Here is a 72089-nt window from a genome sequence, read left to right as displayed (position 1 = left end):
CAGATGATATAAATTTACAACATTTCAAAAAGATGAAAATCAGCAGTTTTCAAAGTGCAAATTCAGATACTCGTCCCTAAAATTTCGAAAAGATGTGCTAATTACCAACCCTGCTCCCAGAAAATAATAACATATAAATAAAAATGTGCAGATGCTGCAGTGCCTAACTCCACATTCTCACCTTTCTTCCTAGAACTCTCTGTTGATGAATCGCCTGCCTGGAAGAGTATCTTTTACCAGGAAGAATACAATCATTGAATGATTCACCTAAAGGAACTTTTGAAGGTACTAAACAGCCTATTTCCTGACCAAATGCAGGGCAGTCCAACCAACCTGCTAACACAAGGCAACCAGAATAAAAAAAAAGAAAACATTGAACAACAATATAAAAGGGAAATAATGGTGGTATGGTAATAATTGTCAAATTGCCAACCCGGTTTTCGATTAGGAAGAGACCACTTCTAGCACCTGATTATCTAAGACAATATTGCTTTCTTCGATAATACAATGACGCACCCAGACTAACAACTAATTAACCAACCACAACAATCAATACTAAAATTCACACATTCCTCCCCACCCACCCCACCCCTTCCTCTCCCAAGTTTCATATGAGGCTACTGGCATTATAAGATCTAGGAGAACATTGTCAAATTCAACTTTGATAAACAAAATCTATAAGATGTCTCCACATAGAAAAAGAAAATGAACGTGAGTTAGAAATTCCTTAAAGCACTCTAGTATGGATATCATCAAAAAACAAGCCAATCCTTGCCAGCACAATTGGCCTAAACTTACCTGGAGGGAGTTTATTATGAGGTCTCTGTTTTTTCATTTGATACCCATCATCATGAGGTGGTGGCTGAGATAGGTATGATAGCTGCTCATTGGGATGCTGTCTTTTTCGCCGCTGAATCCTCTCTTCACGTTCCTAATTCAAAATCATGCCTCATAAATCACCATTAGCATGTTGAATGGTGACATCTCAACTAAAAAACATGGGCTGCAAATATCATGGTGTCGCTTATTTTTATCTCCCTTCTTTTCATGGAGATGTAATAGCAGATGATGAGCATAATCACATTTTACCAATAATCCATTACTAAAGCATCACATTTTTCAAAACATAATTGAAAATCATCTTAAAATTCCCGGCTGAGAGTACCAATTTCGACAGGCGAGTACTGCAAACATAGACAGAAAATAAATGAAGCAGGGAAGGAGTGGCTAACGGAGCCTACCGGTCATCAGCCAAGTGAAGTAACAATTCGCAAGCCTGGAATGGTGGGTTCACAGAACATTAATCATCGGCTTCCAAGAAACAGAGATGTGAATTCATAACCTTAATCATCATTGCCCCAAGCCACAATAGCAGATCATAAGTTGTAATGCATCATTCACCAATTGAACTACCTCCTAGAAGTTTTCTACTACCTACCATTCTACCTTCTAAAGCATGGATTTATTCATCAGTTAACATTCCTATGCAAAGATACAATCATTAGCTCTAAAGAAGCACCAATCTGAAATATCGTGTGGAAAGGATTAAATGGTGTGTCTTCAGTAAATCTTGAAAAGGAACATATTTAAGACAGAGAGTGAAGTACCCGGCGCGAAATCTCAACAGCAGACTCCCCATGTTCTGAATGTTCGTTGTATTCTATCTGTTCTTCTGGTGCATGATCTTCTTCGAAATTTGGTTGATAGAACACTTCATCCTCTTCTGGTTCTGGGATGGCATTCAAATCCATGCCATTCAAATCCATGCTGCCCATGCCATTCAAATCCATGCTGCCAATCATTCAATTAACACCAAGAATCATTTGCTTGCATGCTATAGAACAATTTTATTCATTTTACTTTCAACGACACCAATATGAACCTTATCACAATAGTCAAACATAAATGAAAGTAAGGTGTGTCAAATATGAGATTCTCAGTGAAATATAGTCAATTGAGAGAGAGAACAAAATAGGATAGGAAAGAGTATACGAAATGTTATGCAATCTAATTTTCAAAGTTCGTAAAATACTATCATAAAATCTCACTCCAATATATTGATAGGATCCTGCACGGATGGCTGATTTCTACAGAAGAATAGAACACAGGGAAGCAAAGACCAACACAAGATGATTTAATTGAAGATTTTATATTACAGTAATTGTAGGAAACTGTAAATACGCAGAAACACGGTATCTACTTCTATGTGAATAGTATTCAGCAACAATGAAATAAAACAAGGGTATTTGGACATTCGAGAGGTCCAATTCTCTCCACTAGTTCCTGCTCAATCTTTTTGCCTCCTTTCCCCCTATTTCCCTCTCTCTCTATATAGCCATAGGTCATGTGATGCTCAACAAATCTGCCAATTGTTTCTGTTAAGTGCATGTGTTTGCTGTGGGTGAATTATCCAATTTGATTTCCTTCCTTGCCCCTGCTATTTTCCCCTGCCTTCATGAGTCGGTGGTCTATCATTACTCGTTGCCCCAAAATCCACCTTGTCCTCAAGGTGGAGGCAATCAATTCGTCACACAGCCACGATATTTCTTTTACAAATACTCTCATCATGGTCACCACGTAGAAGTGGAAAGAATTGCTCAATTGCACAAGTATCACAAGAATAGTATTCAAGGCAACTCCATAGCCTGTTGCCCCTACCCACAATTTGTCCAATTTTTTATTTTGACTCATCGAAATAAGTGTATAGCCAAAGAAGTTGACAGGCCTATTAACTCCAAGAAGTATATTGTCCATGAAAACCCCATATCCAGTTGCACCCTTTCGCGCATTTCCCAAAAATTGAAACCGCCAAAGTGAAATAAAAGGATGGATAGTACAACCAATCAGCTTCGCAACCCCTTCTTGTGCTGCTATTGAATTAATTAAAAATCCTAACATATCACCAACCTCCACATAATTGTTGGTATTAAAAATTCCTTCACTTTTATAGCCACCTACCGATCCAAATTCATTATCATTGATTTCTCAAACTGTTCCTCCTGTCTCATTGTTTGACAGAACAATCTCATGGCCCATCTGATTAAGTTCATTCCAACCCACTTTGTTAGGTACCAAATACCACATGAACAACGGAGAATAACCCGAAAAATTACCTGAAAATTGCACCTCTTCCTCATCTACAGGCACAAAAACAGTTAACTTCAAATTCTTGCCTAATATCGAGAAAGAAATTTGATGAAGGCTAATTATGCCCATCTCCACTAAATCACTCAACAAACCCCTAGTCGACATTTCCACTTCGTAACTCCTAATCTGACCTGTGAGTACCATGTACTGCAATTTGGTTTCTATCAACACCTCGGAAAACCGAGTCGACTCCTCATCAGCGCCGGATGGTCTGATTTCGGCCAAATTAAGGCCTGGTTGAAGCTGTATCGTGAGATTACGGAAAGGCATTTAGCGTACTGGGTATTAGTAGGTTGGGTATCAATTAACCTGCCTCTGCTTTTCACTGGGCTGGATTCTTTCCATTGGTAATGGACCATTTGTCTTGTTTCTTCAATTTTTGAATTTGTTTCATCAACATGTTGGCCCATATCCATAAAACAGCCCAAACCTTAGGCTGTAGTCTTCTATCATCAGCCCATGACATGGGTTTCAACCCATTAACCATCCGGTTTCTCTGAAATTCCTCTGGCGACGTCTGTAAGGAGGCGACCGATTTTTCGAACAGCATCGAGTGACTCCTGTAATTGCGGCCAGATTCAAATTCCTCAAATATAGGCTGAATTTCAGATTTGATGGGGGCACCAGGCAAGGTCGTTATCTCCCTTTTTTTTCTTCCTTTTCGATTCTTGTTCTCCCCAATTCGGAAACTTCATTTCGCTCTTCTCCAGCAATAGAATTTTTTCCTCCACCGGTGAAGGCGATGGGGACACAAGCACTTTACCAGGCTGTTCTTCACGCGCTGTCTCCCGGTTCAACTCATTCACCTGCTTCCACTCTGAAAATTCACCAACGGAGATCTGCTTCATGGGAAATCGAACCATCATCCTCGCCTTCAATTCTACCCAGGTCTCTATTGGACAGCTATCGTCTATCTCTTGGGACCATGCCCAAGCCTCTCCATAAAAGCAAGCAACTGCGGCTTCTACCTTTTTCCTCTCCGGTAATCCGTGATTCTTGTCTATGCATCGCTCTACCTCAATCAACCACGAATCTAAATTGTCCACATAGAATAACGATGTGTTGAGTCGGCCGCAAGAATCCAACCCTGAATCATCATTTCGATCTCCTTCCTGTCGCATCATCAAGCGATCAAAATCAACTCATTAACGAGCTCCAATTTTCCTCCCATTCCTTGCTGATGTTTGTTTCCATTTTCCACAGAATCGGTGCACTGATACCAATTGATAGGATCCTACACTGGTGGCTGATTTCTACAGAAGAATAGTACACAGGGAAGCAAAGACCAACACAAGATGATTTAATTGAAGATTTTATATTACCGTAATTGTAGGAAACTGTAAATACGCAGAAACACGGCATCTACTTCTATGTGAATAGTATTCAGCAACAATGAAATAAAACAAGGGTATTTGGACATTCGAGAGGTCCAATTCTCTCCACTAGTTCCTGCTCAATCATTTTGCCCCCTTTCCCCCTATTTTCCTCTCTCTCTATATAGCCATAGGTCATGTGATGCTCAACAAATCTGCCAACTGTTTCTGTTAAGCACATGTGCTTACTGTGGGTGAATTATCCAATTTGATTTCCTTCCTTGCCTCTGCTATTTTCCCCTGCCTTCATGAGTCGACGGTCTATCATATATCTTGTAAGGAGCATACATAACAAATATAATAGAAACTGAAGTTCTAACATTGGGCATGCATATGAAAATATTGTCATAGCGAATCAAAAATAGATGGGTTAAAGAAGACTGAAGCAGAATAAAAATAAAAAATAGAACTGAATTCATACAAAAATATATACTCCATTTTATTCAGATACCAAAATTAACTCGTAGTCTCATCCAGCTGAACATCACATGATATTTCCTTCTTTCCAACTCCTCTCCTAGCACGCACACCCCCCAAAGGTAGGGGAGGGCTAAGTTTTAGTCTAGCAGGAAAAAAGTTTCGTTTACCTCTTTGGTTGTGTTTTAACAGACAGTAAAGAACTATGTTACCTAAGTCAATATAAAGAAATTAAACGGAACTGCAATACATTAAATTTGCAATATTGTCTCTAATCAAAAGATTCTAAAGGGCATTTTTAACATTGAAAATCCAAGTAATACAAGCAAACATAATATTGTCAAAAACTGGTGAAAGCAAATTAACAACATTAAAGTGACATTCAAATCTTAAACTTGAGATAAACAAAAATTGAAAATGGCAGCATTCATCTAGAAGGAGAAGGGGGTGCCAAACCTAACTACATAGCATTGTACATTAAAGAAACATCATGTAATATTCCTACTCCCACTCCAGAACCTTGCCGATTGAATCCTTGCTGATTCATATGGGATACCATGTTTACAATGCTAGTGTAAGCTAATTGAAATTGGTCTTCAATTGGGATACTAGAACAAAAGATCTAGAAACCTGTCCTCTTGTCATTGAAGCAAATATAGTAGTTCAAAGTTGAATCTTGTAACTTAGCTAAAGGTTGTAGGGTCATAAATATGCAGGAAACTAGCCTTTGTAATCATACAGATGTCATCCGAATTCAAAAGGAATATGCGGCTATGCAAAAAGAGAATTATGAAAAAAGTCAACTAATTGCAAAACATGAACTAATGAAGTAAACTTTTAAATTCCTCGAAACAACAAAAGCAGTACATACCACGTCTCTTTTTCCAACTGACATCACTAGAACCTTTTAGAATACAATAAGAATTGAAGATAACAGGTTGTTCAAACTGCAGATGTCAATCAATACAGGAAGGATGCAGGACCCAATCAAATATTTATGATTACTTTAGCCCAAATTTTTATATTTCTTTTTCCTTTTCCAGCGTTAATTCATAAAACAAAAACCTAGATATCCATATATTCATTTTAGTCAACAATTTCCTCTATTCCCAGCAGGAATCCCCCATATCTAACTCTGCATTGTTCATCTCCATTTCAGCGCTAAAATGCTGATAGTGTCCCACGATAAATCTTTTTAGTTTCAGTGGATAACAAAATCGAGGATCAAAAATCATTCATTTACTGCAAATAAGTCCAGAAGGTCCCTTTTGCCTAAATTTCATCTTTTTTCTTGTATACAGGCATGTGTAGTAGAAAAAACTTGTTCCAGCAATTATGGGGGACATGATCGACAAATTAAAACAAGGAAAGAAGTTCAAACCTCAAGAACAAAAAAGGTTGAAACTTGAGATAATCCGCGAATAATTCTTGCAGAAGACCTTCAAACCACCACGATAAAACCCACGTCAAAAACAAAAATCAAATAAAAGCCCTCTCCATTACAGTATGGACGACAGAAACCCTAAAATTGAGTCCAAATGATATAATCCATGATCGAAACTTCGACTCTGCAAAACCCTAGAGGAAGAAATAGGCTCTGCTGTTGTTTACTTTTATTAATCCATTAAGAAGAGAAATTTTTACATCAAAGAAAATGAATTTAATTATAAAATACGTACAGACACAAAAATATTATTGTGTAATTTAGTGCTTGTTTGGTAGAAAATTTGATAATTGATTTTTTTATCGTTGGAGATAAAATGGATTTTATTTATGAGAGAAAAAATAAAAAAATAACGATTGAAATAATGAAATAACGATCAAAAAAATTAATTTTAATTGGATTAATAGTTATATCAAAGATTCCACCGTTCCAAAACCTATTTGTACGATTAGGGCATTACGGGAGCGGCGTGGAAGGACGGAGGAGAGAGGGGCAGTTTGGTAACTTACCTACCTTTCAAAAAACTAAGGGTGCGCTTGTGGGCCCTTTTTAGTTAAAAAACGAATTATGTAATAATGATTTTTTTGAAAATGTATAATTAAAAAGTAAAAGAAATTTAATTTACATGATAAAATATTTTATTATGAAAATATGTGATTAAAAATTAGTTAAAAAAAATGAGTTTTTAGATAATGAAAATTAAACACATCTTAAGTCTTTGTTTAATCCCTATTATTTTCAAAATACGTTTTTTTTTTCCAACCACACATTACTTAATAAAATAATATTACACACAAATTTATTTTTTCTTTTAATTACACATTCTCCATCGATCTATTCTTTTGAAAATGTATTTTTACATTAAAATGGGGCTCAAACATGCTTTAATTATATTCATGTTGCATTTTATTTGTCATCCAGACTCGAAACTTTATTACTTTATAATAAACTTTGTTATTCTTCAACTTAGAGCTTGTTTGTCTTCCATTTCTTGAGAAAATATAGAGTTTTGAATAATAGTTCTTTGAGAATGTGTGGTTAAAATTTAAAAAAACTTTATTGATTTATATGTAAAATATTTTATTGTGTGAATGTATGGTGAAAAATGTTACTATACCAAACAATTTATTTTGTTAAAGGATGACAAACAAGACCTTAATATCATAAATTTGGTGAGTCGCCATAGGTGGCTGAAAGATGGCAAACTAACTCATCTCACCGGGACCTGCCCTATGAAGAAGTAAAAAATAAAAAAATATTAATTGGAGCATTATTTTCTTTGAATTTTATAATTTTGAATTTGTATTTTATTCTTAAACAGGCAAGCCTAAATGAAAAATGGAAAATTATTGGTTTCTTCGAATATAAGCCGCCATCTCCAAACGACCACCACCTCCACCTCATTCTTGCAGTCACTCATAATTGGATACTCCAAGTCCACAATTTTTTCAAATACTTTTCATAGTTGAAAAGATAAGTACCAGAAGAATAAGGAAAATGGAATCTGAATTAGGGCAGCCCTCGAGCAAAAGCCAACAACGTAATAGAAAAGGGCCTCCAAAGTTGATGGACCTAAAAAAAATTCATAGTATTATTTGCTAATTGTAATTATTTTTATATTTAAATCATTCCATTTACCAAAACACGTTTGGCTTTCTTTTGTGTTTTAGGTTTAAGTTTTGAGTTGATTTTCAGTTTTCTGTTTTGAGTGCCATTTTTTAGATTGATAAAATTGTGTTTTAGTTTGTCATTCAAAAAATTATTTCTCAAAATGAAAAATTAAAAAATATATTTATAATTATGAAATGTTATTTTATGGCATTTTATTTCATTAAATTTAATTATTCAGTAACAAAGAAAAATTTTATGTTAAAATATTATCAAGTAATATATATATTTTAAAGTTAATGAATCTTGCAATAATTTTTCTTATTACAGATGTAAAATAAAAATAAATAATAAATTGATTTTAAAATTTGAAAAATAAAAATAAAAATTGATGATGCGTGGATTGAGAATATTTTTATTTGAGTTCATCTAAATAATTTTTTTATAGTTTTTGTATAAATAAGAGTTTGAACTATTTTTATTTCCATAATTTTTGTTTTTCTAAAAAATTTTAGAATTTTAATTTTTTCAGAAATTTTATTTCCTACATATATAAAAGAGCAAAACTTTGCCTGGACACATGTCGCAATTACTCATCATCTTCCTTTTTTTCCTTTCATTCTTTTATTACTTCACGTAACCATTAGCTCAAACATTTCAACATCCTACTCCACAATCCCGTACCTCTAAAATACGATCAAATCCTGACCCAAAAGCTCATTTGTATGCATGGCCATACCTCCATCCAATTCTGTCCAAAATTACAACACTCACGACCAAACTTCATCACATATTGTTTATAAAACCGAAGACGAGCAGTTTCATGGTCACTTATAATTATTAGCAAACATTTTAAATCAGAATCTCTGTAATTTTTATGTAAGTATATGTTTAGTATACTTTCAAGTAACCATTTGTTTTCTATTTTTATGAATTATGATTTTCATTTTTTTGTTCTCTTGAATTAATCATCATTTTTCCTAAATTCTATATATATAGTAGCTTGAACTCAATGAGACAAATAAAATTTTGAAACAATAGGTTTGTATTATTGTATACTTATGGAGAAAATTAACTTATAAGTTGATTATAAGAAGTTGTATTCAATTATAAGCATTGGAGGATGATTTTTGTAGTCAAGTATAGTAGAATCACAAGTCTCCGGCTGCTCTGTGCAGCACCATGCTGCAAGGAGACTAACTCTGCATGTTGCGTGGAGAGTTTCTGTTACAATTCAATTTTTATAGTCAAAAATTCAAATGTTGACTAGTCAACGTCGAAGTCAATTAAGGACTAAAATAAAATTAAATATTTTATTTGGGTTTATTTTGCAATTGGCAAAATATGAAGGTTAAATTGGATGCATTTCAAAGTTTGGAATTTATTTATATACTTTTAGAAGTTATAGGATTAAATGTCACTCAAAAAAGGAGTAGAAGGACTTATTTTGCAAATTTTGGTATGTGGACCATTAAATTCAACCTTTGACCCATTTTATCTCAAATTCACACACTCACAAACACAAAATAACAGGCAGAAGCTGGAGACCGAAAAAATTAGGGAAAGGGGGAAGAAAAAAAGGAAAGAATGAAGGGAAGAAGAAGAAAAGAGGTAAGGCTAATCTCTTCAGGTTTGGATTAAATTTTTCCATTTGTTTTAAGTGATAAAGTATGAATTATGTTAAAATTCTAGGGTTTTATTTTGGATCGAAATTTTCAGATTTTTTTGAGATGAATACTACTTGGAACTCAAGTTGTTGATTCTTGAATTTCTATCTACATTAAGGAAAGGAGATGTCAATTTTTTATTTTTATTTTTTGGGAAACCCTAGAATTCGATTTTTGAATTTTTGATTAATTAATTGTGGAAATGATTATATAAATGGAATATTTCACTTGGGAGTTGATTTTATGTAACAAATGTATATTAAATGGGTGGAATTGTGGTTACTAGTTTCACTACATTGGAGAGTAAAATTAGTTTTAAACTTGGAAAAAAGGTTTTGTTGATGAATTAGTTAATAGAAAAGGGATTAGAAAGTGGGATTAGCTCCAATTGATCAAAAGAAATTTTGAGAATTTACTCAAGTGTCAAGAGAATTTAAATTAAGTTCTATCATTAGATATTAAAGTTTCTTGATTAGATAGAGGATAAATTAGTTATTAATATCGTATTTCAGGTGGTGACAAAGAAACGTTTATCAGGCAATTTAGCTTGTAGCTCCTACCTCGTGAGTGGATAACACTTATTTTTCAAAAATAAGTCTTCTTTAAATTTTAAAGTTATTTATTTTATAAAGTTGACTTCATAGCATGATTTTCAGAATAAAATGGATTTTATTATCAATTTCTTTTAAAGTTAAATTCAGTTCAGTTAAGTTATTTTAGTAGCATGTTATATTCTTATTTCATGTTTCAGTATAGTTAAAGTTATTTCTAAAAATCACCAGAAAGTACCCAGGTGATTTTACCCCAATTTGCACTGATGTGAATGTGTTTTCACAGTATATGACTAGTTATAGTGATTTTACCCGCTCTGCACTATCGTGAATGTGTTTCCATAATGTATGACCAAATTATCAGAGGTCTTTGGGACCCACTCTCGTACACACATAGGCTTTGGGCCGTGTATTAGGGTGATTAGCCTTTGGGGCAGCTCTGCGTACGTATGACCAGATTCTCAGATTATCAGATTTTAATGACTTTGCCTTGTACATCGAGATTACTCTGTACATGAGTAAGGCTATTCATTGGATACTCTTTGTGGTGTGATTTTTCAGTATTTATTCAGTTCTCAGATTTCAAATTATGAAATTCAGTTAATTCAATTTTCAAAATAAAGCTTTCAACTTATAGTATTGAGCAGCAGCAATATTTCATAGATTTTAATGAATATCAAATTCCTTATATTTGTTATACCTTACAGATACTTATCTAGAATTTAGAACAAATAGTTTTATAATGTAATCATGTTATAGTTTTTAAAAGTATTACTAGATTCAGAAATTTTCAAGGATTTAATAAAGTTAACATTTTTAGAAAATATGCATAAATGGAAAAAGTTTACTTAATTGCAAATCATCCACTCAATGAGTTACGAACTCATATTTTTGTTATATTTTTCCTATCAGGAGACCGTTAATTTTGAGATACTTGGAAAAGTCTGCTGAAACAAAAGAGACCGTTTCATAGTATGTAATGAATTGTTGGGGGACTCGTGTTTATTAAGTACTTTGTCTAATATTTGGGATGTCATGCACTTTGTAGAAGGATTTGTAATTAATGTAATGCTTGCATGTAGACATGATGTTGTTGTAGAAGCACTCAGTCGAATTTTGTTATATTTTGTTTTAGTTGCGGTGGTATTAGTGGAAGTGGTGGCTTCCAAAACTTTTGGTTTGAATGTCTATTTGAGGTTTTGATCATGTTTCAGGTTGGTTTTGTCCATTTTTAAGGGGAAACTCTGTTAAAATTTTCATAAAATTATAGTACAGTCAAATAGGTCGAGTTTGCCTTGGTCGTGAGTCCGACATTTAACTGGCATCTACCATCGGCGCACGACACATGTCGAGTTAATTAGGTTGAGTCGGGACAGGTCGTGTCAGTTGCTCCATGCAGCATGGAGTTAATGCTACATGGGGACATTCTCCATGCAGCACAGGTCTCTCATTCTCACATTGAGCTCTAGTCCTTCTCTCAGGTCACACACCATACATATGTATTCTCCATGCAGCCTACTATGGTCATTCAGATTGCCTACAGCAGATTCTTTCTGCTACTCATTCTACTCCAATTGCGCAATCGTGGTGACTATTTCTTCCATGTGTTGTCTTATCTAAATTTATGACCCCAATGCTTGTCTATTAAAAATGAAGTGCTAATTCTTGTGCTCAAACGGGAGGTCAAGTGACTTTCGAGATTTGTTAACATAAGGGATGGAAGAGGTGCAACCGCACTGCATTTGGTAGGTCGTCAAAGGCGACATGATTGTGTTCGCGTTCTATTGAGCAGTGGGGCTTCTGCGTCTACCTTTACTGGTGGATATAGGTGTAAATTTAATATAGTTCTTTTAGCATTTTGTCGCATTCATTAGTTATAATGACAGATAATCTTTGCAACTACTCGTGGAGTACACCTCTTCGTTTGGCTGCACGGGGTGGTTCTTTGGACTGTGTATGGGATTACTTAGGATGCTAATCATCTTCAAAGAGATTTCTCTGGGTGAGCTATGGAACTGTCTCCAAAACACATGCATCTCCATCGAAGTTACTTAAATTATTGCATATATTGTTTTACTGGTTTTAAGTCTTGCAGTAAAAATCAAATGTTGATAATTCTCGCCTCTTGTCTAGCTAATTAGTTTGGACTAATGGATAGCTTCACTAGGTGATTTCATGTCTCTATAGAATTCTTTTGTGATTAATAAACCAATCCATTTTATAGTTGAGATGTTTTAGGTGAAAACGCTTACAGAATATGACACCCAACTTGGAGATGTCTACTTTAGTGTTGGTTTCTCTGTCATATGGAATTATGGAAACGATGTTCACACGCAATACCACCAATTTTACCAAACATCATTTTTTGTTTGCTCTTAGTTCCAAGGAGCATACTTACTATGTTTAGAGGCTATACTCATTTGCGCAAGTAAATCTATTGAAGTCTAAAAGAAATGTGCTCTGAATGAAACCTCCATGATACAAAAGCAATTTCAATCTAATTCAGTGTGGCCCTCATGTTTGGCAATTTCAATTTTATAGTTTACAACCCAAATATAAATAAATGAGGGTTTTTACCACCTAGGTTGCTTAAATAAATTTATAGGAGTGTACTTAATTAAGATTTTATTGGATTTTTAAAAATTATACATTTTTAATGAATTTCATGAATTTAAATAGATTTTTACAAAATCCTTAAAAATCTCATTAAAAATGATAAAATTTTGAAAGAGTTATGTTCATTTTTATGCTTGAAACCATCCAAATCTATTGAAATCCTTATAAATCTACAAGTTATTTGAGATACCTAGAGTTTAATGGATTTTAATAGAATCCATTAAAATCTCTAATGGGGTCACCTGAATTTACAATGACTTAAAAAAATCCACTAAATTCTGTGTTGAGGCATGTCTATTCCAATTTAATAAAGTTCAAGTTTCGGAATTTATATAAATATACATAAAAATTGATTTTAATTTCAAATTAAATTCAAGTATAACCCTGAATAAGCAGGAAGATGGATACCGCCACCTCTACTGAGTAGTTATTGTGGATGGTATATATATCTTCTCTATTAATTTCTTTGATAGTTCTTGTTGCAGGTAAAGATGGATACCGCCACCTCTACTAACATTAAAAGGACCAGAAGATGAAAAGGAGTCTAAGAACACTTGTGCTGCTGGGAAGAGCAAGGTATTTTTCCAGTTTTTATCACAATTATGTTAAAGTAGCATATATCTTAATTGCTGTATCAATTCAATTTTATCACAGAACCAACACATCTCCAGTTGTGCGGCTCTTTCACCATCTTAACATGGTTATATTCATTCATACTCACAATCTGTTAGAAGTGAATCAAAGGAAATTGGAGGTTGAAACTAGGCTTCTGAAGAGTTATCTAGATAATTATTCTGCAAGTTAAGAGGAGGTTTTAGTACAACTTCCAGCCAAATCCATCATTTTACTCTCTCTCCATGGAGAATTCATATTTGAGAGCCCTTTTTATATAATCCTAAGGTTAAATCTCTGCTTATTTAATTGTATTCCTAATGTTTCTACTGCAAGTTTAGAAGAAATTGACTGCTGCTAGATTGGCTGCTTTTTTAAAAATTGTCTTGTATGTCCGTTCAACACCCACCGTACACTTATATTTAATATTCATCAATTAACATGCAACGCACGTTTTCCCCACTAGTTATGTTTAAAAAAATGAGTTCTAGATTTTATTTTTTCAAAATTTTAATTTTTTATAACTTACCAATTTTATTTTTTGAAATTTAATCTTTTTTGAATTTTATTTTTAAGTTTTAAAACTTTTAATTTTTAGATTTTATTTAAATGCTTGTTTTCCATAATTTGAGTGTTTTCAGAAATTTCATTAAAAACACTAAAAATGTCAAAAATACGTTTTAAGTTTTATGTTATGAGTTTAATCTTTTTTTGAAAAACTCATTTTCTGAAATAATAAATCAAATACATTTTCAGTTACAAAATTGAAAAGTAAAAACAATTTGAAAACAACAAACTAAAGTCACCCTAAGCTTCTAGAATTTCTCAATCACTCTTCAAATATCAAAAGGGCAGCAAATTCGCAAAGCATAAATTTTTTTATAAAACTGTTTGAATTCCAATCCATTTCCATTTTTTCTGTTTTTTATGTGATTACCATCTGCAAAATTGAGGTTAATGGTTTAAAAAATAGTCGTATATTTCCTCTCCTCGGAAAAATCTCTTTTTATAGGTAACAATTTTCGAAGTTAACGTTGAAATGCTTAAATATTGTTTTGTTTTCACCATAATTTGGGTAGGAATTGGTTTTATAATTGTATCATCTTTTAATAATGTTGAGATTCTTAAATATTTTTTTATCGAAGTTCTGAAATTTCGTAATTTAACTTCAGTTTCCCAAGTTTGTTCAACAATTAAACAGGTGGGTTTTGTGAACTTTTCAATTGATTGTGGAGTTAAAGAGTTTCTTATTAATTTGCTGAGAGTCTTTCCTTTATATTATGGAAAGGGAAAAGAAACATGAGAAGAATTATGAAACTATGAGATTATCATTAGAATCTTTAATTTATTATGAAAAACCAATATGACAATATTATCTTTTTAGTTCCATGTTAAATTACTATTTTCTCGTTAGTTTGTGTTTCGCTTTTCTTTTGAATATGAGGTCATTTTAATTTATTTATTTTTATTTTGAGGGTCTATTTTAAAATTGAAAAAAAAAAATTCGTATAGTCTGTCATTTTGAAAAATTGTTTCCCAAGATATAAAATTAGAAAATACGATTAATTTGAAAATTAGAAATTACTATATGGCATTTCATTCCATTAAATTTTATTATTTAATAAATTATGTCAATATATTATTTTTTGTATTGAATTTTATTTTATAAATTTAACCTTGATTTCAAAAATATACTATTTTCGAAAAATATCAAACAAAACAATTTTTAGTATTTTATAAAATTGAAAATGCCATATATATATATATATATATGTAGAGAGAGAGAGAGAGAGAGAGAGAGAGAGAGAGAGAGAGAGAGAAGAATTATTGAATTTCTTCACTTGGTGAAATTTGGTATTTTTTTAATTCGAACTCTTCAATCAAGTTTAATGCTCTTGCTTATAATTTTATCTACTGTAAAAATTGAACCTAAATATGCCAAATAAAAATAAATAAATAAAGTTCATAAAGAAAATATTTAACCTTTGTTTGTCATCTTTTAACAAATTAAATTATTTGCTACAGGACATTCCCTACCACACATTAACACAATAAAATATTATGCACACAAACTAATAAAGTTTCTTCAAATTTCAAACACACATTATCCAAAAAATATTATTCCAAACTCTATAATTTCTTTATTAATGGGAGACAAACATGCTCTTAATATTAGAAAGAAGCATTGGATAAGTTTTTTTTTTTTTTTCTTTTTGTAATAGTAGAGAAAGACATAATGAAGATGTAATTATAGAATGCGAGTCTAATGAGAATGATATTGGAGATAGTATAATTAAATAACAACCCTATTTGGTGAATAAAGAGATATGTACTAAAGATGATATTGTGAATGATGAAACATGAACGAAAGGGATAATGAATCATTTCCCTTTCATATAAATGAACAATAGATTGAGAAATTATGAATCAAACATTAAAGGATTTAATTTGTAATCAAAGGTTAAATGTTGTAATTTTTCAAAAAGATAAAGCAAATTTCACGTTATGTCGATGATTACCCAATAAAGATAAGAATGACAGAAAGTGATTGAAATATTCAAAAAGTTTGGAAAAACACATTCAGCTTTTGGCGTAAGTTATTCAAAGATGATGGAATTAGAACAAAAATAGCATACGATAGCATGAATGGTTGAAAAATATGAATGAAAAACTTAAAATTTATGAAGTGAGTTGTAATTACAACACTAACATGAGTAGACTTATCGAAATAAAAATAATAATTGAAAAGATTAGAACAATCAATAGAAGCTGCACGAACAAATCGTTGGAAATAATGAACTTTTGAGACAAGTATTTTTGAAAATAATATATGTGGTGATAATTATTGCTAAAAAATAATTTAGCACCGCGTGAAGACAATAAAAAAATGTATCTAAAAATTAATGGTATCTTCTTAAACCTAGTTCAAATTCAAATAATTATTGAGTTTGATCCCATAATGCAAAAGCAATGATTATATTGACAATGGTGAAATGACGGCAGGAATAACACGAAGATGACATCAATGGGTGATGGTGTAACATAGTATGTTATAATTTGTGGTGGCAGCAACAATGGCAAATTTGTTGTGATGGTCCAACTATAGCGGTGTAACAATGAATTTAGAAGTGGTGGTGGTTGTGACGACATAACAAGAAATGCCACAATTGATTTGTGCTGATGAATGGTGTTTGATGATGAATGTTACGAGTGGTGAAGTTGTTAATGAACGTGGTGTAATACTAAATGCCACAAGCGATAGTGATGCCAATGATAAAATGTGTGAAATGTGTGTGATCTATTGTATTACAAGTACAAGCACACCGTCAATTATAGAAACAAGACTATTAAGCGTGCATAATGTTCCTACTATATAAAAAGGGGAATGTGAGGGTACTATAGAAAGCAACAGTGTATTGATCCATCTTTACTGTAGCATTTTTGTTTTTTTTTCTTTTTTTCAATTGGGGGCCAAAAATGACGCCGTTTGCTTTATATATATTTTATTTTATTATACACTATCTCCAAATTTACTGCAACACACAATTTCCATTCCTCCCCCACTCCGATATAGATATATATAGTAGGGATATAAGAAAAAATCACTTTTATATATATAAAAAAAAAGATAGAGATAATATGGGACAGAAATTTTTTTACAACATATTACTTGTAAGTAAAAAATTTGAAGAGAAAAGAATTAAAGAGAATTTTAAATTGAAAAAAAAATTATAACGTAAAATTACACAGCAAAAAAAAAGTAATCTCTCCGTGCAGGGAGACTAAAGAAACAAAAAAAAAAATTAGGAAGGACTTCGTCCACGAAGAGAGAAATAATATATATTTTTTATATTTATATTTTTGTGTTCATTTTCAGGCTCATTATGAGATATCAAACGAAATCGAAATATTACATTCTTAATATTATTTTGAAGTACTCGCGGCATAGTATTGCACATTGTTAACGGTGCGTGAAACGATCAATCGTAGCAAATGTTATGGGACGTCAAAGTAGGCATTTTCAAACTATATTTCGAAATTTTCGATAACAAGCTAATTTTAAAAATTTATCGACAATTGTATGATAGTCAAATCGATAAATATTTTACATTCTCTAGAAATTCATTTTGAGAACTATATCGTAGAGACATCGAATGATCTAAATAGATATCAAAAATAGTTAAACGAATATTAAACGTATGTGTTAAAAAATACGCATAAATCGTTTTTTCTTTAAAAAATCAATTATTTTATTACTATTTCAAAATTTTCGATATCAAGCTAACTTTAAAAATTCGTCAACGATTGTACGATAGTCGAATCGATAAATGTTTTACATTCTTTTGAAACTCATTTTGAGAACTATGAGTCCGTTTGTTCCACATTTTTCCAACAAAAATGTATTTTAAACATCACATCATGAGTCCTACCTTAGAGTGTTAAAGTCAAATATTGTAGACTGATTTGATGGAAAAAATGTATTATTTTCCGAAATAATGTGCACCAAACAGGGGCTATATCATAGAGATATCAGATGATCTAAATAAATATCGAAAATAGTTAAACGGAGATTAAACTATGTGTTAAAAATGCGTATACGTCGTTTTTCTTAAAAAAAATCAATTATTTTATTACTATTTATTCTTTTTTCCCAACAATTTTCTCAATGCATCATTTTGTTCAAAAAAATTATGTGGTATGACGAAATTTTTTTTTCCATGCACGGAGTGAGTGTGTTTTTTTTCATCATTTTATATATTGAATTATTACTAGAAAATTAAATTTTATCTCAAACTATTAAAAAATACTGATTAATAATAAAAAGTTTGAAGAAAAAAATTAAAAAGAATTCTAAATTGAAAAAACTATTATTTATAATGTAAAACTACACAAAAAAAAATTTCAAATCTAAGTTTCTGTTTGGAATTATTAAGAGAAAAGAATTATAAATTGAAAAAAAAATTATAATGTGAACAACAAAAATTAAAATTCTTTTTAATTCTTTTTTCTTCAAATTTTTTACTTAAAAGTAACTTTCTGTAAAAGATATTTTTATTTTTTTTATATAAAAGTAATTTTTTTCTTATATCCCTACTATATATATTTATATAAGAGTGTTTGAGCATGGAGTGATGGGAGGTATGAAAATTACGTGTTGTAGCAGTTTCTTACAGTATAATAAAATATTTTAAAGTAAAATTTTTTTTTTTATATATTTCGACTTCGTTTGATTATGTTTTATTACAGCATAATAAAATATTTTATAGTTAATATAAGTTTTATTATAAAAAGAAAAGAATTAAAAATTTTTAAAGTAAAAAAAAAATTATTTAAGAATGCAATTCCTAAATAAAAAAAATTAAAAATTAAAAGCATATCTCCATACACAAAGGCTTTTTGTCTCCGTGCACGGAGACATTGTCTTCATGCACGGAGACTTTTTGTTTCCATGCACGGAGTAAATTTTTTTTTTTTTTAATATTTGTGTTGTTTACATTATAAATTTTTTTCCAATTTAAAATTCTTTTTCTCTTAATAATTCCAAATAGAGACTTAGATTCGAGATTTTTTTTTTTGTAGTTTTACGTTATAAATAATCGTTTTTTCAATTTAAAATTCTTTTTTCTTCAAATTTTTTAATTAAAATAACTTTTTCTAAAATATTTTATGTCTTATACTATCTTTATTTTTTAATTTTTTTTATATAAAAATGATTTTTCTTTTCTTATATCCCTACTATATATATCTATATAAGAGTGGCTGAGCACGGAGTGGTGGGTGGTATGGAAATTGTGTGTTACAGTAGTTTCTTACATTATAATAAAATATATAGCAAGCAAGACAAACGACGTCGTTTTTGTGGGGGGCAAAAACGACGCCGTTTCCTTTGCATGCTATATATTTTGTTATTATATTTAAGAAAGGATAATTTACTGCAATACGCAGCTTTTCATATCTACCACCAAATATTTAAAGCAGTATTATTACTATAAAATTAAATATTATATGAAATTATTAAAAAATAAAAATACTAATAATATAAGATAAAAAATATTTTTAAGAGGTAAAAAGTTACTGTGAGTAAAAAAAATTAAAGAGAAAGAAATTAAAAAAGAATTTTAATTTGAAAAGAAAAATTATTTATAATGCAAATCAAAACTAAGTTTCTGTTTGGAATTATTAAGAGAAAAGAATTTTAAATTGAAAAAAAATTTATAATGTAAACAAAACAAATATTTAAAAAAAATAAAAAATAGTTAAACGGACATTAAATGTATGTGTTAAAAAATACGCATAAGTCGTTTTTTCTTAAAAAAATCAATTATTTTATTACTATTTCGAAATTTTCGATAACAAGCTAACTTTAAAAATTCGTCGACAATTATACGATAGTCGAATCATAAATGTTTTACATTCTTTCGAAACTCATTTTTAAAACTATATCGTAGAGACATCGAATGATCCAAATAAATATCGAAAATAGTTAAACGGATATTAAATGTATGTGTTAAAAAATGCGTATAAGTCGTTTTTCTTAGAAAAATCAATTTTTTTTATTATTATTTATTATTTTTTCGCAACATTTTTCTCAATACATCATTTTGCTCAAAAAAATTATGCGGTATGATGTAAATTTTTTTCAATTATTTAAAATTTCATTTTTTTTCCAAGTAGGGAGCAAAAACGACACGTTCCTCTGTGCATAGAGTGCATGAATTTTTTTTTTCACATTATTATAGATAAAAAAAATTATATTATCGTAGTTGGATATATCTATTAATTTCAGACAATATTTAATTCTATAGTAATATTTTTAGTAATATTGAATTTTTTAAATTAAATTTATCTAAATATTACTTTAGATTAAATATTAACTCAAAGTTTTATATATATTTCTTTATATAGTAAAAAGTTTGCTTCAAGTTGTCAAAAAATAAAAAAATAATATATATATATCATTGTAGTTAGTTCATATAGTATAAACAGGTATTAGCTTTTATTTTAAAAAAGAAGAAAAGAATAAGAGGACTCCGTGCATGGAGACTTAAAGTCTCCGTGTACAAAGGAGAAAAATGAATTTTTTTTTTACTTATATTTTTGCGTTTATTTTCAGGCTCATTATGAGATATAAAACGAAGTCGAAATATTACATTCTTAATATCGTTTTGAAGTACTTACGACATAGTATTGCACGTCGTTAACGGTGCGTGAAACGATCAATCGTAGCAAATGTTATGGGACGTCAAAGTCGGCATTTTCAAACTATATTTTGAAATTTTCGATAACAAGCTAACTTTAAAAATTCATCGACAATTGTACGATAGTTGAATTGATAAATGTTTTACACTATCTCGAAACTCATTTTGAGAACTATATCGTAAAGATATCGAATGACCAAAATAAATATCGAAAATAGTTAAACGGAGATTAAACGTATGTGTTAACAAATATGTATAAGTCATTTTTTCTTTAAAAAAATCAATTATTTTTTTCTTTTTAATTCTTTTCTCTTCCAAATAAAACTTAATTTTTCCAGTTTTAACGAAAAAGTTATATGTAGGTTAAAAAAATTGAAGAGAAAAGAATTAAAAAAAATTATATATAGTGTGGTCTCTGTGCGCGGAGAATTATTCAAAATTTATTTTTTTTAACTTTTTCGTTCTCCATTTTCATACGCTATGGCCACGCCTTTTCAAATCAACTCATTTACTTATATTATTATATTATATATATAGTGTAAGAGAGGCAATGTGAATCTATGTAACACTCAACTTTACATACCTCCCGCCTTATTCCGTACTAACCACTTTTATAAGTAAAAAAAAAAAAAACACTTTTAGTACAAAAAAAAAATTAAAAATAAACATATAAACAAAAAATATTTCTAATATATGTAAAATTACTTATATAAGTAAAAAAAAATCGTTTAAAATTATTTAGAAGTAAAAAATAAAATAAAGTTATGCAAATTAAATGAAGAATATATAAATATTATTTAATTAAAATTGAAAATTTTACTTTATAAATAATTATTTTTTTATCAATTTATTTAAGTTTCTTTTTAATTTTTTTCTCTTTCAAATAAAATTTATTTATATATTTTTAAATTCTTTTGCCCTACCAATCTTGGAGTGACTATTGTATCGTCTGAAAAATAGGTCTGCTGTTAGGGTTCTAATTCTTACACCAACAATGGAGTTGGTCATCCAGTAAGTGTCACTTCAAGTTATTTTACGTGCGAACCTGAGTTTGTTATTTAAATGTTTGTGTATGTGGATATTCTCTTCCAATTTACAACTGCATGGGTTATTTTTGAACTACAACTATATCCTCTCAAATTGAAGTTGTTGAAGAAAAGCATTTTGCAAAATTCAATTTACAACTTATTTGCAATATCAGATAAAAAAAATATCTTCATCTACATTAAACAAAAAAATACAATAAATAATTAAAAATAAATTATCGTTGACATATATACAATCACAACATTCATTATACTTATTTATAAGAATAAAAATAAATTATCGTAACATAAAATATACAATTGACCAAAAGATGAGAATCAAACAAACATTTCTCATTTTCAAATACTTTTTGTACAATCTATAAATTTTACGCTAATAAATACAAAATTCGTGCAACGCCTCGAGATGCAGACTAGTAATTATATAAAATGTAAAAAAATTATTTTAAAATTAAAATAAGCAAACAATAAAAACAATATTTTTAGAATAAAATGGTTTAAAATTAAATATGAAATTAACAAACTTTTTTAGCTCCTGCTTGTTTTCCATTATTTTCTCATTAAAATGAAAAAATATGACATTATTTATCACATCAAGCCACTAAATTTGAATTTATATCTCTTGTGTGGAGCCCATAACGACTATATTTTTCATTTTGATTTTTACAAAAATGAGAAACAAACGCCCCCTTAATGTACTTGTGCATGTTACCAAAAAAAAAATGAAAAATTGCAATCGCAGTTTCAAACCTGTGCGTTCTTTGCATACTTTACTTTAACCTTTAGTTTGTGCCTACACAGGTCCCAAACCTTTGAATAACTAGCATCTAGAGTCCAAAATGACGAAAAAACGTTAGTTCCACCGTCAATTGACCTCAAAAATGGAAAAAAGACAAAATTTGACCAATATAAACGGAGTATTTTCGTCAATTACATATTAATAATTAAAATAAATTAATTAAGACCCAAAAGAAAAAAATGAAACCTGCCCTCAGCCATTCATCTTCTTCATTCCCGACCTCACTCACCCAAGCACCTTCCCCTCCCTCAAAATCAAATCAATAAGAAACCCACTAGACCAAGCCACCATCACCACATTTTTCCCTATTTTTTCTTTTTTCCACCATCTCCCCACCAGCCATCAAATTTGGTTCTGATTAGTAGATTGTATAGTTTTTTGGGAGCCATTTTGCAATGCGATTTTGGCTCCTTCTTTCAAACGGGCTTGTCGACATAGTGGTTTAAAGGAAAGAGCTAAAGTTCAAGAAGATTTGTTACATTAAAACAAATTGTTAATTGCAGATGTATTGAGAAATTTTTTGATTGAGATTTTGATTTTGATTTTTGATTGGGATTTTTGGTGAGGAGTTTGGATTTGGGATTTTGATTATGGATCTGCGTAGAATTGAATTGTATCGTCGTTGATAGAGGAGTTTTCGCTAGAGGGGTTCTATGTCTTCTTGAAGTTCTGCAACTGAGGTAGAGATTTTATCATTTTTTGCATAAATAACATATATGAAATTAGGATCCAAAACTGATGCATTCTAAAGGCAAGGGCAGGCATGGTGCATTTCTTAATTCTATAACTTCAATTTTCTACTTGGATCTAAACGTTGTTCTCGAATTTTTTAGATTGAACTTTTGATTATACAAAATATGCTCGAAATATTTAACCTATTATTTTACTTATTTATCAACTCGATGGTTGGTCGGAAAAAAAGCAAGAATTGGGGAAGAAGGTGGTGATAATAGCTGGTGATGCAACCAAAAATTGCACCTGGTAGATCTCGAACTTGCTGCTTGAATACTGAGTTAGGGGACTGTTAAAGAACACGAACAGGGCCTTTCAGGACCTGAAACAAAGGCAACAAGGTGTGTCCTCGTTGCTTCCCGATGCTTAAGTTAGACAAGGAATTTGTATGAGAATATATGTCGAAATTGTATGTAAAACATATCTGAATAATAAACCTGGATCTTCTATTTATAGATATTGGTGGTAGAGTTGTAAAAAAATTCAACCACCAACATCCTTATCCTTATTATATAGAGTGATTGAGCTATACTGAGCTATACTACAACTACAACTTGAAGTTTAACTTGGACTGCAATAGGTTAGATATTTTGATAAGGATGAATGTAGAGCATTTGAGTTAAAGAAGGACTAAAATATGTAAAAGGTAAGAGATAAAGGCATGAAATGAAACATTTTGATTATGTGGGCTTGACCATATTTTATGGGGGTTTGGGGGAAGATGTATACTCAAGGTAAACACCTTGGGATGTGCATGAAGGCTCAAGATCAGGCTACAACTTTTTGTGCACTTCATTTGCCCCCAGTGCATCCATGTCAGTAGGTCATGTTCAATGTGGGAGTTTCTAGCATGAGATGTATAAATATATTGGGTTCAAGAATGCGAATGCTAATGTTGAGTTGATAGGCCCCCGAGCACATAAATCTAGGATAGCAAGTTTTGACTATTTTAAAAATTTGAAAGGAATGAGCTCGATCTAGAGATTTGTTAAAAATTTTGAAAGGAAGGACTAGATCCCTACCTTGTGTAAAATTTGAAAAGAATGAGCTCAACCTTGAGCTTTGTTAAAAAAAAATTAAAGTGAGGGCTGAACCCCTACTTTGTTTTAAATGTGAAAAGGAGCTCGAGCTCGAGCTTTTTTAGAAATTTTGAAATGAAAGAGCTTGACGAATATGTAAAGATTTATATAAAAGACTAAGCTCGATCCTATTCTGAATATAATTATCCCCAACTTTTTGGCTAGAAATTTGACAATGTATTGAGCTCGAGGATGGGGCCCTAGCTTATTTGAAAATATTTGTCTCGAGCTCCATGTTTGGAATTTAAGAAAGACTTATGCCCAATAAACTCGAGATGTAAAATGTGGTCAGGTTTTTTACTTTTTTAGATGTATGCATAGGGTGACATTTAGGTGCTTGCATAGTGCAAGACTTACGTTCTTGCTTGAGGTAAGGCTTAGAGTGCTAATTTGATGGACTAGCTACATGGGCGGGGCATGGCCTTACGCTTGGTTGGTGTACTAGCTACATGCCCGAAGTGCGTCCTTACGCTAAAGTATTAGCTGCATGCGTGGGGCACGACCTTACGCTAATGTTAAAGTATTGGCTGCATGCGCAGAGCACGACCTTATGCTGAAGTATTAGTTGCATGCACGAGGCACAACCTTACATAATGTTAAAGTATTGGCTACATGCACGGAGCACGACCTTTCGTCAAATTATTAGTTGCATGCGCAGGGCATGGCCTTATGCTAATGTTAAAGTATTGGCTACATGCGTAAAACATGACCTTATGCCAAAGTATTAGCTACATGCGCAAGGCAAAACCTTACGCTAATGTATGAGCTGCATGCGTAGAGCACGACTTTACGCTAATGTTAAAGTATTGGCTGCATGCGCAGAGCACCACCTTACATCGAAGTATTAGCTGCATACACGAGGCACGACTTTATGCTAATGTTAAAGTATTGGCTATCTGCGCAGAGCACGACCTTATGCTGAAGTATAAGTTGTATACGAGGGGTACGATCTTACGCTAAAGTTAAAGTATTGGCCGCATGCGCGGAGCACGACTTTATGCCGAAGAATTAGCTGCAAGTATTAGCTACATGCACGACGCACGACCTTACACCAATGTATTAGCTACATGCGTGAGCCTGACCTTATGCTAATAGTAATAACAAAAATTTCTCAAGCTAGGGCTCGATTTCAATCATAAGACAGCCACGAGCTAGGCTTGCCTTCAATAATAAGAAAATCATGAGCTAAGGCTCGCCTTCGATGACAAGAAAGGCTCGCTTTTGATAACAAGAAAACCACGAGCTAAGGCTCGCCTTCGATAACAAGAAAACCACGAGCTAAGGCTCACCTTTAAAGACAAGAAAACCACGAGCTAAGGCTCGCCTTCAATAATAAGAAAATCAGGAGCTAAGGCTCGCATTCAATAATAAGAAAATCACGAGCTAAGGCTCACCTTTGATGATGATAAAATCATGAGCGAGCCCTAAGATATGAAGACTTATGAGTCCACTCGGCCTTTTGATTTTACTAATATTGGTTGCACAATCGATCAACTACTTCGTGTGTAAAAATAAGCATTATTGTAATTCGTAACCAAATAATCATACCATAAGCACGAGCATTGATGACACAAGAATATGTGCTTTTTAAATATTAAAACATGAATTAATTAATGTATGTTTGTTTGGTGTCTTTAAGATGAAGGCATGCATTACCTCCAAATTACTATGATTGGAAATTTTCAAATAAGTCTTCAATATCAATAAAATGTCAAATTTCTATGCCATGACACTTATTTATGATGAAATAGTACATGGAGTACTTTAGAAAAATACCAGCTATGGGATAATGGATTTTGAGTAGGGACATGCACGATGCAACAAACAGAAACGGGATGCCAAACAAATCTCCTAAATATCCAATAGGATTGGTAACAAGCCAGTACTCCCGATGAGCCCAAATAACTTAAATAATTAAAAGAAACATGGGGTCAAGAAAAAATAAGCTTCTCAGCCCAGTTCAATTGAAATTTGACAACATAATGTCTATGTATCGAAGTATATTTGTGTAAGATCATTTATGCTACCACTTTTGTAAGTTATTTTATCTTTTCTTCTATTTTACAGTTCAGCATCCAACATACAGAAGAAAAACTCATGCAATATGAGTCAAAGTAATTGCTACAAAGGACAGACCTAGCATAGTTCAACAGGGGCAAGACACAATTACATAAAAAATAATTTCAAATTAGGCAAAAAGATAATGTTCAAAGCGTAATAATTTTTTTATTTTATTTTACAATCATTCCTTACGGTAAGGCAGTAAATTTGAGTGAGTTGGACGGTTGTAATGAAATTTTACGTAAGTGGTAGAGGTGGAATTGTATAGGTTGGAAGTATATGTGTAAGTACGTATTGCATGCAGAGGTTTGCAAAGGTGGGACATTTAGCTAAAGTGGGAAAGGAACCTGCCAAAAGCTGGGCAAATGACAGGGAAAAGTATGGCAGTTTGACTAAGTGCAAAACAATTCAAAACAGAGAGATAAACAAGGTAAGAATAATTACCTAAAAAAAGTAAAGAACTCTACGAAGGATAAAGGAATATTCAAGGGAGCTCAAGCTGGCCATTCATGAAGCTGTAAATTTCTCTTCTTAAACTAGGATTTGAGATAATTAACCCAGTGGAGCCTGCAACTTTTCCCAATTCGGAGGCCAAAAAATGTTGATATTATCCAATTGTTGCCGACGAGGGCTCTTAAGAGCTACCTCTATTTCTTTCACATTTTTACGTTTTTGCAGAACTTGTTGTCAAGTCCTTTAGTTGTTCACTAAATGCACCTTTTTTTTTTTATTCTTCACAAGGCAAAGATGGACCATGGCTGTCTGTATTAGTGTTGTCGGAGGTTTGCGAAATCGATAGTTTCACTTTGCAAAAGGTTACCTTGGACTCTTACCTTAGCTATCTCAATGGTGGTTACTAGTTAGATTTTGGCCTAAAAACTTCATCAAACAGATGGTGAGCCCAATTTCAACCTCCCTTACCCTTTTCAATTTGATTCAGCTCATCTTTAATTGGAGGAAAATACCCGAAATGAAGTTTCACGACCAAAATAGAATTCATTCTTTGTTATTGTATCAAAATTTGAAACAGTTCACTTGTTAAGATCGAAGCAGATCACACCAGAACCCTTTCAATGGATTATCACAGATTGCCAGAATTCTACTTATGGTAGCCTAGTTTTATGCAGCTTTTCATAGAGCTTGGGTGTATCCTGTGGATACCTAGGGTATCAGGGACACTGAAAGGTGTATATGCCGCATTGATATAGGATATTCTAAAAGCTACGGCTTGGGTCGGACTTTGCTTCCCATTTATGCAATCCATTCGACACCCCCAATCTCTGACCAGCTCTAGATCTTGAAAACTCATCTCTAATTTAATAATTTCTCAAACACAAAATCCCAAACTATTCTTGCTATAATGAAAGCAAAATTTTGGACTTTTTTTCAATTTGGGAGAACAAAACAAACTTTAATAAAAGAAGGGTTTGAGAAATTCTGGAAGGGAAATTGGGATTCTTGTTGTAGTTAAGAAGCATATGATTGTTGTTGGTGGGGAGGGAAACTTAACGGAAATTAAGAAAAAAATTGAGGCGTGAAAGTAACACGGGAATTGAAACGAAATTGAGGGCGACGAGAATTTTGTGTTTGTTTTTCTTTTCAAGTGTCACTTCTCTGAATTTTGAGATTATCTTCAAAGCTTTTGACAATCTTCTTCCTTTCTCTCAGGAATATTTTGGTAGGCTTTTCTCATGTGTTTCCCTTGTGGGTAACTGTAATCGATTCCCATAGATGGAACCAATGATGCTATAAAAAATTGTACTTGATGGATCTCGAACTTGCTACTTAAATATTGAGCTAGGGGACTGAGAAAGAACACGAATAGAGCATTTCAAAACCTAAAACAAAGACAACGAGGTGTGTTCTCGACGCTCCCAATGCTTAAGTCAGACAGGGAATTTGTATAAGAATATATGTTGAAATTGTATGTAAAACGTATCTGAATAATGAACTTGGGTCCTGTATTTATAGATGTTGGTGGTAAAGTGTAAAATAATTCAACCACCAACATCCTTATTCGTATTATATAAAGTGATTGAATTATACTATAATTACCTCTTAAAGTTTAACTTGGACTGCAATAGGTTAGATATTTTCATAAGGATGAATGTAGAGTATTTCAGTTAAAGAAGGACTTAAATATGTAAAAGGTTCGAGATAAATGCGTGAAGGGCAATATTTTGATTGTGGACCCGACTTTAGGGAACAAGCTCGACCATATTTTATGGGAGTTTTGGGGAAGATGTATGCTCGAGGTAAATACCTTAACTTGTGCATGAAGGCTCGAGACCGGGCTACAACTTTTTGTGCACATTAGCTAAGTTTTCCGGTTGATTTGATTTTGGGGAGCGGGTGGGTGCTTGGATAGGGTCGGCGAAAGAAGATGAAGGTATGGAGGGTAGGTTTCCTTTTTTTTTTTTGAGGTTTTAATTAATTTATTTTTAATTATTAATATGTGATTGACAAAAATGCCCCTATTTGAATTGGTCAAAATTTGTCTTTTTTTTTTGGGCCCATTTTTGAGGTCAAATGACGGCAAAACTAATGTTTTCCGTCATTTTGGACTCCAACTGCTAATTGTTCGAACGTTTGAGACATGTGATGGCACAAATTGAAGGTTGAGATAAAATCTGCAAAAAAAGGCAAAGGTTAGGGACACGATTGCAATTTTTCCAATTCTAACCCGACTCATCACTATAGTAGGCAGGGATGTTAATGGGCTAAGCAGCCCAAATTAAGCTTTTGGGTGATTCTAGCATGAGTAAACTATCTCGAAGGATATGTAGCTCACCTCACGCCACTTTTGTGTTTTTAAATTCAATTCAATTTTTTTGGAGGTTCGCATAGAAGACGAGAATTTGTAAATGATTAACTTGAAAATTTTAATTTTATCAGCTTGTTTAACAAAATAAATTTAAAGATGTAAAAACTCTCATTCAGTTTTGCAAACCAAAAAAATTGTTTTAGCCCCTATTTATGTATAGATTAAAATAAAATTTTAATTTAGTGCGAAGTCAACAATTAAATTTTAAGCATCCGTTTGGCCCTCATTATTTGGGTTTATAATGGGGGAATAATGTTTTTTTGAAAAATTGATGGTTGTAAAAGAATGAAAAGTTTTCGATTTGTGTGTAATATTATTTTATTGAAAATTTTGTGGTTGAAAATAGGAGAGAGAGAAATTTAAATTAAATTGAAGAGTTTTAAGGGGGCCAAACAATGGCTAGTACTCAAGTCAAATCATCTATGAATAGAGAACACACTATGACCCTTCTTAGACCAAAGAATGTTAAATTTGAAGAAGTATGGGAAAAATTTGTCGATGATATGCTTTTCGTTGACTTTCGTATAAGTATATTTGCATATGAAGCTTCAACTTTTATAATTATTGTTGTTTTATAGCTTTTTGGTTTTCTTAATAGGAAAAAGTTCTAAGTTTAGCAACATGAGAACATCTTAGAAGTTTGACCACACTATGGGTTGAAAGGGTTATCCACACATTGCTCATGAAATGATAAAATTACAAACATATCTAATCTTATTATTTGAATTTTCCCATTCTAGTATATGTAATTACTATATTTTTATTGCAGAGAAAAAGAATCCAAATATAAAATGAGGGGGAATAGTGCTATTTTGAAAAATGGATGGTTTAAAAGAATGATTTTTTTTTATTTGTATGTAATATTATTTCACTGAAATTTGTGTGCTGAAAATAGGAGAGAGAAAAATTCAAATTAAATTGAAAAGTTTTAAAGGGGACTTAATTAGATATTTCATGTAATCTCCAACTTACAATCATACATTTCATCAACTTTATTAAAATTTATTAAACCCTTGTTTGAGTCCCATCATTTGTCACAAAATGTATTTTTAAATAATGTATTGATGTAAAATGTGTGGTTAAAAATAAGAATTTTTTTTTGAATTTGAGTGTAATATTATTTTATTTAAGAATGTGTGGTTGAAATGATTGTTTAAAAATGCATTTTTTTTTATTTTTTTTTGTTTTTACAAAGAATTGAGCTCAAACAAGGGCTAAAAGTGGAAATTACACCAAGTCCATGTTTGGCCCCCATTTTTTGGAAATGAGAATGTGTCAAATGGTGTTTTTTTTTAAAAATGAATGGTTTAAAATGAAGTAATAATTTTTGATTTACGTGTAATATTATTTTATAAAAAATTGTGTGGTTAAAAATGAAAGTGGGAAAAATAAAATATAATAGAATGTAATTTAATGGAGGCAAACGAGGCTTGGGCTCGCCAAGTTGGCCAATCCGACCCATTTCCGAACATCGCAAAATTGGGTCAACGCCGCCTGTTACTACTTCAACCTCTTGCCTCTTGATTGGGTAGCGTTTAAGCTCACTGGATTAGAGCTCTCACAGGTCGGCGACCAATTCTCATACGAGCTCCGGCGGATAAACAATTTGATGGCGTACAATCCCTCAAACGGTGAACTCTGACATCTTGCAAATCAAATTCTTGTGCGTCGTTCTGGTCTCATAATTAATTACACTTATAAATGGAAACAGAAACGATTCTCGAGCAACTGAAGCATGGATTCGCCGACTTCCAAATAGCATCTTCTCCGGTTCTTTCAGTTTCTAGTCACTGCTCTCAGAATGCACCTCCCGCCGCGTTTCTCACTAGCATCACCCATAAATTCTTTGCCAGAATTGGACCTTCACTGTAACTGCTTTTTCATATTATATTTTGTTTAGTTTTTGGTTGTTTACATATCTCTATAACTTGTTCTTTTAGTTGGATTCCTAAATGGGTGTAAATTTATGATTCAAACGTCTATTTTGCTCAAAGAGGTCAAGGTTCGCCGGCGATGAAGAAATTGGAGCGTTATTCAGTTCAGAAAATTACTGGCGATGGACGCTGCCTGTTTCGTGCTCTGGTAAGTCATATCTGTCTCTTTTAAGACTTTTATTCCGAGCTGAAACATCAATTTGTATAATTTATTGGGGTTGCGCAATTCAAACGTAAAGAAGTATTCGTGCTGCATTATTATTCGGAAATCATACTGGTCAAGTTTTGATTGCTATCACAGCGAGTGATTTCTGAATTCATGTTGTAGTCCTTTGAGCATGGAACTAGCAAGGAATGATTTTGAGCCCCAACGACAAAGGAACGTGCTGGGCATTTTCGGGGAGTAGCCCACTTCCCATTACTCAATAGGGCAATTCGTTAACTGCCCTTGCTGAAAATGCAACCCTTTTAATCCATGCATTTTTATATCATCCACATTTTAATAAGCATTGAACAAAATTATATTTTTTGTTCTGAAGATTTAAAAATCCATTATGATGCATCAGGTTAAAGGAATGGCTCAAAACAAAGGTGTAATGCTCAATCCACGAGAAGAGAGAGAGAATGCAGGTTCGACTAGTGTGATCCCAAGTGTTTTTGCCTCTAAATCTTTTCCCGCTTTTCACCTCAGTGCCAAACTATGTTTAACAACGGCTAAGCTGGCAACTTGTATCCCCTCCAAATGTATGCAGAGGCATAATGTTTTTGTTCTGCATTTTTTCTTGAGAAACACTTTTGTATCCTCCTTATTTGTTGCACTGATAGTTGAGATAGATCTGAAGAAATATATTCCTTCTAGATGTTCACCCCATATGTGTGATGATTTTTATTAATGAATACAATTCGCAATTTATGTTTGATTTTGTATTTCTTTCAGTTATCTATGCTCTTTGGAAAATATCTATGATTTCAGTTGAACTTACTATAAATTTATGACACAGATGAATTACGGATGGCTGTGAAAGAGGTTATTTGTGATAATGATAAAGAGCGTCTTAAGTATGAAGAGGCATTGATTGCTATAACTGTCGAGGAATCTTTGAAACGGTGTGGCCTTGAATTCGACAATGCTTATGAAGTATCTTTTTTGGTTTCAGCTGTTCAAGTATTATAATGGTTGAAGTCCACTCATTTTTTGAAGTGTCTCTGTAGTTACTGCCAACGTATTGGACGGCCTGATTTCTGGGGTGGAGAGTCGGAGCTACTGGTTAGTATAAATTGTAATGCTTTCGTTGGGATGCGTACAAAATGTAACAGACCTTTTGATCTTTTACCTTCTTTCTGTTGAAGATATATAAAGATTATTCTTTGTGATATTTCCCGGATAGGGTGGGATTATTTTCCTTAATAATGATTGTGTGATTAAGACACAAATTTTCCTTTTTAGAGCTAGATGTAACCTACAATGTCTTTACTTTGTAATAGTTGGACAAGACATTATATACAATTTATAATTTTCTACACTTGCTTCACCTTCTAGTGGCTTGGGGACGCTACTTGTTTATTCATTTCTTGTTGTTAAGAGAATGGAAGTCCCAGCAATAATGAAGAGCAACAGATTTTGAGGGAAAGCTGATGATGGCAAGGCTTTTGTGGTACAGGAGATAAAAGTATAATATGAGAAAAAGCAACTTCAAAGGAGAAAGAAGAATACATTTTATTAGCAAGCACAAGTGCAACTCAAGGTCCAAGCGCGTTAACATTTCTGCTGCTCTGTTTATGCTTCTTCAACAAATTGGCTTTACAAAGGTTCAATGTCCCGACTGCTATTTTCTGAATCAGATTCTTTCAGCTGATGTTCAAAGCATTTGACTTGCCAAATTGTCAAGAACCACAAAATCGTAGTTTTTATTGAAATTTAGCCTTGAGTACATGACTGCATAACTTGCTTCAGAACTAGGACAGAAGGATGGCCAGGCTTTATATGCCATGTTTGACTTGGGGTAACAGGAAACAGAGACGTTCCACTGCAAGAACTAGGACTAACAGAAAAAAATATTATGACTCTGCAATGTACTAAAATTTTTGAAAGGCTGTGGGGCTTTTCGAGAAGAGGGTTACTCCAGTTGATAACGTCCTTGCCTAAACCTCCCAGCAGCAACATCATTCCTATAGCATTTCCTTCACAAAACAAGAACTAGAGTGAACTTCAGCATACACTATTGTCTGAAGTAAGTTGTCAGATTGTGAGCGAATTCTTAGAGATTTCAGGTACATGAGGTACATTTTTATATAGCAAAGATTTGTATTTCAAAGAGGGAATTATTGATTTGCCAATGTGAGAGATAACTAGCTTGTCACCATTGCCAACTTCTAATTTTTTCATTACCATGGTCTTCTGTGACTTGGGTTGAGATTAGTAACATCATTTCTTACGTGGTTACTAGCTCCACTTTTGGTAAACCAAGCTGGATCGCTTAACGTGTCTGGAGTGCCCATGAGAACAGTGGTTAGGAGATTGATTCAAAGCTGTAGTTGCTGGACTGGAAATTTCCACCTCTGTTGTTATCGGTGTTAATCCCAGTATATGTATCATTATCTGTTGCGGCAAATATTTGCCGCGTGTCCAAACTTGCCACAAACTTGCCAAGTTGGTTTGTAACCGTAAGTGTAATTTCCATGGTTCCTTGAGTTTCCACATTTGATGTTGTTGCTCCTCATCTACCAGTGTTTCGTTTGTAGTATCTTTTCTGCTGCTAAGAGCAATTCTTGTTTCCATATTATCTGCCTGACCAGTTAGCTAGATTTGCCGTAGGTTGGGTGAGGTTAATACTTCCCAAGCTGTTTCTCGCAGCATTCAACTGCTCCATTCTGTTTTCAAATGTCATGTATGAGGATTGAAGCTCACTTTTGAGCGATTGAATCCCTTCCTGAGATTTGAAACACTGTGGGTGTACTCTTTGTTGAGTCCAGCCAGACTTGACTTATCAAATCTAAATGATTAACTGGCTTTCCAGCTAGAGCCAAGTTGTCTGCAATGCTTTTGAGCTTATTGAGTATTCATCTATTTTCATAATGCACTTTCTAGTCTTTTGCGACTCTCCTGTGAGAAAAACCACTCTAGATCTATTTTGAATCGCTTCTCTATTTACAGAATTCCACAGTTGGAGGTTGAGCACCCCACAAAAGTAGATGCAACTTTAGTTGTGATTGCACTGAACAATCACGCGAGAAGAAGCTGAGCCATTGATACCAGTGATTTCTGGATTAATTACAGTATTTACCTCTAGTCCTTCAGTGGTTATTTGGACTGAAATGTACTGTTGTGTACGTGGCTTTGTTGCCAATATATTCCTCTGATTATTGGCAGGATCGGGTTTTGCCACAGCATAAAATTGTCTGACTTAGGCTTGACTGCTGGAGACTTGTCAAGGTTCCACTGAATGGTGAAATTGGAGCTCCTCCTTTGTCAGCAGCGTCACAGTTGGAAGAGGGCATTCAGATCCAACTTCTGGGCTGGAAATTTGTGGTTCTCGGATTGTAGGGTTGTTGTTGGCCATTGAATCACTCTGATGCTCATTTAAATTTCTTAACACTCGAAATAGTTTCTACCTCATCTCAAACTTCGGTGAGGGAGATGCATATTACAAGATGGCACATGTTAATTGTAGTGGAATCATTCTGAGAATTAGGGACTTGAAATAATCCGATTCAAAAAATATCAGACTGACCCTGACTTTTGTAATGACAATTTGTTGAAGAAGCGTAAACAGGAAATGTTAATATGCCTTGACCTTAGGTTGCACTTGTACTTTAACTAATAAAAATGTTTATTTTCCCTTTGAAGCTGCCCTTCCCCATATTACACTTTTAACTCCTGTAGCATAAAATCCTTGCCATCATCAGCTTCCCCTCAACATCTGTTGATCTTCATTATTACTGGTACTTTCATTCTCTTAAATCGTTGATATCCTCTTTCCCTCGTATATCTAGTTGCTGGCCTCTCTTCATTATTTTTAAACTCTCATGAGGTGGAAATGAAAAGATTTAAGTTTCCACCATTTTGTTCCGTTGAAAGGGCGTCAAACGTAGCCTCATTATATTTGTTATATTTTGTGGATTAACTATGTAATAACAATGTTCATTGTCACTTGTTTTAACTCCAATTGCTGATTGATGAATAACATCTTCAATATTAGGTGCTATCGAAGTTGTGCTGCCAGCCAATAATTGTGTACATACCCCAACATGAGGTATTTTTCCTGCATAGACTATGCTCTTAGATTTATCGCTGGGAGTCAGTATACTGGTTAAGTTGCTATTGCTTGATAATATGCTCTGTCCACCACTGCGTTCCAAATTAAGAGGCTTCTTATATTTCTGATGTAGTAGGTAATATCAAGTAGTCTCTTAGAGTATAAACTTCATTTATGCATAACAAAGACTGAAGAGCAGATACGAGAGTTTCTACACGTCACTCACATTCAGTGAAACTCTTCGTGTTCGTAGAATATGTTAAAACCAAAAATGTGTGGAGACCTAAGTGATAAAAAGTGACTACTGGACTCTTTTTCTGTGTATTAGTTGAGTATAATACGGCCAGTGTTTCTCAAATATCTGCTCCTCTGAAATTGCAGCATGGCGGATGGGGATCCGGTTTTATTCCCATTGCTGAATATGGAGCCGAGTTTCGTAAAGGCACCAAGAATGTAAAGCAGCGGAACGTTGTGAGACTACTGTACAGCGGTACGAACCATTATGATCTGCTTGTCTGACTAAATGTTGTTAATTAGTTTAACTTCTCTCATTGTATTGAGCTTTTGATGTGTGTTCAAAAAGGAATTTAAAGCCAATATAGCGCAATTAGCTATGGACCATATGCGATGATCTTTTTCATCTCATATTTGTTGAACAATTTGTTATATTAGATGTAGTAATGCTATTCGTCACCAGTACTGTTAAGAATTCGTCTGTAGCATTGGGTCCACATAAACTTGTAATTAGCTCCATATCATTATTTTTAATGTTTGACTGATCCAAAGTGGGCTACTTATATGACGGGAGAGACGTCTACTGGGTATTCGTTGATCATTTCGTTTAAATTCTTTATTTCATACCAGAGTATGTGGGTAACATGAAACTTTGTAATATCACAAAGGAATATGTGTTTTGGGCAGGGTTGGGTTAGGTTGGCAATGAAGAAGAAAAACATTTTTTGAATTTTATTTACTTAATTTGATTTTAGTTATTATGGTTTTATTTATTTGATTAAACTAAATGATGACGGTCAAGTGGATGGACAAATTTGCCCTCTAAGGCACACGTCAGAGAAAATAAATGGACACTAACAGTGTGACTATTTCCACAATAAAAGATTCATATAGGGACCTAAATGCCAAGATTCATACGATAAGCCTGAAATTACAACATCGCCATAGGATGGGAGCCAATTAGTCAATATGCGTTGATGTGACTATAAAAACTAATCAATTTTGGTTTCTGGACCAATTCGGTTCTTTTTAAATATTAAAAAAAAATAAAAAATTGTAAACAAAATTATTATTTATAGTCGAATTTATTTGTGTAATTTTTGTATGGATTGGCACAACGGCTAATTTATTTGATAGATTTTGAAAAATAAAATTTAAATCGAAAATTGTTCTAATTTATGTAGGTTTTAGCGATTAGTTAAATTTTTTAATTAGAATCAGTCCCTATTTGACAATTATTATCAATTTTTTTTTTCCAACATATTCATTTTTAATCATACAATCACATAATTGGGGAATGCATTTATTTGTCATTTGTGGGACCATTGGTTTTGTAAAAGGAAAGTAAATGGGGAGTGGTATAATTTTCACAGCCTCTATGCAGCACCCAAGCACCTCTCCAAGTTTTACCTTTCAGCCTACCTCGACTCTTTAAAAGACTCTGGCTGGAGCATTTTCCCGGTGAAGGGAATTTTCCCAAAGGAGTGCCCCGTCACATCCTCCGAAGCCTCCAATGGTTATGGGCAGCGATTGTCACCTGCAGACGCTGAGAGGATTACCAAGTCTTGCAACTTGGCTCCAAGGGCACATCCAGAGGTGAAGGTCAATCTCAGCATCATTCTGATCCCTATCTTCAGTATAGACAACCAAAAATATTGTCAGACGATGAAGACGAGGATTTGAAAGCTGCAAGCTTGATCGACTCATCTCGAGAAATCAAAACAGAGGCAGGTGTAGTAGAAAAAGAAAACAAAGATAGCAACGAAGAAAAGGCATGATGGTTGTGCACATAGGCATCATATTTTTGTGGCCAGTGCCGGCCATGACTATAGGAGGGGTAGGCGATCGCTTAAGCCCCTTTTCGGTGAGAGCCCCAAAAAAATTATTATTTTTTATTTTACATGTATTTTTACGAATATATAAGGTCTCATATTTGAAATTGGTCTAAAGCCCCCAAAATCTCACGATGGGCCCTGTTGTGTGCTTCCAGTCTCCGGTCTTTATATTGTTATAAACAAGTATCATGATATGTTTTATACGTTATCACTTGCAACTTTCTTAGAGCCTGTTTGAGCTCAATTTTTGGTCAAAAATGTATTATGAAATAGTATTTTGATGAAAAATGAGGAAAAATTTTGAGTTTGTGTGTAATTGTTGGAATATGACGTATGTCTGTGCTTGGCCAATTGACAAATTTCACAATCAAAGGAATTAGAATTTTTATTGATGAATAGATCAGGAAACAAAAGCTCCAGATAATAAAAATTAGGGTGGCCTAACCTACGATGCCACATTATTACATCTTTATTAGAAGCAAAAGGAAAAATACTTGTAGAAGAAGAAACACTCTCAGCTATTGTAGCTTGTTTTTCGACATTTTCACCATTCTCAAAGTAGTAGAGGCCGCCATCCTCCTTAGCAGTGCCTACCATCTTCTCAAACATGGAATGATTACGATTCGGCATCATGCTTTAATACCGAATATTTCAACAGCAATATTATTTTATTGAAGAAAATGTGATTAAAAATAAAAAAAAAAAATGTTTTGAAAATAATGAAAACCAAACGACGGTTTATTATCAACCTAGCTAGAAAATTGAATTCATGCTTTTAGGCTGGAACTTGAGACCCACAAATTAAACTTGTCAACATACATCCGCTTAACTGTATATAGCCCAGACGAACAGAGAAATAATAATTACTTCCCTGTAAAGCTCGGAAAATAATATTTTTCCAACACCAGATCATCCTTTGCCGTAATTGAAGTAAATGTAATAAATCAATTGTCGGTTCTATTTGTAATTGAATTCTTGAAAATGGGCTCATCAGATCGGTTGTTTAATAGGCAGAGAACTATTCATCAGATCCTTGGAGGAGGCCTTGGTAAGTCTGCACTTCTCTGATGCTTTTCACAAACACTTTCTGATAATTTATTTTGAATATTTGCAATTTAAAGTTCTGATTATTGTCTTCGATTGATTGGCAAAAGTTTATTGATGTCATAAGTTCACATTATGGGATTTAATATCTATGAATTTGAATATGTGCGTGTTGTGTTGAAGCAGTTGCAGATGTGATGCTATGGAGGCAAAAGAATTTAACAGTGGGAATATTAGTGGTAACTTTGGCTGCTTGGGTGGTTTTTGAGAGATCTGGTTATACTTTATTATCATTGACCTCGAGTGTTTCCTTACTCCTGTTTACCATTCTTTTTCTCTGGGCAAAATCGGCTGCTATTTTAAACAGGTGATGGCACTTTTTCAACAAATCTTCTAATCAATTCTGTTTTTTATGGATTTAGAATGTGTTGCCTACTTAGAAACTAGAATGGATGGGTGTATACTTGATTCAGTGTCACCCCTGATGGCAATCTAAACGAACTACGCAATACTCTCTTTGAAACAAGAAAATGGCTACCTTGGAACTGATGTTTATCATTTGATCTAACTCTTAAAGATTGGATTGGCTTCGTCTTCCCCGTCCTGGGGCAAATGCATGAATTACATTGCAATGTGAACATCAAATTCACGTTCAAACAGATAATTTTGTTGTTTATTGAAAACTATAAAAGGATAATAGGTCATGACATTTTTTGTAGTTTGGATTAGATAAGACCAAACAAGATATGATAACTGACAAATTTTGTCAGATGCATCTCTTTGTTGATACTATCTACGCCTGTTTAGTCCGACTTTCCGAAGAGGCCAGCATGTTTTCTGAGGGGGACAATATTGGACGGTTTTAAAGAAGAAAAGAAATAACAGTTCATTGTACCGTCTGGTACGTTCTAACGTGGGTGTACCAAAAATGCTGTTATTTCATCTTAGGCGAAATAATTTAATTTTTTTGAAACATTAATTCAAATGCATGCTCAGGTTACAACCACAATCAACTCTGGAGCCTGATATTGTGCGTTAATCCTGTTTCAACTATTCGTTTCATCTAAAAAGTAAAAACCAACTATGACATTAAACTAAATCCATAACATTTCTATTTGAATGAAACGGACTATGAAGACAAAGTATCAGCACTTAAAATTGTTGTTCTATTTGTTTAGTAATCCTTGAAATGATCTGAAACAGACCTGCTCCACCTCTACCACATTTGTATCTTTCGGAAGAAATAGTGAAAGAAGCAGCTACTTTCATCGGCAATCATATAAATGTTCTGCTCCATGTGTCTGAAGATATCGCGCTTGGTAGGGACTCAAGAATGTTCATTAAAGTAGCTCTTTGTCTATTGCTGATCTCTGTCATTGGGAGCGTCACTGATTTCCTTACATTGATCTACACTGGTAAGTTCCATTTTCTTGTAATTCCCACTTACGATTATGAAGGTGTCCCCTTCTGATCAGCCTCACCCAACTCACGTTTCCTCATCTTGCTTATCTCTGTCATTGGCAGGCCTTGTTATTGTTCTTTCAGTTCCAGTACTTTATGAAAGATACGAAGACCATATTGATAGATATGCTCTAAAAGGGTACAGGAACTTGCAGCTGTTATACGTGAGATTTGATGCACAATGTATCAGCAAGGTTAAAAAATGGATTTTGGAGAAGAAGAAATTAAGTTGATAATTTGTTTGCTTCAATTTACCCTTTCATTTTGTTTTGTTTGCTCGTACTTTTTTATTGGATCTCCCTTGAATTTCTTGTTTTTAGTAGGCACTGCACGGTGCTAGAGGTAGGTGAGAAAGAAGTTTGTATTTCAAGAAGTTCAGTCTTCCTGTATATCCAGGTTTTATTCAAAAGAGGAAAAGTATACGAGAAGATCATGAACAAGTAACGACTTTAGATGATTGGGAAAATATGTCGTTTGCCTTAAAGCTGAGTCGAGATTTTCGATAATGCTAACTAGGGATAGGTATTACACCATTTTCCAATTGCAAATTCAACAAAATAATCCACCAGCCATGACAAATTTTTTATATATCGATATTAGGAAATCAAATCCTTTTCTAAAACACAATTCATTTAGCATCTACAAACAACATCAAGAAAAACATGCAACATGTGATAATGGTCGAACACAACATAATTTTTTTTTTTTTTTTTTTTTTTAAACAAAACCCGCTAATGAGCCACGACAATATCAGCATGCTGCTAGGGGAAGAACAAAGTAGATTCACTAATCCTGGCCACTTCCGAAGCTATCACGTTTCTCATGCTGCCACCCAAAGCCCGGTGAACCATCATGGCTAGCCTCACCATAGTACGATCTGCCTCGTTGAAGCTGTGATAAGTGGGTTGGAGGCATAGGTGGCGGCGGCGGCGGTGGCGGTGGCGGTGGCGGAAGGGACATGGGTTGTGGGGCTATCATTACCTTGCCTTCCCTCGGGTCCACAAAATTTCCACCCTGCCCATGTTCCATCCCTTTACTGGCTGAAGGAGGGAGGTTTGAAGGTGAAACCCCCATACTCCGACCATATTCACCTTGACCTACCAGAGGAGGTTCAAAAGGCCCAGCAGGACCCAAATTCCAGGGCCGAGGATAATTTTCTGCGAAATTCATTGCTCCAGCAGGACCCTGCGGGAAACCTATCAATGGACCCTGTTCAGACCCAACCTCTGGTGTTGAATCTGGCCTAGGCATATCGTAGGGACCTCCATAGAATTGTTGCGTTCCAGTAGGTGCATAAGGAGCATAACCAAATTGAGGGGGAGCTGGAACAGGATTGATTGGCACTGCAAAATCAGAAGGTTGATGGCGGCTTCAAAGGAAAAGGATATTCAAATATAATTCCTTATTCTTTTTGGAAAAAACTGACCTGGGTTTGGCTGCAGTCCACCCAATGAGTCAAAAGCTTGCTGAGGAAACTGGTTCAGCGGGACAGGCCTCTCAAACATTTGGGCTTGGTTATTCTCAGGTTGTAGTTCTGATGGATGATTTAGGATCTGTCCAGGAAAAGGTGGCACTGGCATGACAGGCCTTGGAGATGGTTGGTCATGGACCTGGAAACTCGAACTAGAGGGAAAACCTGGCCTTAATGGTGCTTGAACTGTGGAATCTGAAGCTGAAGATTTTCGGACACTGGTAGCCTCGGACTCATTTCCTTCTATTTCCCTTATTGAATGAAGGTTAGCATGATTCTCATTAATATGCGACTTAAATTCAGTCTTATTTAGGAAGGTCTTGAGACAGTGAGGGGCAGCACAAACAAAAATTCCTTCCATCATTTTGATTGTCTGAATCTTTTGAATGCGTTCATCACAGCTGCATACCCAGAAGAAAATGGCAAGAAAGGTTCATTAACTTCATCATTCACCTCATTTTATTTTTTTCAATCCACAACAAACAACTAAAAACAAAAATATGGATATGAAACGATCAATTTCAAGAGATCCACATATACAAAATTGCCCCTATTTCAGTTTTTTCCCCCCTCTCCTTTTGTTGATTGTTAAATTAACAGAACCTCTGAAGAACCTCAGAAGGTGACCAGCAATAATGACAGGTCATTTCTTTTTTCAATAAATGCATACATATATTAATATAGCATTCAGGACAATACTCGTAGAATTTAGGTTAAGAGACAAAATCTTGCTCCCCACTAAATATTCCGGGGTTTGCTGTTTTCACTGTAACCTAATGTTCCATTAGACATTTCTTCCACCAATGATTAGGAGGCATGGGGTTAAGCTCCAGTTAGCAAATCAAATTTCAAATAAAGAATGCCATGAACTACAAGGTGGAAAAAGAAAAGTGGGATATGCCTTACAGGTAGCAGATAGAATCACTCCTAGCACAGTCCAAACAGAAAGCATGTTCACAAGGGCTCTGCAATAACATAAGCTTGTCAACACAAATCAAAAGGAACTTGAAGAAAAGGAAGTGTAAATACACATTAAAACATAAAACATATTGATGTCCTTGGATAGCTTCAACTAGCAAAAAAAAAAAAAAAAAAAAAAAAAAAAAATTCCAATACTGGAATCCCAAGAGGGAATGATTCATACTGGACAAAGAAAAATTTTCCCCAAAAATGTCTGGAAACAAATCCGAGGAACCTTCAGCAGTTACACATGCAAATGTGTAGGTGTTAGAAAGTGATCGAAGAGATGTGAAACAGAAAGAAGTATACAAATCTCCCACTTCTTTCTTCATTCAATTCATAAATCAGTTGTGTGCATGCACGCATAAATGTGAGTTCCCCCATGTATATAGGTGCAGTGCATCTGCTGGCAGCGGTGGAAACAGAAATTCAACCATCTTCTTTAAGAACAAACTTTTTATATTAACAACCTCTTCTGTCAGTTGAACTTATTAAATGGACTACGATACAGAGGAAAAACAATGTGCACAGGAAAGTCATACATACCAGACGCCCATAAATAGCAATAGGAAAGTCGCAACGGACACAAAAATGAACCCTGTCACCAAGCTGACGACGGGATCTGCGACCAACATTCTTGAGAAGAGCAGTCTCACTAGCTGAACCAAGGCTCTTAGCTACAGGAAGATCAGCTAGGACAAGGTGATCGGGACATGCAAAAAAAAAAAAATTTATGGTTTTTGAAAAAAAAAAAAAAAAAAAAAAAAAAAAAAAAAAAAAAAAAAAAAAAATTCCAATACTGGAATCCCAAGAGGGAATGATTCATACTGGACAAAGAAAAATTTTCCCCAAAAATGTCTGGAAACAAATCCGAGGAACCTTCAGCAGTTACACATGCAAATGTGTAGGTGTTAGAAAGTGATCGAAGAGATGTGAAACAGAAAGAAGTATACAAATCTCCCACTTCTTTCTTCATTCAATTCATAAATCAGTTGTGTGCATGCACGCATAAATGTGAGTTCCCCCATGTATATAGGTGCAGTGCATCTGCTGGCAGCGGTGGAAACAGAAATTCAACCATCTTCTTTAAGAACAAACTTTTTATATTAACAACCTCTTCTGTCAGTTGAACTTATTAAATGGACTACGATACAGAGGAAAAACAATGTGCACAGGAAAGTCATACATACCAGACGCCCATAAATAGCAATAGGAAAGTCGCAACGGACACAAAAATGAACCCTGTCACCAAGCTGACGACGGGATCTGCGACCAACATTCTTGAGAAGAGCAGTCTCACTAGCTGAACCAAGGCTCTTAGCTACAGGAAGATCAGCTAGGACAAGGTGATCGGGACATGCAACAGTCACAGTTTCTTCAGGCAAGGACTTTGTACCTGCAACACCTTCACTAGCTGGTTTGCTGAGCCGAATTTGCATTTTTTCCAGAAAGGTTTTCTATAGTTTGCTCCCTCGCCCTTCAATAATCAAGCTTCAAGTCTTAACTTCAAATAGCCAATGTTAAGGATTTCCTCTTTCTGCATAATGAGGAAGTATGAATATTTTTGAGTTTTAGATGTACAAAACATGACCTTAAATAAAGAGAAATGATATGCTCTGCCGTTTTTACCAACCATTTATATGGTAAGAACATCCCTCGTTATAGTAAGCATTGACTGCGTCAAATTCAGAACGTGCATTTATATAGTCAATTCTAACTATAAAAAGAGCAATAAAAAACAAGTTAAGATTCAACCAGCAACATATAGGCATCATAAAGCTATTTTTACAAGACAATTGAAGTTCAGTGTCAACTAACAACTGACACATTGCATAATCACATTAAACTCCGTACTTTTTTGTTCAGAAAGTACTCGAGATACGACAACATTGAAAACTGGAAACGCTAACTCGAAATATTAGACAAATGGTACGCAATCCGGTAAATGAATAAATAAAAGTAAAGGACAGCCCGTAAATGTGAACCTAGAAAAAATTAGTATCCAAAATTACATAACAAAGGTCCTCAACAAGTTCTCATTACATTCACTTGACAACAGAAAAACCATTTTGGTATTAGACAGGCAGCATACTCACCAAGCCCTCCAAACCAAGGAAAACATCAACAGAAAAAACTGCAAATTCATTTATTCTAAAGCAAATTGCACAACCCTATTAAAATGAGGAAAATGAACACCTCTACCAATTGTCTTCACACTGTAAAGAAATATGCTGGCAAACTATGTGTCTATTGTGAAATACATCATAGAGCAATTACAAGAAATTCAAGAACCAAAAGCTCAACAGAAAGCACAATATACATCCTGGCACAGAAAGTTAAGCATACGAATCCAAGCATTTTTTCCAACAATCACATAAAATCTCAATAAGTTGGGAAAACAATCCACATACAAACAAATTTGACACAGCCAATAACTAAATCCATCACTAAATTATACTCATTATCTTCTACTGAATCATTGCCCCTACTCAACCCACTATTTATCCTCAAGGGACAATCTATTAAAACTAGAAAATTCTAAATTTTTAGGGTATTATAAAGATCCAGGAATTCCATTTCCCTAACACGTATAAGGACTAACCCAAACCAGAAACTGCTTTAAACTTTTTTAGAAACTAAAAATTACGAGAAGAATTCGGGACTCCATGTTAATAAACTAGATGCTGAAAAATTCGAGGGTTCCGATTCTTGATACTTGTGGATGTAAATTAGAACTCATATTTCTTTAAGCATTTCAAGAATTGCTAAATTAAAGACCAAACTGAGAAGAAATTAAATTACCCGAACCAGGGGAGTTGAACGGAGAATCAAATTTTTTTCTTCTTCTTGTGAATTTTCGAGTACGCCGAATGCTTAAACAGCTAACAAGCAAGCATCGGGACGAGGGGAAACGAACGGTTATTGCAAACGAGTAGCTGTCTGTACATACTTAAGCAACTTTCTATTTTACATTTAAATTTGTAATTTTTTTAATTTTTAAAATAAAAAATTACGTAGAATCCATTTGACTCCCATTTTTTTCATTAAGAATTAATTTTAAAATTATAGATCGATGAATAATTAAAATATATATATATTAAAAATGAATAATATTGTTTCAACGATCTTAATGATTCCAAGGGCAATTTCTGTCTCATTTTTTAAACTAACAATGAAAATATGACAAGTGTAAATCTGTTTTAATCCTTGTCATTGAGCCTATTTGTATAGCAAAACTGTTTAAAAATAACGGAGGTCAAACAAAGTTTTTTGTGGAGAATATTTGGTTAAAAAATAAAAAAAATGTTTTAGTACCAAATAAATATATTAAATTTCCCAAATCACTCATCTTAGATTTTAGATTGAGTTCCTCGTTGAAAAATGCTGTCACAAATATTGTCATTTGAACTAAAAATTTATCAATAGGATCGTCGAAAATATTATTTTGTCTCAACGTAAAAGAAGCAAATCATTGTATTCTCCATCCAAATCAGTTACTGTATTAAACACTGGTTTAGATTCATCTTCTTTCGCCAAAAATAATGTTCCCTCATCGCTAGGTATTGAAAGGAATCATCGATGTTGTTGTTGGATCCGTCCTTTGTCTACTCGTCAACTGCTACGTGTTTACGATCATCAAACCATTTGATAGAAAATCATTATTTTGTCATTTCAACACTTCCATTTGTCGATGCAATTGTTTCATCTCTACAAGTTGTTCCAATGTCATCCCTCTAGACCCAATTATGCTAATTCAATTGAGTCACATAATTTTTGTCAACTTATTTCTACGAATTTTAGGTCGTAGCTGAGTTCTAATGCTAATTTACTAATTTTCGTCACCTTTTTGGATAAGGAATACGGTTGTTTCACTAATTATAAGAAGCATGAGATAGTTTTAACAGTAGTTTGGACACATTAGTTACTTATTTTAGCGACGTATTAACAAATATCAACATCTGAATACATAAATCATCCAATCACATTATAGTACCCAATCAATTATTAAAAACTACCTCGTCTTTAGTACATATGCCACAAAAAGCATCAAAATCTCAAGAGACTGTAGAAGACATAAGAACCCATAAACTATTAGAGAGTGTGCAGGCATATTTCGGTTGGTTAGTTAATTCAGATGGTTAGAGTAGTTGTCCAGTTGTGTAGTTAGTTGGTTGTACAACTCGTATATTTTGGCGCCAATATGTTGTAATATATATACTACCATGTACATACTTTTTATGTGACTTTGATGAATGAATAAACATCATCTCTTTCTTCTCCATTCTGAACCCAATATGGTATCAGAGTAGATTCCGCTCTGCGCAACTCCTCCTCGATTCTGCATGTAATTAGGGCTTAATTTCAGTCCTAAAATAGAATTGACGAAGGCTGAACATAAATCCACCAGTATGTCTACGAGTGACGAACCTTCAAACCCTTATTTTATCCACCATTCTGGCAGTCCAGGATTGGTGTTGGTATCGCAATTGCTCACGGGAGAAAACTACGCCTCTTGGAGTCGAGCAATGATAATTTCATTATCGGTGAAAAATAAACTTGGATTCATCGATGGAACCATAAAGAAGTCGGAAAATCCAGATGCGAAGTTGATCAATTCATGGATTAGGAACAACAATATGGTGATTTCATGGATTCTCAACTCTGTTTCCAAGGAGATCTCGGCCAGTGTGTTATATGCTTCTTCAGCATGTGAGATCTGGAACGATCTCAAGGAAAGGTTTCAGCAAAAGAACGGTCCACATATATTCCAGTTGAAGAGAGATCTGATGAATTTGGTCCAGGATCAAAGCAGTGTCAGCGTGTACTTCACCAAGCTTAAAACTATATGGGAGGAATTGAGTAACTATCGTCCTACATGTAGTTGTGGAAAGTGCACTTGCGGTGGAGTGAAGGAACTGAATAATCATTATCAAATGGAATACATAATGTCCTTCCTCATGGGATTGCATGATTCCTTCTCCCAAATCAGAGGGCAATTGCTACTCATGGATCCCCTACCTTCAATTAATAAGGTATTTGCCTTAATCTCTCAAGAGGAAAATCAAAGAAAAATAAGTACACACTTAAATGTTGAAAGTGATCTGAATGGAGAAGCTGCCTTTGCCTCAAAATCTGATAATGGTAAAATTGCAACTGGATCTAGCACATATAGCACATATAACAGTAAATCAAAATTTGGAAACACAGGAAATGTTAAAAAGAAAGATAAATCTTACTGTACACACTGCAAAATCCCTGGACATTCCATTGATGTATGCTACAAAATTCATGGATATCCTCCGAGTTATAAGCCAAGATATAAAGAAAATGTTCAAAATTCCTATGGCCACAATTCTGTCAAACGAGTATCTCCTGCCTTCACTGCAAAATGTGAGGATAAGCAGCCTGATGTTCAACAACATCATGACGTAGGGAATTTTGTTCAGAATCTGAACTCCACTCAGTACCAGCAATTGATGTCGATGTTATCTACTCATCTGGCATCCAGCTCAAAGACAACAACAGCTGATTACCAAGACAACAATGAAGTATCATATGCTGCAGGTATATGTTCTTCTATCTCATCTAATCCTGTATTTTCTTCTAAAGATATTTGGATAGTGGACTCAGGTGCCACTAAACATGTATGCTGTGTTGCTACGACTTTTATGAATATGAGAGTTATTAATGGTTCCAATGTCATCTTGCCTAATCATACACGAATTCCACTAAGATTATATGGGGATGTCAGATTGAACCCGAAACTGGTGCTGCATGATGTGTTGTTTGTACCACAATTCAAGTTCAACCTGTTATCAGTTAGTGCATTAACTCTTGGATCAAAACTCACACTAAACTTCTTTCATGATGGCTTCATTATTCAGGATGTCAAAACCAGGAAGATGATTGGCAGGGGTGATCGATTACAAGACTTATATGTGCTTGATGTAAATGTCCTAAATTCCATTTCTAATGCTTTTGTTAATAATGTGTCTGTGCATGTGTGGCAAAACAGACTTAGTCATCTTTCCTTTAAGAGACTAGATTGTTTGAAAGATCAATTGATGTATGATGTTTCAAAATTTAGTAGACATATGCCTTGTTACATTTGCCCTCTTCCAAAACAAAGAAGGTTGTCATTTGATGCACATAATAACCTTTCAAGTAATCCATTTGACATCATACACTGTGACATTTGGGGACCATATCAGGTTCCCTCATACTCAGGACATAGATATTTCTTAACCTTGGTAGATGATTGTTCAAGGTCCACTTGGTTGTACCTGATGAAACAAAAATCTGATGTTGCTACGGTAATTCCCAGATTTTTTAGAATGATCAACACTCAGTTCAATGTTACTATCAAGAAGTTCAAATCTGATAATGCAAATGAGCTGGCATTTACTGATTTTTTTGCTGAAAAAGGAGTAATGCACCAATTCAGTTGTGTGGAAAGACCACAACAAAACTCCGTGGTGGAGAGGAAACACTAGGATCTATTGAATGTGGCCAGATCATTGTACTTTCATCATGTGTTCCCATTAAATTTTGGTCTGATTGTGTGCTCACTGCTGCATTCTTGATTAATAGAACTCCATCTCCCATATTGAAGCAAAGGACACCTTATGAGATCCTGCATAACAAGCCTGCTGACTACTCGTCCCTAAGAGTATTTGGATGCTTGGCATTTGCATCCACATTGACTGCCCACAGGAACAAATTCCAGCCACGAGCTCGAGTATGTGTATTCTTGGGATATCCTCCTAGAGTAAAAGGATACAAATTATATGATGTGGAGACAAAATAGATTTTCTTATCACGGGATGTGGTGTTCTATGAAAGCATATTTTCCATACTGTTATATCAAATGATCAGCTTTTAGATCCATTCCCTAACCTAATACTTTTCATTCCTCAGCACAACTGCCATCAAGATTCAAACATTACCTCTACATAACACAATTCCATCCTTATATTAACTAATAATAATCAACACACTCCCTCAACATCAATACCTGAGCCTAACGCACGAAAATCTCAAAGAAGCTTCAAACCCCCTACGTATCTCAAAGACTATCACTGCAACTTACTTGCACAAAAACCAAATTCTACTAATCATCCACCTTATCATATTGATCACTTCATCTCCTATAAAAATCTATCTCCCCATCATAGACATTTTGTATTAAATATATCTTCCCAGGTTGAACCACAATACTTTCATCAAGCTGTCAAACATCATCAGTGGCGTGAGGCAATGAAGGAGGAATTGGAGGCCATGTAACGCAACCATACTTGGTTTGTAGTACCTTTACCCGCAGGCAAACACTCTATCGGTTGTAGGTGGATATTCAAAATTAAGCATAAATCAGATGGGTCTATTGAAAGACACAAAGCTCGCCTCGTAGCTAAAGGCTATACCCAACAGAAAGGGCTCGATTACTTTGATACTTTTTCCCCAGTGGCTAAGATTGTTACTGTCAAAGTAATGCTGGCTCTTGTAGCATATCATAACTGGCAATTGGTCCAACTAGACGTTAACAATGCATTTTTGAATGGTGACTTGTTTGAAGAGGTTTACATGGATATTCCTTTTGGATATGAGGTGCCAAAAACTGGAAAATAGGGGGAGAAACTGCTTTGCAGATTGCAAAAATCCATATATGGACTAAAGCAGGCTTAAAGGCAATGGAATTCAAAGTTCACACATGCTCTCACTTAGTATGGTTTCATACAGTCAAAGGCGGATTATTTTCTTTTTACAAAGGGGTCTGGCAATGCTTTTGTGGCCCTACTTGTGTATGTTGATGACATTGTCATCACTGGACCTAATGTTCAAATTATTGGCTCCTTGAAGTCTTGTCTACACTCACAATTCAAACTTAAAGATTTGGGTGATTTAAAGTACTTCTTGGGCATTGAAATAGCTCGTTCAAAATCAGGCATTGTTATCTCCCAAAGACATTATACACTTCAATTACTTGAAAACTCTAGATATCTTGATTGCAAACCTACAAATACTCCTATGGATCCAAAAGTCTCTCTGAGCATACATGATGGGGATCTATTACTAGACGCATCCCTTTACTGACGGCTGATTGGGAAGCTGATTTACTTGACTATATCACGCCCGAATATTACATTTGCAATTCACAAATTGAGCCAATGTCTATCACAGTCTCGGACGCTACATCTTAAAGCTGTGCACCATCTCCTCAGATATTTGAAAGGAAGTCCTGGACAAGGTCTATTCTTTTCTGTTCTTTCTGACTCCAACAAATCCATCAAACTTCAGACCTTCTCAGATGCAGATTGGGGATCTTGTCTTGACACAAGGAAGTCCACTATTGGATTTTGCATTTTTCTTGGTAATTCCTTAATTTCATGGAAAGCTAAATGCCAATCCACGGTGTCTCGTTCTTCGACTGGAGCAGAATATAGAGCACTTGCAGCCATCATAAATGAGATCATTTGGATCAGTCAACTACTGAAGGATTGTCATACAGTTGCAGCATCTCCAGCAGTTCTCTTTTGTGACAATCAATCGGCCATACAGATTGCTACCAACCCCATTTTTCATGAACGGACGAAACATATGGAAATTGACTGTCACTTCATTCGAGACAAAATTGTAGCTGGAACCGTAAAGCTCTTCCCAATTCGTTCACAACATCAAATTGCAGATGTATTCACCAAGCCTTTTCCTGTGGCCACTCTCATGCCTTTATTATCCAAGATTTATGTAAAGAACATTTACAATACATCTTGAGGGGGAGTATTAGAGACTGTGCAAGCGTATTTCGGTTGGTTAGTTAATTCAGATGGTTAGAGTAGTTGTCCAGTTGTGTAGTTAGTTGGTTGTACAGCTGGCATATACAGCTGGTATATTTTGGCGCCAATATGTTGTAATATATATACTACCATGTACATACTTTTTATGTGACTTTGATGAATGAATAAACATCATCTCTTTCTTCTCCATTCTGAACCCAATATAAACTTCATCAGAGCTCATTAGTTTGCTTTTTTAACCTCAATGCCAAAACCAACAGTCACATAAAATACTTTCAATTTTTTAGCATCCTCCTTCACTTTCCGTCTAGATCTCCATGAGCAACATAGCTGCAAAAAAGAGATAATCTATATCAGTAACCAAAAAAGAAAATTTAGTTACCACCATTGGAATATGTTGGTGGCATCAATAGGATCGTGTCAAATAAATAATCCAAGGATTTTGTTAACCAAAGCATTACTTGAAGAGGTACATGCTAAGCAAAGAAACAGGAAAACAGCAATGCAGACCTTTTACAAAAAGTTTGGCTTCGGCATCTTCAACAGGGAGTTCAAGCCATTAGTTAAAGCGGACGATGATGTTAAAGAAGCCTTAAGCAAGTTTAGTGCCTGAGAAAAGGAACCTAGATCGTGAAAGAATTGAGCACAATTTCCTAATTCTTAATAGAAATCTACAAAACCAGAAAGTAGTTCATGCAAAGTAAAGCATGATTTAGTAAACTACCTCAGGCTCGCTAATTGTTTCCACACGCTCTTCAATATCACCAAGAGGTATTCTCAATTCTTCAAAGAAACTAATAAATGATGCTGACAATTTGAAGTTGTCTAACACAAGAAACAACTGATTTGTCTTCACATATTTACCAAACAAGTCTCCGTTGCTAGATGGGTTCCTTGGATCAAGCAAGAAGTCATCCAGATTTGATTCACGAATTCGCAATGGCTGAATCTTGCACTTGTCACTACAACATATCGAGTCATTTATAGCATGCGAAAAATGCTATCTATCATATTCTATAGCATTTTTCGAAATGCTATCGTAGGTGGTGTTATTAAAAGTCTTGCCCCTATTATAACATTTTATAAATGCTATTATAAAGTGCTATAAAATTCCTTTACATAGCATTTTATTATCGTCGTGATTTTAGTATTTACAGCATTTTTTTCATGCAATCTTTTTTAATTTGATAGCATTTTATGTTATAATTTTGACTTTAATAACATTCTTTGTTCGTCATGGTTACATTCATTCTTTTTCCATCATAATTTTTTAATAGCATTTATTGAATATAATGTATTATTTTAAATAGCATTTTTATTATAATATATACAGATTACATAGCATTCTTTAATTATTGGACTAAAAATATGAACAATAACCAAGCCAATAATAAATTCCAAACAACCATCAATATTGTCTTGTAAAAACACACAAGTGTGGTTGTTCAATAGAGAAATCTAATTATGTCATATTTCAAATCAAATACAAATCGCAATATATGCTCGAAAATGCAATAAATATAATTAAATTAGAATCATCTAATTCTAATTCTTCAAAAGAAAATTTCTTGAACCCTTGCAACTTGTTTGGAAAACATATCCACCAAATCGATGATGCCTTTAAATCTGAAAATTAACAAAGTGATATAACTTATTAGATAGCTGCAAACAGTAAAGCCATGTTAAATTTGTTAACAATATGTAACTTTCTGCAATGTTAAAGAGATGAAGACTACAGGTGCACACAAAAACTAAAAAATAAAATAGAGTAAATGGGCGATAAAACAGTTGTACCCTCTCTCTTTCAAATTAAAAAAAAATGGGGGAAAAAATTCTCCACAAGAGACTTGTGTCTATAGTCATAATTACATGAAATTGCAAAATAAAATTCTAACAGTGTTGTCTTGTGTTTTACTGGGGCCAATATCAAGATTTTACCTCAATAAGGCTAGAGCTTCACTACCTCCCACAACCAACAAAGCCACATAAGATACACATCCATAGGTTCTCAGAAGTCTGACAGAAAGCATATTGACTTCTCAGGCTGCTCTTGGCAATATCGGCATACCTATGTAAAAAGTTGGAATCAAACCAAATATCAACTATTTTTTTTTGTAATTATAAAGCAAAAGATGGTACATCCACGTAGAGTTAAGAAACTAAGGAACATCTATGGTGGTTGACTAGTCTTATGTGCACCCATTTGATTTGGACGTCACATACATTCTCAGTCATAACATATCATAAGAGTACAAGAAATAAACTTTGAAGAGAAAAGAAAAACATTATATACATATAAATTGTTATATAAGTAGCAAAGTTACAAGCTAACACGAATGCCTCCACTTCTGGGATTGGACTCTTAAGTCTTAACAGCTAGTGGATGTGGAAATCATGTCTATTGTTCAATTGGAAATGGAATGCACGCCCATTGTAGAATTTTGGATATATAAATAGAACTAATTCTGACATGTTTATACATGAGTAAGATTAGACATCTATGTGCCATGCATAACAGAAGAAAAGCAAATGAAAATGTATGACCAGCCATGAAAAAAAAGTACTGGATATTCAAATGAACTCTAGCTTTACTCAACCACTTAAGTGCTCTCTAATAACATCAGTCAAGCTCTTGCTCTCAACTGCATAATCAAACACTTCATAAGCATCAGCCAATGAATTTTGTTTAAGTTCAGTATCATACTCTGGTTCTGATTAACAATTTTTCATTCAGTTTATAACTTGTGAAACTAAAAAAGAGAAGCGGCCAAAGTACCTATGAACATTGTCTTGAACTCGAAGTTATTATTTTTCTCTCATCAAGGAACCTTAAAGAAATTCTTGAAGATGACAAAACCAAATAGGGCCAATTAATTTCAATATTTTCTTATCCAATTAACTTAATAAGATTGTGATACAAAATTTAGCATTTAAGCAGTCTAACAAAATATCAAACTTACAAAAGGTAACCACATTATTACCTCGGAAACTTCAACAGAGGATTATTAGTAGAATCCACATTATTAGGCTCTTTAGAGTTGGAAAACATGTTACGGAACAGAAAATTACAAAAAGTTAAAATAGAAATCCGATTGGAGAAATAGGATTTCCTGAAAGACCGGTTCGAAATAACTACAAAAATGGTCAACTAAAAACTGCTAAGAATGAATAAACTTCATACCTCCACAGAGGGAATAGCATGAAGAGAAGAACCTTGTTCACATAGAAACAAAGCCCGAAAAGAACCATTCTTTTACTACACAAGTCCGAACACCTTCTCCCTTCCCGTTGCCACCCAGCATCACCTTCTCTTTCCACCATCGCCCTCACTTTTTCAATGGATTGCATATATGATTCCATATCAGGGATCTTAAATCAGATCTGAAATCATAAATGGAGAAATATTGGTTTTTAAATCTCGACGTTGAACTTTTCCAGAATTCGTTCACATCTTAAAAAGGAATAATCTAGTTTCATAAACCACTATGGCTAAAACTTACATAAAATTGAATTTAACACCCAGAATTGTAGAGGACCTGTGTCACATCAGATTCAAGTGCATACAGATATGTATGAACCCAAAAAAAGAAAAAAAAAACCTTCTTAAGGAAGTGAAGAGGAAACAATCTCCACCGATCTCCCGATTCAAACCGTAAATGCTTCAAAATTTCCCTTCCACCAATTGGAAAACAAACTGCAGAACGAAGGAGAGATAGAGAGTTATGAAATTTTGGGATGAATTCATGGTTATTTGGAGGGATTTCCACAAATCATAGTAAGCAGGAAAGAACGAAGGAGAGATGGAGAGGTAGAGACGTGGAGAAGGTGGGAATTGTTGAAACTTGAAAGAAATAAATTAGGGTAGAAAAAAGCGGGATATGGAGGGAAAGATTATGGGCTTTTCAATTTATTGGCCTCCTAAAAAAATGCTATTATTATATTTAGATAAAATTCAATTTTAATTTATAGCATTATCAACAAGAATGCTATCTTTAAATGTTATAAAATGTATAAATTGTTGTAGTGTGTACTGCTTTGCAACACCACCGTTTATGACTTCGTCCTTTGGTATATCAAAACAATTGGAGTCCAAAGACTCAACTGATCTGTAAAGGTTATCTATGCACCCCCAATTCAGAGTTCCCACCTAAAAGCTTTATCACAGATCCAAGAGGGATTGTGCAGAAGCTAAAAAGGAAGTCGAGAAAATCTTCTCCAACTTCTAAACCTAATATCTTGTTTGTCGACCTTGAAAGCAATATCTTTATACTTAATTTGGTAATTAAGCTGGGAAATTTCAGATTTTCAAAGTGAAAAGAGATTGAATTTATTGGCTCGGGCAGCATTACATACTAACAAGACTTTTTACCCTCAAAATGTCTGTCAAAGGACATTTGGACAACAATGATCTCTTGAGCAGCATTGAAACCTAAGAATAGACCAAAGACAAAAAAATTAGGTGAAATTGACCATAATCTAGTGACAAAGTTAAATTTTAATATGTTTTATTACCTCCTCTAAACCAACATCAATAGATATATACTCGATCGGACTAACATCAACAAATCCCAAGCCACGAAGCAACTGGAGAAGAGAGCTCGGAGATGCAGGTAAAACCCGCAAATCATCTGTAATCACAAACATCATCCCGCTTTTAACAAAACCATCTGCGTGCCGAAATTCCTTAAACTTTTCAATATTAGCTAGGCCACGGCAGCACCTCGCATTAGGATAATGACTCCTCTTCGCACACTTGGGACACAAGTAGTACTTTCCATTACTCGAATCATCAATATTCAGTTTACGATTTTTGAAAACATCAGCATGGGGATTTCTAGGGTTTAAAAGTATTGATTTGCTAGCCTCAGTAGAAAATATGTCTGTGCTTAGTTGTTGAATGCTTTGGTACAAGTTGTTCATGCAGCCAATGGATCCTAACTGAGAGTCGGTAACACGGACAACTGTACCCAGTGGGAGTGTGAGGAAGCTGAGTAAGTCGACGAAGTCACTGGAAGCTTCGGCCGCTAGGACTCGAGTTTTCTTATCATCAACCAGAAGCTTTAATGGGATTGTGGGTTTTATATTTTCCTTAACAGAGTCAGAGGCCATTGTAGGTTAGATACGAATCAATTGGAACCCAGCTAAAATTTAAACATACAAATGAACAGGAACAACTCACCCTATATAGAGAATTATTCTCAAGACAACCCTCCAAAATAATCCAAAATTTTGAAAAAGACTTTGACTTTGACAAAGAAGAACAAACGACATTAAATTAGGAGTTTTCAAAATTTCAAATATACGTATTACCTATGCATTGGAAACTAGAGTATGTACACTTCCCAATGATAATACTTTTATAAAAATTATGTCCATATTTAAACAAAAAATTTATTTATATATCTATGATGCGTATAACTCTTTTCATTCTTTCTTTCGTGATTGTTACTATTATTTTACAATTTTTTGACCCTTTAGCAACGATAATATACATGGAAAATATGAGTAATATTTTTTGCTCATCATTGTGTATAGATATATGGCATGGAAGAGAGAAAAGAATTAAAAAAATGATTAAAAGAAACGAAACTCAATTATTATAATATATTTTTTATTTTTCGCATCATCTATCTGTACACCATTATTTACACAATGCTGTACAAATAACATTACTCGAATAATATGGAGAATGTCAAATAAAATTGAATCTTTATGTTATGAATTAGAATGACTTGATCTAGTTGGTGTTAGGCACCACGTTGAGATATTCACTTTTGCTGTTAAGTTCTTATCTAAAATTTTAATAATTTAATTTGTTGCATGGACGATAATCACATTTCTTTTGATAGAGGGACGGTCCATTTTTTATTGTCCAACATAAAAAAATGGAAAAATATAATCCTTGATTAGATCAATAAGATGACGACGACGACGATGATGATGATGATGATGATGATGATGATGATAATAGTAATAGTAATAGTAATAGTAATAATAATAACTTCAAAAGATAAAGAAAGCTTTTCTTCCACATTGAGTGATGCTTAATTACCAACAAATTAACACAGACTTGCAACCAATGGGGAAACTTGAAGATTCTTTTGTGAATGAGTGGAGCAATTGTGTATTTGTTCCCAAAGCCATCTGCCGTCACTGGTGACAGAAAGGCGATGCCATAAAGTTCAGAGGGATGACATCATAGGCGAGATCAATGATAAAAGAGTCAAGGTTTTTGCTTGTAACAATGGCAAACACATGGTCTGTCACGTGCCTTGTAGCTAACAATCATGCATATAGGTTCAAAAATAAGTGAGATACGTGTCGATGCATGATTGGACAGTTTGAAAAATTAAAACAAAAAACATCAATCATTTGTTGCCAAATCAGTCTGTCACTTCTTTCCTTTTTGAATCCTGACTAAGTGGCTTTATTCTCGTAGCTAATTGCTCATGTGGTGTTCAATAAATGTTGTTGTTTAAGTGGAGCCATCGTTGGTCAAGGGTGTAATAATTTTATTAATATCTAAATATACAATAATGACTAATAGTCTAGCATACAAGAATAGTATTCTATTGACTTTCAAAAGAGTAAGTTCGAAAATAATATCTATTAATTTGAAAGTTTTGATGAAATCCACCTACAAATTGAACAAATCAACTAAGTTAGTTAATAGATTTTAAAAATAAATGACGAAAAATTGAAAATTAAAGAACGATGTTTTCCCCTTCTTTAATCGGCTCAGAAATTGATCCAACACCACAAATTTATCTCCAATTTGAAGGCTTTTTGAGTCACATAGACAGATGCACACTAAAGCAGAAGATGGAATTTTTGAAAAAGCACAAAGCAAAGCCCTTTTTTTGGTGTGTGAAAAATGAAGCGGGGGGTTTCCAATTTATAAGCTCAAAGGGAAACGGATTTTCCCAGAATTTTGCAAGATTGAGTTCAATTAAAACTGAAGGATAGAGTTCAATCAAAACTAAAAATGCTTATCAAAGATAAGGATTATGCTTATCTATTTTTCACGTGCTTTTCAAATTACCTCAAAAGTTGGATGTTGAGCACCTAGCCCAATGTGCTGATTTCCTGAGAAATACCCAACACAATTGGGCTACTATCCATTGTGGTGTGGATTTAATATTCTTCAATCCTCGGCTTATAGTCTATGAAGATAATCGGGCCTCGATTTTTCATCATTGCCTAGAAGATTTGAGCATCACTTAACAAAATGCCCAACAGAGAGATCATTAGATTTTTGAAGTGACTTATTACTTAAAATTTTAATCTAAGCTAAAAAAAATGCATGTTTTGTCTTTGAAATAGTTCAGATCATTTTGATAATAATAAGTTTGATCTGTTTTATCGAGAAGGTCTACGGTTCGAGTCCCTATAGCCTTAGATCCCTATAAAATAAAATGAAAATGAAAAACAAGTAAGCATAATTCCCCCTAAACAATACAATATATTCACATAGGGAGGAACGGTATAAATTTAGCAACACTTTTCCCCCCGGATTTGTCGCAAAAAAGGGATAATAAAATCTCTCTTCTGATTCAAAATCGTGATGTAATGTGGATCTTTTATATATTTTTCCAGTAGTAATTTTAGGTACTATTGCATGTAATGTAGGCTGGGGGGAAATAGAGATGTCTCCTACGCTACCCATAATATAGAAGTATCGATGTAATTTCATGGAGTTATTCGGTCTGAATGCTATATGAAGGGAAACTGATACTCAATTTAAAGTGAGTAAACAGAATTCCATACTCGATCACAAAGATTCTGTGGATAGAAAAGAAAAAAAGAGATATCGAAATAGTTCTGATAATTCAATAATATTATTACTTCAATTCGAAGTCATCCACTTAGGGATCTTATTGAACAAAAAGGGTGATATTGTTCCTCCATTGATCAAGAATTTCGATTTTCAGGAAGTATCATGATCATCCAATAAGAAGGGTTTACATTTTCATTTCTTTGAACCTCGAAAGAATTTGTCAATATTTCTGATTAAATCTTCTTATTCCTAGATTTTCTATGGGAATAAAACTCTTCGTGTGGGTTCGTATATCGGACCTCCGCTTTCACTACTATTTGCAAGAAAGAAATCCCATTTCTTTCATGAGATGGATAAAAAATTGATGTAAGGTAAGATTTAAATCTTTATTCTTTTCATCTGATTTCGAAAATTCAAATCGATACGACTTTCATCGAATAAGGCTTCTACAGAATTCTATATGTATCTTTGCGATCGAGTATGGAATTCCGTTAGCTCAATTTAAAGATCTCTAAGAGTTGTTTCCTGAATCCGAAAGAGAGTACTTGGGTTCTTCCAATAACTAAAAAGTGTAGCATGCCTAAATCTAACTGGGGTTGTCGAATTCTTGCCTTGGAATAAATGGAAGAAAATGAATTGATATTGGTGCAATCTGATCGTCCTTAGTGATCCGACGGTGCCGAGTGGAAGGGCCGTTGCTCAACGGATAAAAGTTACTCTAGGGATAATAGGCTGATCTTCCCTAAGAGCTCATTCATTTACGAAAAATTCGAATACATCTAGATAGTTATTGGATTGGATTGGTTGAAACGATCATAAAAGTCATGTTATACTATGGCGTCAATCTATAGGGTTTATCGTTTTTCTAATTTCTTCTCTAGCCGAGTATGAGAGATTACCTCCAATGGAATTGGAAATTAAGATATTTTGATTTTAAATAGTTCAAAACGAGTTGCAGACCGATCTATAAAACAATTGATACAGTTTGATTCATCAACTCAATTAGTAGTACTTTGGGAGCTTACGGTTTCATATTCTATTTCACTTCCCGATGGGGGTTCTTTTCACCCTTCCCTCACAGTACTACTTCGCTATCTGAAACTCTTCGTTTATACCGAAGTGATATTTTTTGTTTCTCTCTTCATCTTTGGATTCCTATCTAACGATCCAGGATAAGAATTAAGGGATTCATCATTCAAAGGGAAGTAGACTACTCAAGAATTTCGCGAAAGTGCTAGTGTGGGACAATCCACTTTGACTCGTTTTTCTAGTTTACACAACTTTGTATTGCCAAAGATTTCTCTAACTCAATCAAATCCTCTTTTTTGACGATTGAATGCATTTCTTTAGTCCCATATTTAGTAATGCCCGAACTCTTTCTTCTGTATTGAGTTCTAATATGCAACGTCAAGCAGTTTCGCTTTCTCGGCCCGAGAAATGCATTGTTGGAACTAGGTTGGAACGACAACACAGCTCTTGATTCAAGAATTCTTGGCTTTAATTTTCATGCTTATTTTAATTGTTGGTTTAGTTTATGCATGGCGAAAGAAATAGAAACAACTTAAGAAATGAAGGGGAATAAATAGGAACAAGAGAGATCCGCCGAAGGCGGAATCAATGAAATCTTGCTTGGTCTTCACTGGGGCGTGCTATTTATTTACATTCATTAGTTTGTAAGGGATTCAATGCGGATTTTTCGTGAATAGCCGGGACATTGAGGAATATCCTTCCCTCTCTTTCCTTTTTTCGCCCCATCTTACGACACGGGTGACATGGGGAGATCTCTAAATTCGAAACAAGAGCGAGTTTTTGACACTAATTAAATTCAATCAATAGGACTAAGTCCCTTATCATCTTAGGGTGATCCTTTTGTTGATGAATGCTCCTATTATATTCGTAGTCTCTGAAGAATGAGAACCAACTATGTAGGATTTGAATCAAATTTCGGATCAATCTATATTAATTGACTACCTCCATTATGTTGTTGCTAGCAAATACCACTATTTTTGGTTTTGGAAGAATATTTTTTCTTTTTCGATTCATTTTTTTCTTACGACACGATAATAAAATCTGGATTCCCGAATTTGTCGAACAAAACAACAATCCGAAAGTATCACTAGCTTACGCTCTGTCCCGAGTAGCATAGGACATGTGGAATTCCGTGTGAATCAGCAAGGACCTCCAATTTCTTAGATAAAGGAACATATTACTTGATCTATTTCCGTATCGCTCATGATATATATCATAACTTGGACATCCATTTCAAGTGCATAACAAAAATGTCTTCCTCGTCATTAATATGTTTGCTCGCGGCAAATTGTGAACTCTCGGGAGAATTGATGACTGCATCTTTCGTGAGCCCTGGTTGCCAAAGGCGCCCTTAGGGTGATCTTGTAGTTCCCACGGGGTGGAGATATTTTGGATTCCATTAGTAATGAGGATTCGGAATATCACACATTGATCAATCAAAGAGAGATTCAACAACTAAAAGAAAGATTGATTCTTTGGGATCCTTCCTTTAATTTAGGATTAGGTATACCAAACAAAAGGAGTATCACTAACTTAACCCCTTGATTGTGGACAGGTAAATTCATATGGAATTTACCTTCGAAGATTAATGACGAAAGGTTGGTTCGTTTATCCAATTTCAATGAAATTTCTTTTGTTTTTTCCCATTGTATTCCTTTCTCAATGGGCATCTACCATTACACCCACAATGATTGGCCATACAATTGCTATTCATAATGGTAAGGAACATTTGCCTATTTATATAACAGATCGTATAGTAGGACACAAATTGAAAACACAATATGGAGATTCAAATCTCATAATTGTTCATGAATTCGAAGTAAGCAGTTAAATGGAAAGTTTGCCACAATTGGGATTTGTTTTGGAAATTGGATGCAGTTACTAATTCATGATCTGACATGTACAGAATGAAAATTTCATTCTCGATTCTACAAGAATTTTTTTGAATTTCAAGTATTCAGTTTCACCACTAAGATAAGGAGACTTACTTCACATTTGGATGCCGCTTCCCAGATTGGGTAAAAGTGCAGACCTATAGCTGCAAAGCACATGTGTTTAATAAATGCAACTCTTCTTATACAGTTTAAATCCTATATCTACTCAAAAATCAGAAAAGTCAAAATATCTCTTTTCTCTGCGAATCATTTTTTGAACAATGAAATCCATAACATAAACCCTAACTCTCTATCTATCTCTGAGATGTTTGGATTTTTCAAAACTCCATGGACATGCGAAAGAGAAATGCTATCCCCACTCGGATCAAGACAAAACTTTGACTTGTTCGATTTCATGTATTATTCTCCTTATGCACATAAGGGAGGAGCCATATGAGATGAAAATCTCATGTACGGTTTTTCTAACTCTGGTTCAAATAAAATTTCAAATGGAGGAAATTCAAAGATATTTACAGCTAGATAGATCTCAACAACACGACTAAGATGTGAACAAAATTCTACCCATGCAAGAAGGAAGTTTGAGCTTGATGCAAATGACTAAAATATCGTCTGCTTTATATGATTATCAATCAAATAAAAAGTCAAAGATGAAAATCTTTGTAATATTTTGAACCACTCATGAACATCACAGCAAAAATGATTAAAATATTTATAGCACCCACATAAATAAGGAGCTGCTACAATAATGGATTTATTCATAATTTTTTTTGTTGATTCAAGAAATAATTTTCTCTTCATTCTGGGAATATTAATGATAGATAAAAATATATTTGTTTCAAACTGTATCAATTGTTTTATAGATCGTTTTGCAACGCGTTTTGAACTATTTAAAATCAAAATATCTTAATTTCCAATTCTATTGGACCCTGCCCTTCGGCGTGAAAACAAAAAAGTTGGTGACGCTAAACTGGACTCCCGATAGATAAGAGGGGCTATAATTGGAGATACCATTGTTTCTGGTACAGAAGTTCCTATAAAAATGGGAAATGTCCTACCTTTGAGTGTGGTTTGAACTATTGATTTACGTAATTGGACTAGGTCAGTCTGATTGATTCTTTGCACCTAGTTTTGGTGTAGCAGCTATATTTTGATTCATCCTCTTTTTTCAAGGATTTCATAATTGGATGCTAAAGTTATAAACTCATAATCTGATGATCGAGTCGATTCCATGATTATAAGTTCATTCCATACCGGACCAGACCGGGGTGTAGAAAATTCATTTTCTCGTGTCGAAAGAGTAATGATTTTTAATCTTGTTCGTAAAAAATTCCTAGTCTTGGTTTCGGTTTTTCGAGATGTATCAAGTTTTACTACAATTACTTGAAATGCGTTTGGATAACATCCTTTTTCGATTGGGTATGGCTTCGACTATTCCCGCAGCAACCAGACTGACCTAGTGGATAAATTAAGAATACAGAAACAAAAATAGCAATTGGAGGAGAGAATGCGATTGCATTATAAGGTCGCAATTGAACAAATCGAGCTTCCTTTCACGTTCGATTTTGAAGGGGGGAGATCCTATAGGATTCTATCCCAATTTTTCTTTTGCTAGTCCTATAACTAAAAAACCCACTTTCTTACGATTACGAGAAAATGTCTCGAGCCAATGTCCGAGCACCAAGCGCTACGGCACTGAAGTAACCCATGCCATACTCCCAGGAAAAGCTCGAACGACCTTTAAACAAAAGGGTACCTGTACCCGAAATCGACACAGGTGGGCAGGTATTCTCGCTTTGACTGTTAAGAGTAGGTAACCTGTTCCCTGTCTTTATTTCTATCTCATCGTATCACATTTTGTTCTGCGAGATTTGAAAATCATCGTCAATACCTCGGTGTAGGTCCGGGATAATCCTTTGTTCCATAGCCCCACAAGGGTTTCGCGTAATTTCAGCAGTTCTTCCGCTTCCAGGATAAATTCTCCTATTTGTGCCGATGGAATAATTAAGTCATAATTCATTGGTTGATTGTATCATTAACCATTTCTTTTTTTGGTACGAGTAACATATCATGAATCCACTGATTTTTGTTGCTTCTGTTATTGCTGCTAGATTGGCCATAGGGCTTGCTTCTATTATTCAAATTTCTATTTAGGCCCTGGAGGACTAACAGGCGAACTGCTAGTTTTCGGATACGAGATATCCATCCTAGTCACTATGGGAAAATAAAATATCATGCTTAGAATATCTAGGATTTCCAGAAGAAGATGACATTCGTTTGATGAGAAATAAAAAGAAATATAGAAAATTCGAGTGGCTAAAGCTGAAGCAGCATTCATTCTTCTGCCCATATTTACATTTCTTAAAAGACATCAATTGGTACGCGCAAGAAATAGGCCAATTCGGCGGCTTTTTGTTCGAGAACCCTGGGATTTGACGACAGACTTAACAAGCCACCTACAGACGTTCATATTTATAGTATTTTTGAAAATTATCTTTTTGATTCAATAATGAATAGACTTCCACTTTTTATTTGATTGATAATCATATAAAGCAGACGATATTTTTGCCATTTGCATCAAGCTCAAACTTCCTTCTTATATGCGTGCCCACCCGGAGAAGGAACGATATTAGACAACTCGTCCCTTTTCCGTTTTTAGAAATAGGAAGAAGGTTCGGATCCAAGGAATACAACAACATATTGGACCTGAATACGCTGGCCCCTTTGTTCCAAAAACTTTACATCTTCCAAAAAGCTCGGGAACGAATAAGATTAACTTTGAGATCTATTATCGCTTTTTGCATGTCCTTGGAAATTTAAAGTAGGTACTGTAAGTGCTTTTTTGAAAAGATTAAGCTTGGAATTCTTGCCAAGCATGGGCTAATTCATAAATCTTTGGGCTTTAATTATCAAGGAATAGAGACTTTCCACCCTGGATCTGATGAAATTGGATGAATTGAGACAGATACCATTGTTTATGGTACAGAAGTTCCTATAAAAATTGAAAATACCCTACCTTTGAGTGCAATTTGAATTATTGATTTACGTAATTGGTTAGGCCAAAAATTAGGATTCAATTCAACATTTTGTTCGTTCGTGTTTGATTGTGTCATAGCTTTATAATTCGGATTAGGTTTATCGACATTGATCAATCAAAGAGAGATTCAACAACTAAAAGAAATATCGATTCTTTGGGATCCTTCCGGAATAGAGAAAGAAAGACTCCTTACATTATGTGTAATGTAGTAATTCTCTTTTTCAATTGGGAGAGATGTCTGAGTGGACTAAAGCGTCGGATTTCTCTCTCATTTACGAAAAATATGAAATCTTAGGTTACTAATTGGTGGAATACTGGGCAATCTGAAATTTTCTTGAATATCAATGTATGGATTCTCTAGAAGAGAGGAGCCGTGGCGGTCCCCCGGACCGTTCGGATCCCACGAGTGAATCGAAAGTTGGATCAATTACATTCTTTTAACTAACTGAGATAGAATTTGCGAGTTGATATTTCCTTGGAAAAACAAAAATTGCGTTTTCACCATGGTCTTACAGAACGACAATTACTTAAATACATTCGTATCGCCTAAAAAGCCAAGGGGTCAATTCCAACTATAAATAAAATAGTTAATGTCAACTTACTAAAATAGTAAAAGAAGAAATCATTAACAAAATAAAAGTAGAAAATAAATTAAAGAATAATTATATTCACATCACAATTTTATTAATGTACCATATATTAATTACAATGAAGATCTTCAAAATTCTGTTACAATTATGTCCCAGCTATTTTCTTTTTTAGTAATTTCATCATTTCGTTAATTAGTATATTTTGTCTATGACAGGTTCCATTCAAAAAGCAACATGGACGTAAGCAAAATCCTATAAATAAATACTACAAATAAAAAGAGAGAGGAGGGCTTCGTTAACTTCGGGCAATCATTCACGATGAGCTCTGGTTGGCTCAATCAAATAATATTTCTCAATTTGGAGTGAAAGATGCGTAGATAATTATTTTAAAAGACATGTTTATCCTTAAAAAAAAAAAAAAAANAGAAGCAAATAAAAAATTAAAAAATAATGATGAACCGACAATATGGACCGTGGTTTATTCTGAACCAATGAAAACATCATGGTAGGTTCACACCGACAGGCACTAAATTGTAGAATACTAGAATTGGATTTGAAAGGTGGCGCTATCACAGGGTCTAATAAGGATTACAAATCCACGTATGACCTACCCACGATCGTATTGCAATAATATACAATTGAAATGGACAACCACACACATAAAAGGGGGCCACGATAAATAAAAAAAAATAGTGAACCCTCCTTCTGTGAGAAGATTGTCAATCGGGGTTGTTAATCCCGATTGTACAACCAGCAAAATTCTTGTGCTAATCTTTGTTTTCATTAATTAATTATGACGAACATTACTATAAGTAAAAAAATGTTTTTTGGGAACTCGATATGGTAAGAAATGGAAGTACCTCCATTTCTGTTTTTGCTCGTTTAATATATTTTTATTCAAGTTCAACTTTGATCGGTAATTCGGTATGGTGAGATATCAATTTATTGACATATGCTCTTGATAAAAATAAGACAGACGTCTCTCTTAAATCTAACACCAAGTTGATATAAACTTCAAAATTGAGCTTCAATTGTTCTATTTGAATTCAAAGGTCAATGATTAATATAATTTCTACCACATACGTAGTTTGGATTAAGAGAACTCATTTAACTTAGTTTATAACTCTTTCTTCGTCTGATTCTTGGAGATGAATTATCAAACTAAGTGCATGCTTGCTAAGCTTAAAAAATAATTATTTCTAAGTTTATTTGTACGTTTCAATCAATTATCTTTTAAATAATAAATTTTATTAGTTAAACTAGTTATTTTGAAAGTAATTTTTACTTTACTTTTTTAAATAAATAAAAAATTTCTCGTAATTAAGACATAATTAACATATTTAAGAACTGAATTTGACTTGGTTTTAAGTTTAGCCATCATGCTGAAACTATTCTACACCTATAAGTTGCACAAAAAAGAATTAAATATCGAATAAGAATAAGAATAATGTTTGTGGTGCGTGGAAGTTGCAAACACTTGCACTTCTCTTCTTTTAATTAGTCAATTTTGAAACTTCAATTCATATCGCTTTCATATTTATTGCTTTTATTACCTTATTATCTCTCATCTTTATTTATTTTTGAACATAAGGTGGAAAGTCCTATCCTTACAAGTACTTCGATTCTATTAATACAATAAGATCGTAAAATACAAGTTTAGTTGAAAGTCTAAAATCACGCTTAAACTACAATGGTGATTTTTGCTTAAAAAATAAAAAAAAAAAAAGAAAAAAAGAAAAAGAAAACCTTCAATGCAGCATATAATGGATGCATTTCTTCAATTAAATGAACTTCTATGGAGATGCAGCCCACGTTGACTTATTTAAATTCTAGTATTTTCTTGGCCAATTAATTGCTCAATTTTATGCCTCGATGATATATGTTCGAAAAACAATTGCATATATTATGTATTTTCTGATTCTTTTTTTTTAAAATGCGCTTTCTATTTTTATTTTTATTTTTTTTTATGTTCGAGATCCTTATTTAGTTTCTAGATTTTTTTCCAAGTTTTAGAATCATTACGAGCATTCCCTTCTTGTCGAGATCTTTCTAAGTCTGCGTTTGGTTAAGATTAAAAAATAAATTTTAAGTGACTTTACTTATATAACTATTTAAACAATTATGAATTATGATTGAAATAAAAAAAAAATGTAAAATAAGTTAGTTATTTTTATTTTGAAAACAATTTTTAACTTAACTTACCGATGTAGATAATGAATAAGAAATTGTCCCCAATTTCGTAAAACATAAAAGACAAAAAACATTGTTCATTGACAAAGAATAAATAAAAATACATTGAATTAAAATCTCATATCCCTATTCGTCAATAACAATAAAAGATATATTTGTATCTTTTTATAATTAGTCAACTTTTGAATTTTCAATGCACACCATGAAAGCCATCAGAATCATCAAAATCGTAAACTTCGTTAGTTTTGCCGTCCCTTTCTCTTAAATTTATTTCCCATGTTGGTTGTTAACAGCATTAAATTTATATTAAGATCTTTGTAATACTCAATATTCTTTTATAAAAATGAATAATATTCAATGCTATAACTTATAAGAACTGAAATAAAACAGTTAGTTTGATCGTGAAAACTGGTTCAAATTATGGTATGAAATTTTACAGAATTTCACAAAATTTAAAATCAATTTAAAGAGTCCAAGAACCAACCGATTCACTGGAAAAACTGAATGAATTGTATCTGTTTAGTAGTTCATATTTTAAGGGGGTGTTTGTGCCCATTATTTGTGAGTAATGTATTATGGAATAGTAGTTCAAATTGATTTACGTGTAATATTATTTTAATGAAGAATGTCTAGTTGAAAATAAGTACTGTAGAAAAAATAATATGGTAAAATGTCGTATAATGCAAGACAAACAAAGCCTAAAGAAGAATTCTCGATTCAATCTCGGTTCAACTCTTGAACCTTAACCTTTTCAAGTCAATGTTTGAGCATAAGAATGGTAAATAGGCCGTTCTGCTCGCAGACTCAACCTGTAGGCTCGATTCATGACAACTCGTGCTCATTTTGAGGCAATTTATATTTAGAGTTTTTGAAGTGAGCATTGAACTACTACTAAAATTTCTATTTAAGAAAAATTCATGTTTAAATAAATTATGCTAATTAACCTAATAAGAAATTTTGATGCACTTTGATTTCACATTTCCATCTGGAAAAAAAAAAGGAAGAAAAAAAGACAACATTGTCCTAAGCAAAGTCCCAAAAAATAAATATTACAATTTACAAATAAAAAGAGAGAAATAAAAGATCAAAAATAGTGATGCACCAAAGCTAATTCCTGAACCAATGAAACATCATGGTAGGTTCATATAGCGACCGGCTCTGACGTGTCGAACTTTGAATTCAATGTAGAACCTACCCACAACCGCACGTCGTTAATCTTCAAAGTTGTAGCTTGTACTTCAAGGTACACTAATTACTAGAACACGAGCAAATTTATCATTTCAGAATGAATATTAATTATTAGTGCAATTTTGGTACATAATGTTGTGATAGTTAAATTAGTACATATCGTCCTCCCATTTCACTATAATTGTGAAAAATGTTCTTACTTTTCATTTTTTGACAATTTCACCATTTTTTCACATTTCATTGTGTAAAAGATCATTTTCATTCATTTTTTCAATTAAAAGCTGTGAAATGACGAAAATACCATTCTATTTAATTAAAACAAAAATAAAGAAAATAATTAATTGCAAACATAATCTCAATTTTTTATTTTTTTTTTGAAAAATGCAAACAATTCCCAAATAAATGATTAAAAAGGATAATTAGCTCACAATGTTTATTGTAAAAAACATTCATACCTTTCATTTTTGGCATTTTCCTCCTTAATTACAATTTGAATTGCGCAAATCATTATTTCTATCCATTTTCATCTAATTTCTCAATTTAAATAAAAAAAGAAAATTATTTTTTAATAATTTATTTGGGACTCGTTTGCACTTTTTCTTTTGAAAATTTTAATTTTTAATTTTTTAAATAATTTTGTTGAGGCTCTTTGCACTTTTAAAATTTTTTTGAGACTATAGTTGCAATTAGATTTTTTTTCTTTTTCTTTTTTTTTTCAATAGAATGATATATTTGTCGTTTTACAACTTTTTATTGAGAAATTGAATAAAAATTGATAGAAATGATGGTCTGCTCAATAAAATGTGTAATTAAGGGTGAAATTTTAAAAAAATGAAATGTAGGGACGTTTAACAATAGTGAAAGATAGAGATATTACGTGTTAATTATCCTTTTACTAATTTATTTGAAACTCGTTTGCACTTTTTAAAAAAAAAATAAAAATGGGATTATGGTTGCAATTAGTTATTTTCATTTTTTTTTTGTTTAAAGAGAAGGGTATATTCGTTATTTCACGACTTTTAATTAAGAAAATGGATGAAAAGAACCTTTTGCGTAATGAAATATGGAGACAATGACATTTTTCACAATAATAATGAAAAGTATGGAAGTCATGTGCTAATTACCCCATAATATTTTATAGGATAATGAAGTAAATAATTTAATATTATCATCTAGATTAATACAATTTATGAGTTGTTTGACTTTTGAGGTGAATGGGTATTAGAGTAATGTTTGTATCCCCAATTTGGCTGACGTTAATATGACATTAATTGATAGGTAAAATTAAATAAATATTTTATTTTCACCTTTTATTTAATATATTATTTAGTGTCATCCAAACTGAAGTTGTAATCTCGATGGTACTACACACTACACAGCAATATTCTGTGATTTATAAATATTAAACATATACTGACGAATCTTTTATTTGTATCTGATAAGTAAAACATGGTAATGTTGAAATTGTACTGACTTTATGATTTATCTTCTTTATAAGGAAAATTGTCAACTGCTTAGAGTATTTTGTAATTTGTAAGTTCTTTAAGTGAAAACAGTAGTATGAAATCTCACATTCACCCCTTCTCAACAGTGAACAACAATGGTCCGTTATGGTTTGGTTTGTTATCGTGTATTTTAATAAAATTTAGTGTTTGGGAGGAATTTTATTATAAGGCAGACGTGAAATTAATACATAAAGAACGGAAGTTAGTAAGTAAAAATATTATAGTATGTCAAGTTCACTAATGGCATGATCGACAACCACTATTCATCCAAATAACCATCGATAATTTATTGTTGTTTATGACAATGATTTAGAATCGAATCGTTATTAATAGTAAATAATCGTCACCTATGCACTTGTAGAAGTATTATAAAATTCTTTATAACTCTAAATTAAACAATTAATGACATTTTTTGAATAATTTCTAAAATCAGACATGGTAATTTATTATAATTGAGCAATTCATACGCAAGAGTGTAACTTGCCATACCAAATATAGTTTTAATACATGCTTTCTATTTTGCAAGTAAATTAAACAAAAAGGTTGGCTTCACGTGAACCTGCCTAAATGCATTAATTAAAAAAAATTAATGAGTCCTAATTAGAACATTAACCGTTCTAAACCAATTTAACAATGGATTAGATTTGGAATGATGAAACAAATTCAAACTTTTTCAGATTTCTCCTAAATTGAAAACATTTTCACCGGCAATCTTTCTATATGTACATCTTGATTTACACTCTGGTTTACCGAATTTATATTTGTCACAATTTTATCAAATCGTTCACATTTAATCCAATCATCACAATCTTGTCACATCATTCATTTGTCAAAAAGAATGTTAAAGTACATGTACAAATAGCATAGTTGTTTCACCGGAGCTCACTCAACATAATAATTTATTTATTTATTTTTTCGTGTTAGTCCTCAACTTCTTCGATTTCAATTGGATACCTAACTTGCAATTTTCAATTTCATCTGTTACCGTGGTCAAAATAAAAAAAAGGATATAACACGAATGGAAAATAGGGTTCTTATAAGTTAGGGTCAGGTTTATAAACGATTTATAATTATTAAAATTACTTTTTATCAACACATTTTAAGCAGCTTATATGTACTACATTTTTTTTCATTAATCATTTCCATCAACTACGTGTAATTGTCCATGACTTCAAATGAACTGTCAACATGAAGCAAAAGTGTTTCGAGTGATTAAAACAGAACAACTTGAAATCGAATAAACCGACATGGAACAAATCTACCCGTTAAGTGACTTGAAATGTAATTTCCCCATATGGCAATCCCGTCAATTCAACAAACCCACGTCGTATATTATTGTCACGAAGTTACAACGATAGACCCAAGAATGACAACAACAATTTAGAGAGACCACCTCTCTCTCTCTCTCTCTCTCTCTCTCTCATCTACGCGTTAACGCCGAAGATCAAAGTACAACTTTTTGGGAGAGGCGAAAATAGAACAGCAGTCTTTTTTGATAACAAAACAAGGCAAAGGTTCTAAATTTGATAGAAACACATCGCCATTTACGGTGGTCTTTTCAATCTTTTCTTATCCATTATTTTCTCACTTTTCAGGAACTATTGAAAATGTCAAACGGTGGTGCCACCAATTCCGGCACCAGCGGCAGCCCCAGACACAGCGGCCCCACCAGCACTCACCGTCGCCGGGTCCCTGACTCAACCAACGACTTCGAGAAAT

General features: G+C 33.5%; 5 protein-coding genes and 2 long non-coding RNA genes across 13 annotated transcripts in view; 5 read left to right on the top strand and 2 right to left on the bottom strand.

The window, feature by feature from the left end:
* The window catches only part of LOC111404433, a 16504-nt gene extending 9910 nt beyond the window's left edge, over positions 1 to 6594 (bottom strand). Inside the window, exons 1-5 of the mRNA XM_023033243.1 lie at positions 6319 to 6594; positions 4954 to 5082; positions 1608 to 1791; positions 799 to 931; positions 182 to 333 (exon numbers count right to left, since the gene is read on the bottom strand). Coding sequence (XP_022889011.1) covers positions 182 to 333; positions 799 to 931; positions 1608 to 1791; positions 4954 to 4958 — 474 coding nt within the window. The 5' untranslated portion in view covers positions 4959 to 5082; positions 6319 to 6594. The remainder of the gene's footprint in view (positions 1 to 181; positions 334 to 798; positions 932 to 1607; positions 1792 to 4953; positions 5083 to 6318) is intronic.
* A 2917-nt stretch (positions 6595 to 9511) lies between these two features.
* On the top strand, positions 9512 to 13861 carry LOC111403289. 3 transcript variants are annotated; one of them, XR_002704435.1, is made up of 4 exons: positions 9512 to 9600; positions 11120 to 12209; positions 13297 to 13399; positions 13478 to 13861. It is a non-coding gene; the product is annotated as an uncharacterized LOC111403289 (long non-coding RNA). The 3 variants fall into 3 exon arrangements; XR_002704436.1 differs by lacking the exon at positions 9512 to 9600 and having other exon boundaries at positions 10186 to 12209; positions 13309 to 13399; XR_002704434.1 differs by lacking the exon at positions 9512 to 9600 and having other exon boundaries at positions 10186 to 12209.
* An 8809-nt stretch (positions 13862 to 22670) lies between these two features.
* LOC111404881 lies at positions 22671 to 23724 on the top strand. Its single transcript, XR_002704705.1, has 2 exons — positions 22671 to 23159; positions 23402 to 23724. It is a non-coding gene; the product is annotated as an uncharacterized LOC111404881 (long non-coding RNA).
* Positions 23725 to 30606: 6882 nt separating this feature from the next.
* Positions 30607 to 37301, top strand: LOC111403287 (OTU domain-containing protein At3g57810). 2 transcript variants are annotated; one of them, XM_023031725.1, is made up of 8 exons: positions 30607 to 30806; positions 30887 to 31043; positions 31170 to 31257; positions 31676 to 31739; positions 32111 to 32216; positions 32322 to 32376; positions 35309 to 35362; positions 35747 to 36167. In XM_023031725.1, exons 1-8 carry the CDS (start codon positions 30785 to 30787, stop codon positions 35882 to 35884), a joined length of 684 nt encoding a protein of 227 aa, XP_022887493.1. In that variant the 5' UTR covers positions 30607 to 30784; the 3' UTR covers positions 35885 to 36167. The 2 variants fall into 2 exon arrangements, with proteins under 2 accessions (XP_022887493.1, XP_022887492.1); XM_023031724.1 differs by adding an exon at positions 36984 to 37301 and having other exon boundaries at positions 30612 to 31043; positions 35747 to 35855.
* Positions 37302 to 37349: 48 nt separating this feature from the next.
* Positions 37350 to 40405, top strand: LOC111403288 (reticulon-like protein B12). 2 transcript variants are annotated; one of them, XM_023031727.1, is made up of 4 exons: positions 37350 to 37463; positions 38665 to 38845; positions 39682 to 39893; positions 40003 to 40405. In XM_023031727.1, the coding sequence occupies exons 2-4, from the start codon at positions 38676 to 38678 to the stop codon at positions 40170 to 40172; spliced, it is 552 nt and encodes a 183-aa protein (XP_022887495.1). In that variant the 5' UTR covers positions 37350 to 37463; positions 38665 to 38675; the 3' UTR covers positions 40173 to 40405. The 2 variants fall into 2 exon arrangements, with proteins under 2 accessions (XP_022887495.1, XP_022887494.1); XM_023031726.1 differs by lacking the exon at positions 37350 to 37463 and adding an exon at positions 38168 to 38482.
* A 92-nt stretch (positions 40406 to 40497) lies between these two features.
* LOC111403286 (E3 ubiquitin-protein ligase Hakai-like) lies at positions 40498 to 45318 on the bottom strand. 3 transcript variants are annotated; one of them, XM_023031722.1, is made up of 6 exons: positions 45173 to 45310; positions 44004 to 44087; positions 43561 to 43907; positions 42317 to 42375; positions 41366 to 41811; positions 40498 to 41282 (listed from the first exon to the last, which is right to left on the bottom strand). In XM_023031722.1, exons 3-6 carry the CDS (start codon positions 43807 to 43809, stop codon positions 40726 to 40728), a joined length of 1311 nt encoding a protein of 436 aa, XP_022887490.1. In that variant the 5' UTR covers positions 43810 to 43907; positions 44004 to 44087; positions 45173 to 45310; the 3' UTR covers positions 40498 to 40725. The 3 variants fall into 3 exon arrangements, with proteins under 3 accessions (XP_022887490.1, XP_022887491.1, XP_022887489.1); XM_023031723.1 differs by having other exon boundaries at positions 44004 to 44045; XM_023031721.1 differs by lacking the exon at positions 44004 to 44087 and having other exon boundaries at positions 45173 to 45318.
* A 26413-nt stretch (positions 45319 to 71731) lies between these two features.
* Positions 71732 to 72089, top strand: part of LOC111404432 (O-fucosyltransferase 19-like) — a 9757-nt gene continuing 9399 nt past the window's right edge. The window contains exons 1-2 of the mRNA XM_023033242.1: positions 71732 to 71884; positions 71966 to 72089. The exon at positions 71966 to 72089 is cut by the window's right edge and continues 467 nt beyond it. Coding sequence (XP_022889010.1) covers positions 71978 to 72089 — 112 coding nt within the window. The 5' untranslated portion in view covers positions 71732 to 71884; positions 71966 to 71977. The remainder of the gene's footprint in view (positions 71885 to 71965) is intronic.

This window comes from Olea europaea, chromosome 11 (assembly GCF_002742605.1).
Source record: "Olea europaea var. sylvestris chromosome 11, O_europaea_v1, whole genome shotgun sequence".
Classification (NCBI taxonomy): domain Eukaryota; kingdom Viridiplantae; phylum Streptophyta; class Magnoliopsida; order Lamiales; family Oleaceae; genus Olea; species Olea europaea.
The sequence above is the reverse complement of the archived record's forward strand: the minus strand, read 5'-3'. Positions and strand labels throughout refer to the sequence as shown.

Bases quoted from the DNA above. Each gene is read 5' to 3' on its own strand.
- LOC111403287 (XM_023031724.1), top strand. From the start codon at position 30,877: ATGGAAACAGAAACGATTCTCGAGCAACTGAAGCATGGATTCGCCGAC. The intron at 32,377-35,308 runs GTTAGTATAAAT...CTTCAATATTAG, and splicing joins GTGGAGAGTCGGAGCTACTG to GTGCTATCGAAGTTGTGCTG. The intron at 35,856-36,983 runs GTACGAACCATT...GCCTCTATGCAG, and splicing joins TGTGAGACTACTGTACAGCG to CACCCAAGCACCTCTCCAAG.
- LOC111403288 (XM_023031726.1), top strand. From the start codon at position 38,416: ATGGGCTCATCAGATCGGTTGTTTAATAGGCAGAGAACTATTCATCAG. The intron at 38,846-39,681 runs GTGATGGCACTT...GATCTGAAACAG, and splicing joins TCGGCTGCTATTTTAAACAG to ACCTGCTCCACCTCTACCAC. The intron at 39,894-40,002 runs GTAAGTTCCATT...TGTCATTGGCAG, and splicing joins CCTTACATTGATCTACACTG to GCCTTGTTATTGTTCTTTCA.
- LOC111403286 (XM_023031721.1), bottom strand. From the start codon at position 43,809: ATGCAAATTCGGCTCAGCAAACCAGCTAGTGAAGGTGTTGCAGGTACA. The intron at 41,812-42,316 runs GTAAGGCATATC...CTGGGTATGCAG, and splicing joins AGTGATTCTATCTGCTACCT to CTGTGATGAACGCATTCAAA. The intron at 41,283-41,365 runs GTCAGTTTTTTC...CTGATTTTGCAG, and splicing joins TGGACTGCAGCCAAACCCAG to TGCCAATCAATCCTGTTCCA.